Consider the following 72,089-nt stretch of genomic DNA (forward strand, 5'->3'; position numbering starts at 1 on the left):
GTCCCCACGTTTGGAGGTAGGGCCCTGGGTGAGGTTGTGTGGGTGGTGTTTAGGCCCAGCACATTGGAGGGGGTCTCCGAGTATAGAGGTAGGGCTCTGAGTGGTGGTGTAGGGGCGGGGCTTGGGCTCTGCGTGGCAGGAGGGAGGCTCTGAGGGCACAGGATTAGGCCTGGGAGCCCAACAGGCTTCCCAGTGGCTAAGTGGACAGGTAAAGCACTGGCCCCATTTCCTTCCATTCCTTCGTGCTCCTCCCTCACCGTCTCCCCCAGATCTCCCCCGTCGCCACTGGACCCCTAACTGTGGGTGGGTCCCACTGGGTGTATGAACTCCTCCCCTCCTCCAGCCGCCCCATAGGTCCGGCCTTTTCTTTTGCTCCCCCTTCCCTCCCTCCCACTCCCTCAGGACCCGGGCGGTGGAGGGGGCCTTGGTGGGCAGAGGATCAGGCCTGGGATCTCAGCAGGCTCCTGGGGGTCCAAGTGGGCAGGGGAAACCTGGCCATGCTCCCTTTTGATCCTCTGCCCTCCCAGTAGTTCCCCAATTTCCCCCTTCGGGAGTGGCATCCCTTCCCCTCTCCCAGCTGCCCCTCAGGGGCACCAGTCCTGTCCTGCCTCCACTTCTCCTCCCCCTTCATTCCCCCAAGCCCCACATCCTACCTGGTTGCTGGGCATTCCTCCCGTCCCCTTAGGTGTCTGTTGCCCCCCGCCGGTGACAGGTGCCCTAGTTGTGAGGAGATGTGAATTCCCTGTCCTCCTAGTATGCCATCTTGACTCCTCAATATTTGAACTTTTAACACCCTAAAATAGTGTTTTTAAAGAAGTCTCAAAATACTTCATTAGTAAACTATTGCTGAGTTAAATGTAGGACTCTAAAATTCAAATCTCCTAATTCACCAAGATAATTTTCAGTGACATGGACTGATCAGAATACCATTTGAAAAGTCCAGAGACACAGTGACGTAAGTGGGCTTATGCTTTATTTTACTGTCTATATTTTCAAAACAAGACCACAAAATACAAAAACTTGACTCAAGTCATTAAGATGTGGGTCTCAACAGAATGCTTTCCTACTATGAATCTCTTTAGCAGCATCAATGCCATTTGGCAAAAGTATCTATGGGGGTTTGGTCCTTCAATGTCAATAGGCAAAAACAGGGACATGTTATGATGTTGAAACTTAAAGATAATTGTTCCTTGGACAGCTCTTGGTAGATGAATTTTAACTAAGGAGGAGCTTAATAAATGGCATAAGTTATCCTTCATTAAAGCAAAAACTAACCTGCAACACAGTTTCATAGAATAAATAACTAAGGTCCTTCTTTTTAAAACAAGATTATCACTTTCAGTGTCTGTGGGAACTTTTCCTGAGCATCTAACAACTAAAACCCCATGTTTATTTCTATTAACCTTACAACATTCTAAGAGACTCACTTGAGAAACATGATGATTTAATTATTTGAACTTGAATAGAAAATACTCCATCGACTGTGCCAAATCATGGTAAATTTAACAGCAATTATTAAGGTATGAAAAAGAGTTTTGTGAATTACAAAATTCTGACCAAATCTCTTGGGCAGTTAGGGAAAGTTTCAGCAAAATTTTAGCATTGTCTCATTAAAATATCTATTTTAAAATATATCAAAAGGCTGGGTTATCCCCCAAAATGTTAATTTCACTAAGTTATTAAATACTTAAGATTTATATACTTTTCTCTGTGTGTGTCTCTCCAGTTTCCAACAAAACTTTCATTTTTTTCCATGGTTGCACATTCTAATTGTCCAAGCAGGAAAGAAACCAGAATAGACTCTGACCACATACTAATTAATGTTTATCTGCCCTGCTCTAGGAAAGGTCTAAATCAGGTTTGAAAATTAGGCATTTAGTTCCTTACACATTATGGCCATAAAATGCCATTGTTTCTGTATGAGGTCCTCAGCAATGCAATTGCTTACTAGATACCTATTTTTTGCACTGATGACTTCTGAAATAGGGTAGGCTTCAGGCTCAAGGCAGTAAAGTAGGGCTAAAGGTGAGCTTCCGGGAGCATTGCAGCCGAAGGGTCTGAAAAACAGACCTGGAATAATAACTGATAATCTTTAGAGTATTCTGTAATACTGGTAATTGTCCAAGAAAGAGAATGAGGCAAGCCCACAGCCAGAAAAAAAAAAAAAAGGCAGTAATGTGGTCTCTGCAGCACCTGCTGCAATGATCCTGTTGGTCTCTTTCTCCTTGAAAGCCTCTTCTTCCTTTTCCTTAGTATCTTTATCTTGGGTTTTTTTCTCTCCTATTTGTTCAAGTGCTTCTTCCCCACCCATTTCCTTGGTGGGACCCTTCCTTGTTTTCTTTTCTCCAGGGTGGATGCTCATCCTACTTGATTCTTATTTTTATTCCTTTTTCCTTTTTCCCTGGAGTGTCACTCATATGCTTGGCTCCAACTCTAACTCTAAGCTGTTGATTCCAACCTCAACAATCCTGTTTCCTCACTATAGCTCCTAATGCCTGTTGTACATTCCACCTGAGTGCTCAGCTCTCACTTGAACTCAATATATCAAAGCAAATTTTGATACTTTCAACAGTTGCTGGCCACACAGCACCTGACTCACATCAGTCAGTATGCTGGGCAGAGGAGATAATCAATGAAGACGATATGCTCCTTATGCTCTTGAAATCGAAAGTCTAGCAGGGGCAATAGGTATCAAGCAAGTTGTCACACAATAATTATTCTAATTATGATAGTTAAAGGTAAAAGGTATTGTACTACAATCTAGTCTATTTTGGGCATTTAGGAAGGCTCCTGTACAAGCAAAATATTTTAGACTTTATAATCCTTTTATAAGAATGTTTACTTTCCTATATTCTTTGAATAAACTGGAGAATTCTTTAGGCCTGTCCTTTCTGATACATTCTTGAAAATGGATTTCTTACAGCAGCTTTGAAAAATCAAACTCTCTGAATTAGCAGATTTAGTGAAAAGCTACTTGAAGAAACTTTAGGTAAATTTGGCAGCTGAAAACATTTATAAAAATAATAATGTGGGTTTCCCTGGTGGCGCAGTGGTTGAGAGTCCGCTGCCGATGCAGGGGACACAGGTTTGTGCCCCGGTCCAGGAAGATCCCACATGCCGCGGAGCAGCTAGGCCCGTGAGCCATGGCCGCTGAACCTGCGTGTCCACAGCCTGTGCTCCGCAATGGGAGAGGCCACAACAATGAGATGCCCGCGTACCGCAAAAAATAAATAAATTAATTAAAAATTTAAAAAAACAATAATAATGCTTAGGGTGATAATAATAATTTGGTGATGATGGTTTAAATTCTCTAGCTCTATTTTCTCATGTAAGCTACCCAAAGTAGCACTCCAAGAAGTGCCACTTATCTGCCAAGTAATAATTTTAAATTACTTATATAGCTCATATTACTAAAGGGGATCCGCATTCACTATAATTCAATTACATGGCCTTCCCTGAACCATTCTACCCTACTATGCACCTCTCCTCCTTGAAGCTTGAAAAAAAAAAATCGATATATATACACATCTTCTTTATTCCATCATTACTTAAACTCCTATTCATCCCTATGGCCTATCTAAAATGTCACTTCCTCATGGAAATGTCCAATAAATACTTTGCACTGGTTTCAAATAACTAATCTGACAGGGCAACTTACTTTATGCACAAAGAAGAGTCAGAGATGAAATTCTTTTATCTAACAGGGAAAACGGCAGTTTACAACTCTTCTAGAGTTAGATGTTCATCTGAATATGATTATCCAATGATAACTAGTTAACATTAAGAATTTTCATAGAATAAACCCTACATTCCTTGAAATCCTTTAAATGTCTTTAGGAGAAATGCAAATCAAAACTACAATGAGGTATCACCTCACACCGGTCAGAATGACCATCATCAAAAAACCTACAAACAGTAAATGCTGGAGAGGGTGTGGAGAAAAGGGAACCCTCTTGCACTGTTGTTGGGAATGTAAATTGGTACAGCCACCATGGAGAACAGTATGGAGGTTCCTTAAAAGACTAAAAATAGAACTACCATATGACACAGCAATCCCACTACTGGGCATATACCCTGAGAAAACCCTAATTCAAAAAGATTTATGTACCACAATGTTCATTGCAGCATTATTTACAATAGCCAGGACATGGAAGCAACCTAAGTGTCCATCGACAGATGAATGGATACATAAGATGTGGCACATATATACAATGGAATATTACTCAGCCATAAAAAGAAACAAAACTGAGTTATTTGTAGTGAGGTGGATGGACCTAGAGTCTGTCATACAGAGTGAAGTAAGTCAGAAAGAGAAAAACAAATACTGTATGCTAACATATATGGAATCAAAAAAAAATTGTTCTGATGAACCTAGGGGCAGGACAGGAATAAAGACACAGACATAGAGAATGCACTTGAGGAAATGGGGAGGGGGAAGGGTAAGCTGGGACGAAGTGGGAGAGTGGCATTGACATATATACATTACCAAATGTAAAATAGATAGCTAGTGGGAAGCAGCTGCATCACACAGAGAGATCAGCTCGGTGCTGTGTGTCCACCTAGAGGAGTGGGATAGGGAGGGTGGGAGGGAGACGCACAGAGGGAGGGGATACGGGGATATATGTATACAAATAGCTGATTCACTTTGTAATACAGCAGAAACTAACACATTGTAAAGCAAGTATACTCCAATAAAGATGTTTTAAAGTCTTTAAAAGGTGCCTTTCTTAAGAATTTTACAAGAACATATTGTAAACCCATCTAACACCTGTCAAGGGCCCCTATTAAGTCTCTTTCAGATACCCCAGAACTGTAAAATTACTGAAGACTGCAAGTCTATTCTCTGAAAAACTACATCCTACAGAGACACAGCCGGCCTGGGTACTGCTGTGGAACAGGATAGACATAAACCCACCTTGCCCTGTGAAGCCCAGTAAAAGGCTGCACCTTGCCCTGTGAAGCCCAGTAAAAGGCTCAAACCTCCACCCTTCGGTGCCGATTCTACTCTATGAGTCTGGCTCCTTTCCTCCCTTGGAAAGTGAATAAAAACTTTGTTTTCTTCTCTTGCTAATATTTCTGTGAATTCTTTCACAATCCGCGTCGGCTCACCTAACACATATTTTCATGATTACTAGACACAGAATAGATCTTACTTTTATTTCTTCAGTAGGCTTCTATAAAATAAAAGTATGGTTAGCTTAAAAAATATACTTAGGTCTCTTCCCCTAAGCTAATTTTGGACAGCATAACAGAAATGTCTGGAGTTTTAGGACATTTTCCAATAGGCAAAGGGAAACAGAAAACTCTAGACTAAAGTGTGACAAGTGGTGGGTGGGGAGATCAGGAAAGGAAACCAAGAATGAAACGTGGGAAGGATTTTTGGCAGCGCAAAGCCTCCAGACTGCACCCACACATCCTCACCTGCAACTCTATAGATTCTCTAGCAGGTGGCTCCAATTGTATTAAAATGTTACAACCAACGTAGGGTAAGTCCTCAAATCACGAAAACGGTTCCTCCCTGAGTTAGTCTTGCCAGCGGGCAACTCAGTGCTTCGGCGCTTTAAAGGAAGGTGGATACCCATAACCCTCCGTCCCTCTGTACCCCTTCTCCTGCTTCGCGGTACTCCGCGTCCTGATCTCTGTCTCCCCCTGGTGGTGAGCGTCCTGGGACCCTCAGGCGCTGGGGTGACGCTGGAGGGAAGGTGCCTGTAATAAAGGTCGCTGTAATGGAGTGGAGCGGCGGGCTTTTGCAGCTTCTGCATCCTGGCACAAGTCTGGCGGCCCCAGAATCCAGTTTCCAACACTGCGCTCACTCCGGCTCAGTTCTGCTTTCATCCGTCCAGGTTCATTCATGTCTTGCCGGGTGGGAGTCGGAGTGAGGGAGGTCTGTTTTGTAGTTGTGATTCAGGTTTTAGAGCGTAACTTCCATGCATTTGGAAACGAGGGGGCGCAGAAGACCCCCGAAAGTAGAAGGATTGTCACCTTTAGACCCCTATGTTCCGAAGAACTCAAGGAAGAGGGAAACCAGATGGCTCCCTTAAATCCCATATAGTTTTTTCCCCCTCCACCTTAGGTCCACCCTGCTCTCGTCTTGTTCCATATATTGATCTGTTACTTTACCACCGCATACATAAGGTTGGAGATCGTCCCCAAGTCCGTCTCATCCTCCCCAATCCTTAAGCGGCCGCGGGCGGACAGTTCAGAAGCGGGGACTCGGCTCGCCTGTCCTATGGCGTAGTGCGGGGGACCTCCGTGGACTCCGAGAGCGAGGTGAGGATCACCGCTGGATGGGAAGGGGTGGGCTTATGATGCGGGATTTAGGAACTGTCGTGGGTGTGAAGAGGCGGAGACAAAACCCTAACCGCGCTCCAAACCGGGCTGGGCTTGCTCTACTAGACGGTTGGGTTCTGGGTCTGCGGCCACCTATCCCGCCAGGCTGCCCGGTGGCTCCGCAGAGCCTGACGCTCAGAGCCGGGAAAGGATCGCGGAGTGTCCTCAGCCGGGGCTGCTGCCTGCAAGGAGGGGGCGGGGAAGCTGAGAGCCCGGTGCGCCACTTCCCCGGCAGCTTCAGCTTGTGCAGGCCTGTCTTGCTGCTGCCTCGCGGCTTTGCACTGAGGTCCGCCTCTCCCCTCCCTCCCACTTCCCGCGAGCTGCCTCCGCCTTCTTCCTCTGCCTCCACCCTCAACCTCCAACCCCGACTGTCGGGAGCTGGGCTAGGAGCCCTCAGTCGGCCGGAGCTCTGGATGTGGGCGCCAGCCAAGCCCACGGCGCCTACCTCCAAGATGGACAGCCGCTACACCAGCACCGCCGGCCTCGGGGATTTAAACCAGCTGAGCGCGGCCATCCCGGCCACACGAGTGGAGGTGTCCGTGTCCTGCAGGTGAGGACGCAGCCCTCCCCCTTCCTCCTTCTGGCTCCCATCTACCCTCCCATCTACCCGGTCGGTAGCGCTTGGCAAGCACTCAGGGTACCCCGAGGCTTTGCGCGGGTGTGAAGTTGCGCAGTGAGTGGGAAATAGCCCAATTGTGGGTCTCGAGTCACCGCCGGGTCGAGTGACAGAGCGGAGAGCCGCAACTAGGAGCGAGTGTAGGCTACGGGACTGAGACTTAATTTCCTTTCTGGGAAATGCTGTAAAAGTTGGCTGGGCTGTGACTCAGCGGCGGGAACCCCTGGCCTCCGCCCACTTTACAAGCTCTTTTTCACGTCGCACACCCGAGCTGTGGGGTTGGGTGATGGCAGGAATCGAAGGGGACAGCATTGCCAAAAGTGCTTGTGAGCAATGCGCGCAGTGGCCCAGGACTCCCTCTGGTAGGCGTGTGCAAACCTGCTGTCTGCACTGTTGGCTCCAAACCCGGCAGCTTCCTCCCCACCCACTTCCTGGAGCCATCCAGCTTGCTTCCCGCGCCCCCCCGCCCCCACCCCGGGCTCTATGCCTTTGGCCTTCTAGGTGGAGATTTCGGCTGCAGCCTTACCTAAAGTGTGGGAAGTCAAGACATTTTGCCTGCAAGTGGATACATTTGAGTGTGTGTAACAACCTACACTCTGCTGTACGTTTCAGACTCCTTTGCGTGACGTTCTTTGGGTCAGTTTCCTTGTAAATAAAGCAGCATAATTGCTATATTGCAGAAGATTTTGAGAAACAGATGGACAGACTACACTAAATTTGTAATGGCAACAGAAGGAGAGAGAGAACTTGCAAATTATACTACTGACTGGAGCCCACTCCCTTGTTTGCATACTTTGATCTTGCTCAGTGGAAAGCTCTTCTCATCTGTCCACTTTTCGCTTGTTTTTAATGCCCTCAAATCCTCCCCTTCCTTTTTTAGCAAAAAAAGGAAAAAATCTTGAAGAAATCTAATAAACATGGGTAATCTTCGATGTAAATAAGCCCCAAGGCATAAACTGCTATCAACCCAGTGGTGTTTAATTTTGCGTTGTCACAAGACTAAGCTTAAAAGCCAAAGGAATGATTTATTATTATTTTTTTGGTGGAGACTCAAGCACCAACACTCCCCTCCCCTGAGGTATTAGGGGATAGGTGATAGATAGCTTTATAGCTGTCCCTGAAACTATATCCCGTGATTGCTTGCTTCCTCTTAAGTGACCTCAGACCATAACAGTAATTCTGATAGTGGTTGCTAACATTAGTGGTTGCCTTATTGTGGTCACTGCTTTAAATGCTGCCTGAGATTTCTGTCAATTGAACAAGTGAATCTGAACGGAAAATTCTTTTTAGACCTTAATTTCTATGCCTTTTTCTTTTCTCTGAAGCTAGCTTTGCGTGCTAGAGGGAGGTTATTAATGTATACAGATAATGCGTAGCCTAAAGTCCTACAATAACAGCATTTTCTAGAGTTCTTATTCTCTGCTGAACATCCTGCAAGTCTGAATGGCATGTGGCCTGTACATGGAATGAATGCAAATGTAAATTAAATCTGAATTCCCCATAAGCTCTTTAGGGGTGATGGAGAAATTATACCTTAGCTGGTCTTTCTGCCCATAAGGTCCATATTTAACTGCTTGTTTTGTTGTTGTTTTTTTCCTCCCTTTGATGCTTGTTTGCTATGGGTGTAGTACTGGGAATCCTGAAGTCAGTTGGCTTTAAGCCAGTTTCTTTCAGCTTGCTACCTCAGAACCTGGAGATCCCCTTGTTTCAGCCTTTTTTAATACCACTGATTTATGTATTGTTTTTAATTTTTAAATGTTCAAATAGAAAAATAAGTTCTGAAAGAGAACCCAAGTACTTTTAGTACTTATACTGTTGATAATTGGATATTGTAATGGTAGATGGTGGTGTCTTTTGGGCTTTGGCATAAGAGACCTGGTTATATATTCTGGCTTTGTGACTTACTAGTGTTGTTGCCTTGGAGCAAGTCTTTAAGCTTTCTAATGTCTAAAATGAAGATAATTATGGTATTTATGTTATATAGGGTGTTACCAGAGTTTAATAAAATGATATCTGAAAAATACTAATGCGATGTATGACACAAAAGAAAGTGTTAAAAAATGTTAGTTATTATTATGATATTGGAAATAGTATTTATTGAATAAATGCATTATATATGATTCAGCTATGGAATTCTGTAAATAGTCCTTCTCTTTTGAACTTCAATAAATTGGTTAAAGGATACAAGGATAGAGATGGCCTTGAGATACCTGTTCCCTCTTTCTCTTTCTTCTTTGATATGTATAAAAAGCGTATTTCCTGGTTGTTTGTGGGGATTTTACTTAGCAACAAGGTGCAACTGTAAGCCCCTTAGCCTTACTATGGGCAAGCAGAGCAAGGAATTACCTTGCCTTTTCATATTGAAGACTTCTTATGATTTGCTGACAACCCTTTTGATAACATCCTTTCACTGTGTCCAGTCTAAGACTTTGTAAAAGTTTTATGATGTTTGCATCTTCATTTTGAGGGCGGTGAGAAAATCGGCAATTGAAGCTTTAAGCAAAACACAATTCATGGAAATCATTTCGTCTATTCACTTATGGAAGTGTTTGAGTGTCTTATATATTTAGCCCTATGCCATGCTCCATGAGAAATGCAAGAGAAGTTCACTGAAAACGTAAAATCTGGTTGGGAGATAAATATAATATTAGATTATATAACACACAATAACATAGGACTAAATCCAAAGATGAGGTTCATGCACAGGTAGGGAGGAGATCATTGTGGAACAGAGTACTTGGAATATGCTGCAAAGAGGAGATGGGGCTCAAGTGGAGACAAGACAGACTGGCATTGCTGGTATGAGAGAAAGGGCAGTATATGTGGAGTTTCTGTAGTAGCTACAAAGTTGGTTGTTAGAGTGACAAGTACACTTTTCTAGCTATATTTAGAGATAAGCTCCTACTCTTTGACCTAGGCTTCTACTCATTATTTAGCTCTTATTGCATTCATTTTTAAAATTATGTTAATTTTTTAACATTTAAGATTTTTAAGTTATTGGGTTACCTAATTAAAGTGTCTATAGCTGAAATGATACAACCTTAGAAACATAAAGTAACATTTATAACATTCCTGTTTTTATTCTGAAAACAGATTAACATAGAATAATGTTAAAACCAATGGGAAAAATAATATGCAGTAATTAACTGTTTTCCCTGGAAACTTGGTTTGTTGCACTATTTCTCACACACTGTTTTGATGATTTTTGTCATTTTCTCTGATTGAGAAACTAGCTTATCAAGTATAAAAGCAGGGAGGGCAGTCTATATTTCTAGATTTTGTAGGTTAGGTATCACATGTAAATCGTTTCAAAGCAATAATCCTGTAATGGTGATAAAACTAATTTTAAAATCTAGTGTGGAAGGAAGAATACAAAGTGGAAAAGTAATTCCAACTTTGTACTAGGAATTCTAAAAAGCACTTCCTGACCTGGCCATAACTGTCTTGCCTAATCTCCCACCACTCCTTGCATGAACTCTATGACTGAACATAGTCTAACAAATATGTGCTTACTATATGCGAAAACTAGGGCCAGGTAAATGTGGCTACAGAACACTAATAAGAGGTACAGTCCCAAAGCATGTGCTGTTGTCCTATTGGGTCAAACTCTCTTTGCCTATGTGGCTGTACACATGCTGTTCTCTGCCCTGAACGTCCCTTCCTCTCTTCTCCTTCTTTTCTTGATTAGCTTATTCTCCTTCTTCAAGGCTCAGGTCAAATATCATTTTCTCTCATGACCCCGACCCCTCTTCCAAGCTGGATTTTGCTGTATTCTCAAAGCAGCTGGTATGTACCAATATTATAGTTATAATTCTTGGTCTCTGTAGTCTCCTTGAGGACAAGTTTTGTCTCTTTCGTATCTACACATTCTGAATTTGGCATAGAATAAGTAGTCAGTAAATGCTGGATGATGTAATTCTCTGAATGAATCATCTGTCATGGGGAGAGGGGTTTGCCTGTTAAAATACAAAACCCTAGGCCCCACACCAGATCTACTGAATGAAAATCTCTGGGACTAAGGTCCAGGAATCTGTACTTTTAAAAAGTTTTCCATGTGCTGGTTATATACATTAAATTAAAAGAAAGATATTGTTGGAATGAACAAATCTATGAATAAATCAACTCTGAACCTAGTATGTGAGTAGTAGTCAGAAATTTCTCTTTGCTTTAGATAGGGCCATTGGTGATTCATTCTCAACTTGCTGACAAGATGTTGTTACTCTGTCCTGGCACTGCTGACTTCTCAGACACCTCATATTACACAGGGCTTATGAATTGTCTTTTGGAAATTTTGTACCAGGCTTTTTTTTTTTTACCATTTCCCTATGCATTAAACATTTTAATTTACTTGTTTGATGAGCTAATGACTCTGACTGTAGTTACTTGGTTTGGATTAACAGTACCTGCCTCAGTAAGGTGCTAGGAGTATACTTTTCAATGGCATGCTGGAACTGGCTTAAATGGGATTGAAACAGGAATTTGTGTGTTAGTGGTTAAATACAGAGATTTTTAAAAATTTAAGTTATGTAAGTCTAAAATTAAATTATACCAAAGACAAAGTTAAGACATACTCAAAAATTATTACTTCCTAATTATTTTAGTAACTACATTTTATTATTATCTAGATTCTTTACTATCATCTATGCTCTGTTTCTTAAATCTGTGAGTTGAAAATATTATGCAATTATGTGCTACTGCTCATCTTATCTCAATCCATGTTCAGTGACATCACATTTGGCAGCTTGAAATTGACTGTGGTGGGAATATTTACATCATGGAAAGTGGCAAACACTACAAATCAGGGTTTGATATATTGTTTTATTGTTGTCTATGCTTAAGACATTCTGTGGGAATCAATTGGCTCTATAGAATTTATAATAAAAGTATTATTTGTATATATTTTATTATTTGTAAATTGCTCAGCTACACATATTTTATATCAGTAAAATTTATAATAAATTATGTACCTACAACACACACATACATTCAGTTTTTTGGGGGGAAATCTGTTTTTAAACATACTTGCACATCACTGTTTATGGGCCTTTTGTAAAAGATAAAGCATGTACAAAGGAAAATTACTGCTGCTGTCAGGTTGTCACTATTAGAAATGGTAGTGTCAAGTTCGGCTCGGTCTCTGGTTTTACTTTTTTACTATAATAAGTGGGGTTGTGTGATCTTTTATAATCCATGAAAGGTTTTGGCAGCCTGCAAAACACTTTTTCTTTTCTTCTTTTCATGTAGTCCTTTCCACATCTTTATTCTTCTTTTACTTTGAAGATTATTTTTCATTTTTCCATCCACTAGTGGGATGTACTTTGCAAATTTATGTGTTACAGTTCCAACTCATTTAGTGATTAATTGAGCACTGGGGAAAGCAAATTCAATTCCAAGAGACAGAATCTGATTGGTCCAGTGGGAAGTGATACAGTTTGAAACAGATACTGATGCTGTTCCGAATATCTATGGTGAAAGAGAATCAAAGTGTTCAAACACGATTGGTGGCTCCACTCCAGTCCACATTGGTTTATCTCTTATACACACTTTACCCTTCTTTTGTCAGACAAAATGTTCGACATTAGCCTGTAAATAGGTTTTCAAGTGATACTGATGAATTATAAAGTTACTATAAGCTAGGGAAATTAGAATACCTGTTATCCTGTTAATGAGGCATGTGACAGGCATGGCCATAACAGCCTATTCTCTGGCTCTGCAGTTCCTGAGGTCCTGTGGTTCAGAATTGTATTCACCCAATAGTGCTTTTTTGGGTTTGTCTTAACCCCAGAGTTTCAGAGAAATTTGTCCTAGGGGCATGTTTGGACAGTGCTTTTGAAGTCTTAATGGTGGAGTTGCCCAGGTATGTCTTAGCAGAGAAAAGCTTTACTCATGTTGTTGTTCTATCAATAGTTTGGTATGCCCTGCATTTTTTTTTTAGCATTTGGAGTGTTTAAAACAGCCTTGTAATGTGGAGAATGTGAGTCTAGAAGCAATTCACAAAGCAGGGCCCCATAGGAGAGGATGCTAAAGCTGTGCTCTTTTAGGTATGCTGTTTGTGGCATAATAGTCAGAAGCCTGAATTCCCTATTTGATTTTACTCAAGGCAGAGAAGAAAAACAATCCATCTCAAAGGGGTTTTATTCATTTGTTAGCCTGTTTTATAATAATAACACTTGCTTATTTGAGCCAGTTTGCTTAGCCTTGAGGAGCATGGGTGTGGAAGTAGACCAGTTCTAACACTTGCTAGCTATGAAAACTTGGAAAGTTACTTAATCTCTCTGTTCCTCAATTTTTTCATTTGTAGAGTGGGTATAACAATAGCCCCTACCTCTTATTTTGTTTTGAGGGTTACATAAGCTAATACATTTACATGAGTTAAAACACTGCTCGTCACATTAATTAAGCAATCAGTAATTACAAATAGATATAAGCACAAAATAAAAATCACCCACTATTTCATCAAACTATATGCATTCAGTTCATTTCTTTCTCTTGGGAGGCGGAGATATTGAATAATATCCCGCGAACTGAGAAAGAACTTTGAGACTGAAAAATGAAGCAGACAACTCCATAAAGTGCAATTATAAAGTTTATTGTGGGTAACTTACATACAGGTAGGAAAGATCAGGCGAACAGAAGATCCAGAGGCATTCACAGCTGTGCTTTGTACTGCCAAAAGGGGTATGGGGGATTTAAAGGTACCAAAGTTAAAAACAGAATCAGACTACCAAGTAAGAAGCACATCCACACAGACCAGAACCAGGGACACCCACCCCACTTCTGGGTCTCATGACCATTAACCATCTACCTCAGCAAAAGGCCCTCTTCCAGCTTTCATTTTAGATGAAGGCAAGGGTAAAAGTTGATAGGGAACTCATCTGGCTTGGGCGCATTCCTTTGTGAGCTAGGCTAAAGCTCAGTCACCTGGAAAGGACTGCAGGCCTAAGATAGAGCTGCCAAGATGGAGCCAGTATGGTTCAGCTCCACGCTCCACCCCTGACATCTATAAGGCCTGCACGATCTTATCCACCATTCTTCCGAGAATACCCTAGAGCCAGACCTCAGGAGTTTACATGCTGGCCCCACCCATTGTCCCCGTGATGTAAGGCTGAAAGACAGTATACCCCTGGCATTACTTCAGAGCTAGACATTGGCAGCAATCTGCATACCCAGAAGTCAGAGTGGTTGTGGATGTCAACATAGGTGGTAGCCCAGGACAAGAATGCATTAGTGAAGGTAGGTGGCACTAATCTTAGAAGGAAAAGGCTAAGGATGATAAGTGTTTTAAAGGTACCAAGAAAGACAAATCTTCGTTCAGAAACAACACTGTAGCAGTTTGGTCTCCATGTGCCAGGATCACCCTGGGCTTTGACACTTTTCCAATAGGACAATACCAGACATTTTGTGCCTTTACATCGGAACTGGGCAGGGAGATATTATATGTGGGAGCTTCAGTAGGGGCTCATAAAAGAAGCCCTACTTCAGTCCCCCATTTGATTTCTATGGGTGTGATCACCTTGGTTATGGCTGGGCCTTCACTTAGAAAGATTGAGGAAATACTATGCCAGGGCCTAGCCCTTACCCCCAAGGTATAAGGATGCCAAGCCACCTGGGAGGGGTATACCATTTGTCTCCAATCTAAGATAGTCTCCCCAGGTAGGAAGTTCTGTGGCACTCTTAGGATAAGACCCACATCCTATCAGATGGGTCTCAGTGCTCCTTCTAACACTTGTACCTTTCAGGCCCTAGTTGGCAGAGCAGGCACAGTCAGTCTCTCATAAGCAGACCTGTGGCCTGCTGTGGGTTCAGTGTTTAGCAGCCACATGGCTTCTAACAGTGGTGGAGAACAACTTCTTAAAGACCCGTCTGGAGAAAGCTTCTTCAATGTCTCTTTCAGTAACCTGTTCATTCTTTCTACCAGCCCTGTGGCTGTTGGGTTATATGGCAGATGGAAGGTCCATAAAATCTCCTGGGCTTCAGTCCATTCTTTTACATCATGACCAGTGATATGGGTCCCTTGGTTGCTGTCTGTATGAATGGGGATCCAGTACATACTTTCCAACTTGGTCTAGCCCCTGATAGTGGCTGTCTGATTTGCCCTTTTACTGGGAAAGGCTTGTATCAGTCAGGTACCTGTGTCCACACAGGTCAATGTGTACTTGTGTCCTTCTGATAAGGGCAGGGGGCTGATATAGACCACTTACCACCTGGTCACTGAACTAGTGCTCGTCCGACGTGACCAGGAGTATGTCTCAGGGGTCGTCACCACAGGCTACAGTGGGGGCAGTCCCTATCAACTGCCTGCCAGTCAGTGTATTTGATGGAGAGGTGTAACCTCTTGGCTATCTCCCAGGTGGTTGGGGCCTCAGTGTCTGTCCTGGTTTTCAGTGAAGCCACTTTGCCACGTCTGAGGGAGTCTGTAACTCTTCCAGGAGGACAGCTTCCTCCTTGGCTAGGGTGTCTGCTTTGTGGTTCCCAGGCAGTGTAGTTGGAGAATGCCCAGAGACGTGCCTTACCTTGATGGCAGTACTGGGTTGTGTGCACACATCCCAGATGTCCCTCTGTAGGTCAGCTCCCCACAGATGCCGTCCCAAGATAGTCCAGCTTTCCTGATGACATTGTGGCATCCACATGGTCAGTCCTTTTCACACAGCCCACTTGTCTGTGGCTGTATAGAGGGGCGTAGATTGATGAGTGATCTCAAGCTATACTGCCCCCAGTTTAGCCCGCTGACTGCTGTGCTTAGTGCCTTTTTCAAACCAAATGACATTGAAATCCAGGCGAACTGCTGAAGTGGGCCAGGTGGGGGTATTGCCTTGACTGCTGCCATTGGTGAACCATGTCTCAGGAGGAATGGTCCCGATTCCGTCTTTGACTTGGCTGAGAGGGGAGCGATGGGTGGTATCTGAGGGGCCATGTCTAGATTCACATAAGACCCTGGCCCAAGGAGAGCATGTAATTTCTCAGACAGCAGGCTTGAATTGTACACATTATCTTGTTGAAGGTATGGGTGCCACTTTTGCAGTGTGCTTACGTGGGCACAGGCACTTTTTGGTTTAAGGAGCATGTTCTTAACCCATTCACTTACTGGGAGGGAAGTTTGAACAGACACTGGTAAGTCCATGGTGAGGCCTTCTGTTTTTGCTGCAGGGCCAGGTAGACTACAAGGAGCTGTTTTTCAGTAGGGCTGTACCTCACCTGCTGTCCCTTCTACAACTGAGAATAAAATCCTAGTGGGATGCATTTCCTTTCCTGCCTTTGCCACAGGCCCTAGCCAGAACCTTTCAGGTGTGAGTCAACATCTAATTCACAGGCAGCGTCCCACATAAGTACTCCCAGAGCCTGAACCTGTTTTACTACAATTTCAGCCTTTTCAAAAGCTTCCTGAAGGTGGATGTCCTCGTCCCATTTTTGTCCCTTTCTAACCAGAGAGTACTATAGGGGCCGTATTATTTGTGCCGAATGTGGTATGAAAGGATGACAATAATCTAGTGACCCCAGAAAGGATTGTAATTCCTTGACTGACTGGTCTGGCCAAGGCTTGGATTTTATCGATAACCGAGGCTGGGGTAACTTTTGTCTTACCTGACCAGATAACTCCCCAAAACTTTACTGACTGCCCAGGTCCCTGGATCTTGTCAGTGTTTATTACTTCCTATCCTCAGTTCTGTAAATGTGTCTGTAAAGAGGCAGCAGTTCGCAGCAGGAGTGACAAGGCATCAGAGGTCAACATAATGTCATCAATCTAATGAAATAATTCCAGCTCAGGGTGGGGCTTTCACCAGATTTCTAGGTCCTGAGCGACCAAACTATGACAAATGGCAGGACTGTAAATAACCTTGAGGCAAGACCTGAAAGGTCCATTGCCTCCCATCCCAGTTGAAGGCAAATTGATCTTGAGAGCTAGCACACAAAAGAATGCTGTAAAAGGGGTTACAGAGGTCAGTCACAAAATAGAAAGTTTTCAGCGCAGAGGAAAGATGTTCTAAAATAGTAGCAATATTGGAGACCTCCACATGGATGGGAGGAACCACCTTATTTAATTCTCTTTAGTCAACTGTCCCTTTAGGCCATTTTACTGGCTGCAATGGACTATTTTAGGGGCTGTGCATGGATCTAATGACTCCCACATTTTCTAGTTCTTTAAGTGTAGTAGTAATTTCTTCATAGCCCCCAGGCAGCCAATACTCTTTGACATTAACAATCTGGCAGGGTAAATGGACAAGGGTTCACTTCACATGGCCCACCAACATGGGTTTCACCACTCTGATGCGAAGGCAGAACTCTCCAGTAGTGGTGGTCAAATCTAGGTCTTGTGAAACATCAACGCCTAGTATATATTCTGGTATGTGGTCAATGTATATGAAGGACAGGCAGGGGACAAACAGCCAATTTGGAGATATAAGCTGGTTTGTCTTACTCGAATAGTTTGGCCCCCTTATCTATCTATAGCCCGTATTCTCCCCCAAATTTAAAAGGGTTGTCATGCAGTAAGGTATACTCAGCTGTGTTATCTACCAGTGCTAAGACTGTTCGTGCAGGTCCAATAAATCATCAGTTCCACTTGGGGCTTCCAGTCACCTCCTACAACACAAAGTAGAGGGCAACGTTGTCCCAACCCCTAGTTCTCTGCATGTAGGGGATCCATCCTGGCGTTCTACTTCTAGTGATGGGACACTGGGACCCATTGCCACATGTTTATGTTCAGTAGGCAGAGGAGTGAACTGTCTTGTTAGGGCTTTCCACAAAGATAACAGGACTTAATTAGGTTGCTTATCAATGTCTTCCTTTGGAGTCCTTGCTACTCCTATATCCTGCCAAAGCTGTTTGCATGTCAACTGGGTTGGTCCTTTCTGTGTTTTCTCCATCCTTTCTTTGTTTCACCTTTATTTCTTTATTTTTGTTTGCCTTTCTGTTTCCTTCGTGGTGGACTCTTTCTGTTTCACTGAGATCTGCTATAATTGCAACTACCAGAGCTATTGCTTTACTGACCATAGGTGCCAGAACTGATATTAAGGTGCTATACCAAGCTCCAGGAGCAAGACTGTAAGAAGCAATCCTTCATACCTGCGGTAAATATTTCTTCATGGGTTGCCTGAGTCTTTGTTTGAATGAGTGGATGAGTCCTTGGGTCATCTTTCTCTTCAACAATTATATCTTCCTACTCAGAGGAATCATTACACCTTGGATCCTACCATTTGGGATTCCAGTCTTCCCGTGAGATGATGGTATTCACTTTGTTGGTGAATACAGGTGCCGCCTTTGCATTTTAGCCACTTTAGTCATTTTAGCTTGACCTCCAGGTGTTCTTGTTGTAGTAACTTTTTGGCTAGTAGATCCTAACTAGAGGAACAAGCCACTTGTAGATCTTATTCTAATGCCAGGGCCTCTTTAGATTTTTCTAGTTCCTACCTGAGTTGGAGCTCGTTTTCTGTATCAGTCTCAGGGCCCAATGCAGAGGCCATAGCATACCTATTTTCCCACCTTAGTTTCTTTTTCCTGTTGTTTCAGTTAGAATGTCCAGCAACCCTTTTGGTGTTTTCGGGGTGTCCCCAAACTCACGTGCCTGCCTGAAGCATTCCAAACTTGGCTAGATCTCCCCATGTGGAGGAAGCTGGCCATCCTGGGATTTCCACCACTGACAATGGGCTTTCCCACAACACATTTCCTTTACCCATGCCTGTTTCATTTTCTGTCTTCTGGCTGGCTTGCCAATTGTTGGGAGGCAGAGGTATTGAATAATATCCTCCAAAATGAGAAGGAACTTTGAGGCCAAAAAACAAAGTAGGCGGCTCCATAAAGTGCAGTGGATGGAAGGGAAGGGAGTAGGCCTGGGAGCTTAAGAAGGAGCTGACAAAATGGAGCCAGTGTGGTTCAGCCACATACTCTCATGTATAACATCACATTTATACTCTCGTTGTCCCTCTGTGCGTGTTTTTGTGTGTGTGTGTAAGTTCACACACATTGTATAATGGGATCATACTATATATTCTATACAATTTATCTTCTGCACTTTTCTAGTAATATTATATCATGAAGATGTCATTAGTTTTTGCAAATATAACCTTCCATGTCTCTGCTGTAGTCCATTATTTGGGTATACTATATTTATTTAATTTATCTCTTATTTTCCAAAATTTATTTCAATAAGTTACTGTTCATCTGCTTCATGTGAGCATTCTTATTTGCAAACACTTGAGTACACCTGTGATTCCTTTTTTCCTGGGAATCGTTTTCTAGAGCTGAAGTTATTGATAAGCTATCTTCTCAAGGAGATTTTAATAGCTTGTTTTGGTTATTTCCCCCATTCCTCTTTAAATAAGCTGAGTGAAGTATAAACGTCTGGCTGCACCTTTCTAAATACTTTCATTCCCATGAGTAAGTTGCATTTAAAGATTAATGAGAATTTGGGGCAGCAAAGTATACCAGCAAGAAAATGGAATTGAGTCAGATGTCTTTAAATCCCATTTTTATCCCTTTTTGTAATGGTATTTTTGGTAACTTATTTCAACTTTTGGAATCTCATTTCCTAATCAGTAAAATGGAAATGACTTAAAAACCAAATTTATAAGATTATTGGGGAAGTAAATGAAGTAAAGGCTATAAAATACCCAGCACCATGCCTGTCACAAAAAAGGAGTTAATAACTGTTAGTCTTATCTCAGTTTATTATCAGTATATTGCCGTGTGGCACAGAAGCAATATAGGAGAGAAGGGTCTTTGTATTCTAATACTTTGGGATAATTACAATCAATTTGGGAAGTCATACAAACATGAAATGCAAAGTTGCAGTTACAAAAAGGCATATACCTGGAGGAGATATAGAATAAAATAATGGTCACAAGAGTGTAGATTTGGAAATGCATACTCATGTTCTACAGATTTTACCCCACAGCTCCTCTACCGGAACACACATAATCAGACATGTGGACCTAATAGGATTTGACAAATAGGAGGTAGTGTTTAACAACAAAGTTTCAGAATCAAAGCACATTCTTGCATCTGACCAGTAAGATCAATGGGCTGATGTTTATTTAGAGAGGTCTTTTGTGTCAGACATGTGATAAAACATATCCAAGTAGATGACAACACAGGCTGAAAATGGGTAAGCACTTATTGCCAGTGATAAAATGAGGTATATTTAAAAGCTGCCTTGCCTCAATGGCCAATGTTCACTGCCTGACATACAATACCTTAATACTTTCAAACTTGTGACAACCGTTAATGTTAATGCCTCTTCAGCCAGGATCATTAACTATCAGGCCTTCTTTTTCAAGTTGTTAGACATTTTGTCAAGTTTATTCTGTAAAGAATAATACTCCAAACATTCTGAGGGAATTATCAGATAATTTCCTGAAACTCTGAAGATACAAAATATCATTGAATAATCCCTGGGTAATATTTCTATTTATTAGACAGTAAAGCTATTCAAATATAAGCTGTACTAATGAGTCCAAGAAACTTGAAAGCTTTGGACATTTACATCAGTGTCCAAATCTAAATCTATGTGAGACAATGTATAGAGCACTTAATATATGCTAATTTGCTCAGTCCTTACAACAGATATGTAAAACAGGTAATATTATGTCCTATTTTACAGGTGAAGAGATTGAAGTTCAGAGAATGTTCAAGTAATTTGGCCTAAGTTGCACATCTGGGGTGGTGGGGGTGGGGCAGCAAGGTATGTATGGAGATCCTGCTCTATACCTATTTAATTCTTAGGTGTATGCTTCTGACCACTAGCCATATTCCGTTACTCTTCTCTAAGTTCTTGTTTTTTTTAAGAGTTTTATACTATTTTTTAAAAATTGAAGTACAGTTGATTTACAATGTTTTGTTAGTTTCAGGTATACAGCAAAGTGATTCAGTTATACATATATATATATATTCTTTTTCAGATTATTTTCCGTGATAGGTTATTATAAGAAATTAGGTATAGTTCCCTGTGCTGTACACTAGGTCCTTGTTGTTTATCTGTTTTATATATAGTAGTGTGTATGTGTTAATCCCAAACTCCTAATTTATCTCCCCCTCTTCCCCTTTGGTGCCCTTAAGTTTGCTTTCTATGTCTGAGACTCTATTTCTGTTTTTAAAGTAAGTTCATTTGTATCATATTTTTTTATTCCACATATAAGTGATATCATATAATATTTGTCTTTGAGTTACTTCACTTAGTATGATAGTCTCTTAGTCCATCCATGTTGCTGCAAATGGCAATATTTCATACATTCTTATGGCTGAGTAATATTCCACTGTATATATATACCACATCTTCTTTATCCATTCAGTTGTTGACAGGCATTTAAGTTGCTTCCTTGTCTAGGCTATTGTATCAATAGGTAGTGCTGCTATGAACATTTGGGTGCATGTATCTTTTTGAATTAGAGTTTTCGTCTTTTCCTGATACATGCTCAGGAGTGGGAGTGCTGGATCATGTGGTAACTCTATTTTTAGTTTTTTGAGGAACTTTCATATTGTACTCCATACTGGCTGTACTAATTTACATTCCCATCAACAGTGCAGAAGAGTTCCCTTTTCTCCACACCCTCTCCAGGATTTATTATTTGTAGATTTTTTGATGGCCATTCTGACCAGTGAGAGGTAATACCTCATTGTGGTTTTGATGTGCATTTCTCTAATAATTAGCAATGTTGAGCATCTTTTCATGTAGCTGTTGGCCATCTGTATGTCTACTTTGGAGAAATGTCTATTAAGGGTTTCTGCCCTTTTCTTGATTGTTCCTTTTTTAAAAAAAATATTGAGCTGTATGAACTGTTTGTATATTTTAGAAAGTACTCCCTTGTCCGTAGCATTGTTTGCAAATATTTTCTCCCATTCCATACGTTCTTTTCATTTTGTTTATGTTTTCCTTTGCTGTGCAAAAGCTTTTAAATTTAATTAGGTTCGATTTGTTCATTTTGCTTTGTTTCCATTACTCTAGGAGATGGTTTTTAAAAAATATTGCTACCATTTATGTCAAAAAGTGTTCTGCCTGTTTTCCTCTTGGAGTTTTATAGTATCTGGTCTTACATTTAGTTCTTTAATCCATTTTGAGTTTATTTTTGTATATGATGTTAGAAAATCTGCATGTAGGTATTGAATTTTCGCAGCACCATTTATCAAAGAGAATGTCTTTTCTCCATTGTACATTCTTGCCTCCTTCATCACTGATTAATTGACCATAGGATTGTGGGTTTATTTCTGAGCTTTCTATCCTGTTCCATTGATCTATATTTCTGACTTTGCATCAGTACCATACTGTTTTGATTACTACAGCTTTGTAGTATAGTCTGAAGTCAGGGAGCCTGATTCCTCCAGCTCCGTTTTGTTTTCTCAAGATTGTTTTGACTCCTCAGAGTCCTTTCTGTTTCCATACAAATCTTAAATTTTTTTGTTCTAATTCTGTGAAAAATGCCACTGGTATTTTGTTAGGGATTACATTGAGTCTGTAGATTGCCTTGGGTAGTATGGTCATTTTAACAATATTGATGCTTCCAATCCAAGAACATGGTTTATCTGTCCATTTGTTTTGTTGTCTTCAGTTTATTTCATCAGCATTTTATAGGTTTTGGAGTACAGGTCATTTGCCTCCTTAGATAGGTTTTTCCTAGGTATTTTATTCTTTTTGATGCAATGGTAAATGGAATTGTTTCCTTAATTTCTCTTTCTGATATTTTGTTGTTAGTATACAGAAATGCAACAGACTTCTGTATATTAATTTTGTATCCTGCAACTTTACTGAATTTATTGATGAACTGTATTAGTTTTCTGGTGGCATCTTTAGTATTTTCTATGTATAGTATCATGTCATCTGCAAACAGTGACAGGTTTATTTCTTCCTTTCCAATTTGGATTCATTTTATTTGTTTTTCTTGTCTGATTGCTGTGGCTAGGACTGCCACAACTATGTTGAGTAAATGAGGTGAATAAAAGTTTTCTTGTCTTGTTCCTGATCTTAGAGGGAATGCTTTCAGCTTTTCACCATTGAGTATGATGTTAGCTGTGGGTTTTTCATATATGGGCTTTATTATGTTGACATGTGTTGTTTCTATTCCCACATTCTGAAGAGTTTTTTTAATCATAAATTGATATTCAATTTTATGAAAACCTTTTTCTGTGTCTATTGAGATGATCATATGGTTTTTATTCAGTTTGTTAATAGGGTATATCACATTGATTGATTTGTGGACATTGTAAAATCCTTGCATCTCTGGGATAAATCCCATTGATAATGGTGTATAATCCTTTTAATGTATTGTTGGAGTTGGTTTGCGAATATTTGGCTGAGGATTTTTGCATCAATGTTCATCAGTGATATTAATCTGTAAATTTCTTCTTTTGTGATATCTTTGTCTGGTTTTTGCATTAGTGTGATGGTGGCCTTATTGAGTGAGTTCTCAAGTATTCCTTTCTCTGCATTTTTTGGGAATTGTTTGAGAAAGATAGGTCATAAGTCTTTTCTAAATGTTTGGTAGAATTCATCTGGTCCTGGACTATTGTTTGTTGGGAGTTTTTTTTTTTTTTTTTTTTGTGGTACACGGGCCTCTCACTGTTGAAGCCTCTCCCATTGCGGAGCACAGGCTCCAGACACGCAGACTCAGCGGCCATGGCTCACGGGCCCAGCCGCTCCGCGGCATGTGGGATCTTCCTGGACCGGGGCACGAACCTGTGTCCCCTGCATCAGCAGGCAGACTCTCAACCACTGCGCCACCAGGGAAGCCCCTGTTGGGAGTATGTTAATTACTGATTCAATTTCAGTACTGGTAATTGGTCTGCTCATATTTTCTATTTCTTCCTGCTTCAGTCTTGGGAGATTGTACATTTCTAAGAATTTGTCCATTTCTTCTAGGTTGTCCATTTTATTGTTATAGTTGCTAATAGTAGTCTCTTATGACTTTTTGTATTTCTGTGGTGTTGGTTGTAACTTCTCCTGTTTCATTTCTGATTTTAATGATTTGGACACTCTCCCATTTTTTTTTCTTGATGAGTCTGGCTGAAGGTTTATTGATTTTGTTTATCTTTTCAGAGAACCAGCTCTTAGTTTCATTGATCTTTTCTATTTTTTTTAAACCTCTACTTCATTTATTTCTGCTCTGAGCTTTATGATCTCTTTCCTTCTACTATGTTTTTTTTTTTTTTTTCTCTAGTTGCTTTAGGTGTAAGTTTAGGTTGTTTATTTGAGATTTTTCTTGCTTCCTGAGGTAAGACTGTATTGCTGTTAACTTTCCTCTTAGAATTGCTTTTGCTACATCCCATGTGTTTTGGATTGTCATGTTTTTGTTGTCATTTGTCTCTAGGTATTTTTTGATTTCATCTTTGATTTCTTTAGCAATCCATTGGTTGTTTAGTAGCATAATGTTTATCGTCCAAGTGTTTGTGTTTTTTGCATTTCTTTTCTTGTAACTGATTTCTAGTCTTACACTATAATGGTCAGAAAAGATGCTTCACATTATTTCAATTTAAATTCACCATGGCTTGTTTTGTGGCCTAGCATATGATCTATACTGGAGAATGTTCCATGTGCACTTGAAAAGAATGTATATTTTGCTGCTTTCAGAGGTAATAGTCTATAAATATCAATTAAGTCCATTTGGTCTAATATGTCATTTAAGGCTTGTTTCCTTATTGATTTGTCTGTCTGGATGATTTGTCCATTGATGTAAGTGGGCTGTTAAAGTCTGCTACTATTACTGTGTTACTGTCAATTTCTCCTTTTATGTCTGTTAACATTTTTCTTACATATTGAAGTGTTCCTGTGTTGGGTGCATATATATTTACAATTTTAATATCTTCTTGGATTGAATCCTTGATCATTATGTAGTGTCCTTCTTTGTCTCTTGTAACAATCTTTACTTTACTTTGTCTGATACAAGTACTGCTACTCTGGCTTTCTTTTAATTTCCATTTGTGTGGACTATCTTTTGCCATCTCCTCACTTTTAGTCTGTATGTGTTTCTAGATCTGAAGTGAGTTTCTTGTAGGCAGCAAATATATGGGTCTTGCTTTTGTGTCAGTTCAGCCAGTCTGTGTCATTTGGTTGGAGCATTTAGTCCATTTACATTTAAGGCAATTATCGATATGTATGTTCTTATTGCCATTTTGTTAATTGTTTTGGATTTGTCTTTGTTGGTCATTTTTCTTTTGTGTTCTTGTCTTGTGATTTGATGACTATATTCAGTGTTATGTTTAGAATCCATTTTCTTTTTGTGTGTATGTTTATTATAGATATTTGATTTGATGTTACCATGAGGTTTTCATATAGCAGTCTATATATAAAGGAGATTGTTTTAAGTTGCTGATCTCTTAATTTCAAATTCATTTTATTTATTTTTGCATATACGTATTTTATTTATTTATTTATTTTATACAGCAGATTTTTATTAGTTACCTATTTTATACATATTAGTGTATATATGTCAATCCCAATCTCCCAATTCATCCCATCACCCCCACCACTTATTCCCTTGGTGTCCATATGTTTATTCTCTACATCTGTGTCTCTACTTCTGCCTTGCAAACTGGTTCATCTGTACCATTTTTCTAGATTCTACATATATGTGTTAATATATGATATTTGTTTTTCTCTTTCTCACTTACTTCACTCTGTATGACAGTCTCTAGGCCCATCCAAATCTCTACAAATGACCCAATTTCGTTCCTTTTTATGTCTGAGTAATATTCCATTGTATTATATGTACCACATCTTCTTTACCCATTTGTCTGTTGATGGGCATTTAGGTTGCTTTCATGACCTGGCTATTGTAAACAGTGCTGCAATGAATTTTGAGGTGCATGTGTCTTTTTGATTTATGGTTTTCTCTGGGTACATGCCCAGTAGTTTGGGATTGCTGTGTCATATGGTAATTCTATTTTTAGTTTTTTAAGGAACCTCCATACTGTTCTTCATAGTGGCTGTATCAATTTACTTTCCCACCAATAGTGCAGGAGGGTTCCCTTTTCTTCACACCCTCTCCACCATTTGTTGCTTGTAGATTTTTTTTTTCTTTTTTTTTTTTTGCAGTACGCGGGCCTCTCACTGTTGTGGCCTCTCCTGTTGCAGAGCACAGGCTCCAGATGCGCAGGCTCAGCGGCCATGGCCCATGGGCCCAGCCGCTCTGCGGCATGTGGGATCTTCCCGGACTGGGGCACGAACCAGTGTCCCCTGCATTGGCAGGCAGACTCTCAACCACTGCGCCACCAGGGAAACCCATAGATTTTTTTGATGATGGCCGTTCTGACTGGATGAGGTGATACCTGATTGTAGGTTTGATTTGAATTTCTCTAATAATTAGTGATGTTGAGCAGCTTTTCACATGCATCTTGGCCATCTATATGTCTTCTTTGGAGTAGTGTCTATTTAGATCTTCTGCCCATTTTTTGATTGGGTTGTTTGGTTTTTTAATATTGAGCTGCATGAGCTGTTTATATATTTTGGAGATTAATCCTTTGTTGATTCATTTGCAAATATTTTCTCCCATTCTGAGGGTTGTCTTTACGTCTTGTTTATAGTTTCCTTTGCTGTGCAAAAGCTTTTAAGTTTCATTAGGTCCCATTTGTTTATTTTTGTTTTTATTTCCATTTCTCTAGGAGGTGGGTCAAAAAAGATGTTGCTGTGATTTATATCAAAGAGTGTTCTTCCTACGTTTTCCTCTAAGGGTTTTATAGTGTCTGGTCTTACATTTAGGTCTTTAATCCATTTTGAGTTTATTTTTGTGTATGGTGTTAGGGAGTGTTTGTTTGTTTGTTTGTTTTGCGGTACATGGGCCTCCCACTGCTGTGGCCCCTCCCGCTGTGGAGCATAGGCTCCAGACGTGCAGGCTCAGCGGCCATGGCCCACGGGCCCAGCTGCTCTGTGGCATATGGGATCCTCCCGGCCTGGGGCACGAACCCGCGTCCCCCACATCGGCAGGCAGACTGTCAACCACTGTGCCACCAGGGAAGCCTGGGAGTGTTTTAATTTCATTTTTTTACATGTAGCTGTCTAATTTTTCCAGCACTGCTTATTGAAGAGGCTGTCTTTTCTCAGTTGTATATCCTTGCCTCCTTTGTCATAGATTAGTTGACCATAGGTGCATGGGTTTATCTCTGGGCTTTCTATCTTTTTCCATTGATCTGTGTTTCTGTTTTTGTGCCAGTACCATACTGTCTTGATTACTGTAGCTTTGTAGTATAGTCTGCAGTCAGGGAGTCTGATTCCTCTAACTCCATTTTTTCCCCTCAAGATTGCTTTGGCTATTTGGGGTCCTTTGTGTCTCCATACAAATTTTAAGATTTTTTGTTCTACTTCTGTAAAAAATGCCATTGATAATTTAATAGGGATTGCATTGAATCTGTAGATTGCTTTGGGTAGTATAGTCATTTTCATGATATTGATTCTTCCAATCCAAGAACATGGTATATCTCTCCATTTGTTTTTGTCATCTTTGATTTCTTTCTTCAGTGTCTTATAGCTTCCTGAGTACAGGCCTGTTGCGTCCTTAGGTAGGTTTATTCCTAGGTATTTTATTTTTTCTGTTGCAACAGCTAATGGGATTGTTTACTTAATTTCTATTGCTTCACATGCATTTAAAATATCCTGCTTTGTACTTTCTGTCCCTCATGATTACTGTTTTTGATATATTTTACATCTAATTTTTTGTGTATCCCTTAACTTCTTATTGTGGATATTGGTGTTTTTACGACTTTTGTCTTTAACCTCCCTACTAGTTTAGTGTGTGGGTGATTTCCTACCTTTCTTATATGTTTGGTTTTACCAGTGAGCTTTTTCATTTCATTGTTTTCTTGTTTCTAGTTGTGACCTTTTCTTTTTCACCTGTAGAATTTCCTGTAACATTTCTTGTAAAGCTGGTTTGGTGGTACTGAATTCTTTTAGCTTTAGCTTATCTGTAACGCTTTTGACTTCTGCATCAAATTTGAATGAGAGCCATTTTGGGTACACCATTCTTTGTTGTAGGTTTTTTTCTTTCTTCGTTTTATTTTTTTAAAAAAAATATTGAAATATAGTTGATTTATAATGTGTTAGTTTCAGATGTACAGCTAAGTGATTCAGCTTTATATATATTATATATGTATATAATATATATGTGACATAATATGATATTTGTCTTTCTCTGTCTGACTTCAGTTAGTATGATAATCTCTAGGTCCATCCATGTTGCTCAAATGGCATTATTTCATTCTTTTTTATGGCTGAGTAATATTCCATTGTGTATATATACCACATCTCTTAACCATTTATCCATTGATGGACACTTAGGTTGCTTCCATGTCTTGTCTAATGAATGGCCTGCAGAGTCTCTGCTTAAACATTGGTTGGTAGTCTTATGGTAGTTCACCTGTATGTGATTTGTTGCTTTTCCCTTGCTACTTTTAGTATTCTCTCTTTATCTTTAATTTTTGTCATTTTGATTACAATGTGTCTTGTTGTATTCCTCTTTGGGTTAATCGTTTATGGGACTCTGTGCTTCTTGGACTGGGGGCCTGTTTCTTTTCCCCAGTTAGGGAATTTTTCAGCTATTATTGCTTCAAATATTTTCTTGGACCATTTCTCTCTTTCTGGATCCCCTATAATGCAAATATTAGTGTTCTTCATGTTGTTCCAGAGGTCTCTTAAACTTTCCTCATTTCTTTTCATTCTTTTTTATTTTTTCTTTTCAGTGGCAGTGATTACCACTGGTTTGTCTTCCAGCTTACTGATCCGTTCTTGTCTACTTGTCTATCATTTAGTCTACTATTAATTCCTTCTAGTGTATTTTTCATTTCAGTTATTGTGTGCTTTATCTCTGTTTGTCCTTTATATTTTCTAACTCTTTGTTGAAAATTTCTAACTTCTAGCTAGAAATTTCTAAATTCTAGCTTCTAGCTAGAAACTTCTAGCTCTGTGCATCTACTCTTCTCCCAAGTTCTTTGAGCATTTTTAGGATCATTACTCTGAACTCTTTCTCAGGTAGACTGACTATTTCCACTTCATTTAGCTCTTTTTCTAAAATTATATCTTGTTCCTTTGGCTGGAATGTATTCCTCTGCTGCCTATTTTGTCTAAATTGCTATTTTTATTTTTAAGTCTGCGGTATGTTATGTTTCTCGACCTTGGAGAAGTGGCCCTCTAGGAGATGTCCAGTGCATTCCAGAATGCACTCCTCTCTTGTCACCCAAGCTATATGCTCTAGGGGTTCTCCTTGAGAATGCTATGTGGGTGCTTCTGTTGTGGCAGAATGCCTATGTTGGTGGTCTGGTAGGCTTGGTTGGCCCTTAGTGTGGTTGGTTGCCAGGTCCTGCCATGTGTGGATGTTGTTGGCTGATGTTTAGCACAGCGTGGTCATGAGGTGGCTGGTTGTGGAACCCTAGGAAGCCTCAGGGCTAGTGCTGGCTCACTGATGGGTGGAGTTAGGGTCACACACACTCTGGGGCTGTTGCCCACTCACTGGCAGTTGAAACCAGATCATGGGGTTAGTGCCAGTCTGCTGGCAGGCAGGACCAGTTTCTGGAGTCTGACTGCAGGGCCCAGGGATCCTAGAGCTCATTTCAGATCATTGGTAGGGGAAGGCCAGTTTCTGACACAGCTGGGTATGTGGTCTTGGGTACACCAAAGGTGGTGTTGGCCTGCTAGTGGGCAGGGCCAGGGCCCAGTTGGTCCTGGGCTAGGGTGTGTCTTGTGTTATAGGATCATAGTTTTCTTGCTTCTTGTGTCTGCCCTTTGGGCTGGTCTAGAGGTTTGTGCAGGCTTCCTTGCAGGAGAGGCCAGTGCCTGCCTACTGGTGGGTGGAGTTGGGGCTTGGCCCTCGTGTAGGCAGGGTGTTGTCTAGGGGCATGTCTGTAGGCAGCTGTGGGCTCAGGAAGACTTTAGGCATCCTGTCTGCTGATGGGTAGGTCTGTGTTCCTGCCCAATGAGTTGTTTGGCCTGAGGTGTCTCAGCACTGGAGCCTACTGGCTATTGGGTAGGGTCAGGACTTGGTACTAATGATGCAATGTCAGCCTCCAGGAATGTTCACCTGGTTGAATATTCCCCAATATGTGTGCCACTGGTGTCTGTGTCCCCCAGTGATCTGCAGCCACCCACTGCCTCTCTGGGAGACTCTGCAAGACCAGCAGGTAGGCCTGGCCCAGTCTCCTATCAAGATATTGCTTATGCTCTGGGTCCCAGTGCAAGTGAGATTTTGTGTGCACCCTTTAAGTGTGAAGTTTCTATTCCCCCAGTCCTGTGGGGCTTCTGAAATTAAAACCCCACTGGCCTTCAAAGCCAAATGTTCTGGGGCCTCGTCTTCCTGGCACTGGATCCCCAGGCCAGGGAACCTAATGTGGCGCTCAGAACTCTCACTCCTGTGAGAGACCCTCTGCAACATAATTATTCTCCAGTTTGTGGGTTGCCTACCCATGGGGTATGGGATTTGATTATGTCATGAGTCTGCCCCTCAAACCCATTTCGTTGTGTTTCCTTCTTTATGTCTTTAGTTCTAGAAGATCTTTTCTGATAGTTTCCAGTTTTTTTTTTTTATCAATGTTTGTTCTGCAGGTAGTTGTGATTTTGGTGTGCTTGTGAGAGGAGGTGAGTCAGTGTCTTTCTACTCCACCACCTTGGCCACTCTCCCCATGACTCTTGCTTGATTTTTCATTTAAAAAGGTGTGTCCATAATTTCTTTATTTTAGGATATAAGGGTGGAGGTCTTTCCTATCAGAATCTAGGTGTTGGTGACTGAAGACAAATTACAAAGCTGGGAGAGATCATTAGATGATTACTAATACTATCACAAAGCGGTATATGGAATTCTTTTGTATTTTTTCTGTCACCAGTTGGTGAGACCGTGGGGAGAACAATTCAAATGTGTGACTTAAACTTTGACAATTTAATGTTTATTTTCCAAGTATTGATTCTTACCTTTTTTCACTGCTGAGTTACCTAATGAAGATATGGGAAATTGAGTTAGGAGAGGACTATTTAACTGAAACCAAAAGGCAAGGTGATATGAAAGCTAAATGCTGGAGAAAGGGTGATGGACTTGGCAAATGAAAGGTACAGGAAAATTAATTGAATTTTTCTTCAGAATTCTATGTAAATAAAATAATTACTTAGATATTGAAAATGTCACATAGTATTCTGAGTTGTGACATGAATTTATAGTCAATATTTTCTACTTTGCTAATTAGCTGCTCTCTTTCTCTCTCTGTGTATATATATACATACACTGTATATATAAATATATATATATAAATACGTATATAATAATTAACAAGTGATGCATTAGATTTATTAAGAATGATCTTAGGGCTTCTCTGGTGACGCAGTGGCTGGGAATTTCCACATGCCACGGAGCGACTGAGTCTGTGCGCCACGACTGCTGAGCCAGCATGCCACAACTACTGAAGCCTGCATGCCTAGAGTCCATGCTCTACAACAAGAGAGGCCACCTCAATGAGTAGCCCACACACTGCAATGAAGAGTAGCCCCTGCTCTCTGCAACTAGAGAAAAGCCTGTGTGCAGCAGTGAAGACCCAACACAGCCAAAAATAAAATAAAATAACTTAATTTAAAAAAAGAGAATGATCTTAAATGTTAGAGAGTGTAATGAACCAGATATATTTATAGTTGTCATAACTGGTTAAAACCAACACATTTCTCAGCCTTAGTTAGCATAATAGTGGTTTTAGGATCATTTTCAGAAATTTGTTTCTCAATGTGTATAATTCTGTGGGCATTCTTTCAAACCTTTTTTTTATGTAAATGAACTCTCATAAAGGGAGTATCATATTTGTGGTTTTCTAGGTAGTTGAAAAATCAATCATTCTTCTTTAATGTCTTCAATAGGATATAGAGCAAAGAATATAAGAGAGAGAGAGAGCTAGTAGAGTGAGCACTATGGAGACTAAGTGATACTTGAGAACTGTATCAGAATAATAACTTTGTTTGCTAAGTATTTCTAAATTACCTACTATTTTGGACATAGCTTATTTTCTGATTTACCTTGATATCTCAACTTTCAAATTAATTGTGAAAGCAGAAGTATTAAGAAAGTTGATTGCAATTGATTTTTATGCTGGTGGTTTCATCCAAAGGCTTTTGGTAGGCATTGGGAAAAGGAGGCATAATCAATATTAAGTTATTAGTGAATGCTTCTCTTAGTTGGTAAATTAAGTTAGTAAATTTAAAAATATATTTGGAGTGAAGCTTGAAATATACTAGCTAAAAGATTGATTTGCAACTCAATATTTGTCTCATAATTTAAATTAAGTCATTTTGTCATTTGAATGTCATTTATATGACTTCTTTCCTCACGGAATATGTCAGCAAGTATAGTGGAAATCCCTGAGCTTTCATTCTGTTTCTGACACTGGCTTTGTGACCTTTGACAACCTCACCACTTCTCCGGGCATTAGTTCCTATGGAAGGTTGAATCCTTTTTCTAGTTGACCTGGGATGTCACTTGGAACTTGGTAATTCTACGATGTTAGAAGCAGGACCTTGAAATAAAATGTAAACATGCTCTGATTTAAGGAAATGTTGTGATCGTCAATGCACATTTGAAAACTTAGGCTCTAATTCTAGTGTCTGAGTTTTTAGAGGAATATTAAGGTAGACTTAGAATAATGCAAACTACTTCCTACTTCAAAGTCCTCATTACACTTAATGTACTCCCAAATGGGTGTCAAGTTCTGTTGTTGCTGTTCTAGTTTTTCCTCTCAATAGGGATCTATAGCTAGTTTTCTTCATCCTGAAAATGAACATTTGATATTGATAGATATCTGTACCTTTCTTGCAATTTACTTTTGTAATATGTTACCCTTCCCCCCACCATTTATATCTCTGTGGCAAATATAGGGCTTATGGTGGAGAGGGCAAATGGGTTCAATCTTGTGTTACCTGGTTAGTTGTTAGTAAATGTTGGCTGCCTGAAATAGTACCTAGAAAGATGTTTTGGGAATATCCGGGCTTTGTGGGAAAGAGTGCAATAGTTGACTTCAGAAATATAGTAAATGTGGCATGTAAACTGTTACTTTTTTATTGTGTTAATCTTTGACTTACTGACTGATCAGTCACTGAAACTTGTCTATGCAGCAGTTCAGAGTATTGGTCGCTTCCCTTTCTATTCCTGCTGCCACAATTCTTGTTCAGGAAGCTGTCACTTTACCCCAGACTATTAAAATATTCTCTGAATTATTCTCTGTAACTCCAGAATTCATGACTTTGGTCTATTCTTCCCATGTTGTGTAGTTAGCTTCCCAAATGAAGGTTGAATTGTGTGATTTTCCTTTGCAGAAACTTTCATTGTTTCCCCTTTGCTACAGAATGGGTCCAAGCACCTTAACATGGTGCTCAGGATCTTTCCTCATCCTGGCCACATATCTCCTTCCAGTCATGTCTCAGACATGGACTCTAGTCAAAGTGGAGTACTTGCTAATTGCCAAAACTCTTGTGTGTAACTTTCACTTCCCACCATTGTTGGTACGTCCCTTTGGGCTGAAATCTCCCCTTCTCCCCACCAATTTCTGTGCCTATCCTTGTTTGTGAAGGTATAACAGTAACTCATGATGGTTTACTAGACTCCCACAACTGGAATTAATTGTTCCTTCTTTTGAGTTCCCACACCATGTTTCTTACACTTTTATTTTATTCTGACTTATGATTGCTTATGTTTTTGAATGTTCTGTCTCACTTACCAATTTTAAGAGTGCATATTTATTTTATTAGTGATTTTTCATAAAACCTGTGTGCTTTGCACATGGAAGGATTTCAATAAATATCTGCTGCCTGATGGACAGATTGGAAGAATGAATTTGGACACCAAGTAATTTTTGTGTACCTACACTCTTAAAAATATTAGTTTATATATATATATAAATATATATTATATATAATATATATATGTTATATATATATAAGAACATTAAAATGATTCATTTTACTAGTACGATTTAGGAAAAGCATAATCAATCAATCTTAGTTTATATGAAACATCCTATAATGTTTTAAAGAAATGAGAAAAAAATAATTTCAAATGAACTTACCTTGTCTCCAAGCAGAGCAAAGCTATATAGTTTTAGAACTGGGCACTTAGTACTTTCTAAAGGTGGACAGATGATTTGCTTATTTAAATTGGGATAAAATAATAATAATTTAAAAAACCAGAGAAGTAGTAGAATTCATATGTATGATATTCTGTGTAATATATCTAAATAGGAAAATAAATGAGCATATCTTTGACCAAGGAAGATTTTGTCCTGGGGGAAGATGTTTCTAATACGATACTTGGTGAACCGATAAAGTGCAGTAGGACATAATGGTTTCACTTGGGTGTAATCCAGTGTAAGAACAGCTTTTTGGTGGCCTGGCCTCTTCAAGAAGCAGTAGATTTCCACCAATTTTAATTTTGTGTCAGAAAGTGGTAAAACCAAATTTTAGAAAAGTCTAAATTCAACTTAAAAATGTCAAAAATGTGGAGATAGAAGATGAAACAATGTTTTCTATGGGAAAAGGAAAAAAAAAAAAACTAAAACCAGAACTTGTTTTCATGTGCACAAGTAAAAAATAAATGAGCATGTTTACTTAAGTCAAGTTGCTATACATCAATCACATTGTTTCTTACACTTGTCTGGTTATAAAATTTTGTTGGATTTCCTAAGTGCTTGTAACACAGCTGAAGCATCTAAGAGCTCAGTTGAGTATATTTAACCTAAAATGTTTAGGTCCTGCTTTTTTTTTTTTTTTTTTTTACATCTTTATTGGAGTATAATTGCTTTACAATTGTGTGTTAGTTTCTGCTTTACAACAAAATGAATCAGTTATATATATACATATGTTCCCATATCGCTTCCCTCTTGCGTCTCCCTCCTTCCCACCATTCCCTATCCCACCCCTCTAGGCGGTCACAAAGCACCGAGCTGATCTCCCTGTGCTATGCAGTTGCTTCCCACTAGCTATCTATTTTACGTTTGGTAGTGTATATATGTCCATGCCACTCTCTCACTTTGTCACAGCTTACCTTTCCCCCTCCCCATATCCTCAAGTCCATGCTTTTTTTTTTTCCTTAAATTCCATATATATGTGTTAGCATACGGTATTTGTTTTTCTCTTTCTGACTTACTTCACTCTGTATGACAGACTCCAGGTCCATCCACCTCACTACAAATATCTCAATTTCGTTTCTTTTTATGTCTGAGTAATATTCCATTGTATATATGTGCCACATCTTCTTTATCCATTCATCCGATGGTGGACACTTAGGTTGCTTCCATGTCCTGGCTATTATCACTTTTACACGGCTGACAACTCTACTTCTGAGCAGTTTCAGGCCTGACTCCTGCACAAGTTCCTTGACTCTTCCAACCTCACACCTTGCTTTGGCCAACCTCCTCCTCCCTGCCGTGAATCCTTTACATTGGGCTGCTAGAGCCCTGTTCAAAATGCGCAGATATCATCATACTCTTACTCTTTTGCTTACAACCCTTTAATTGCCTGGGTAATGAGTACATCTGGATCTTACAAACACCGACCTAGCTTTTCAGCTTCATTTCTTTCACTCCATGTCCAACCCCGTTCTTTCTCCCCACTTTCCTGTCTAAATTTTCTGCTAAACTCTAAGCCATTTCAGACCACTTGCATTTCCTGAGGGAACCATGATGCTCACACCTTAGTTATTTTGGGAATCATTCTGCCTCACTTTGTTATCTCACTCTATAGACTCTACTGATAGTTCAAGCATCACTCTCACTATGAAGACTTTTCCTGATCTTTCAGAGATAATTGACCATTCCTCCTTTTCTATAATCTGTAATGAATATATTATACACATTCCACATTTTATTGCACATCTGTCCCCTTGATGGAATATAAATAACAAGGGCCTTGAGCTCACGTGTTCATATCACAATCTCCAACAACAAATCCTTTTTCTGTCACTTAGTAATTTGGTATTTGTTGAATAAACATTTGAAAGAATATCAGATGATTATTAATTATAAATTACTATAGGACAGGAATGTGTCTTATTCACCTTTTTCTTAGTATCTAGTACAGTGTATTGTATATAGAAAGTGCTTGATAATTATTTATTCAATATAAAGTTGAAGAAAGGAAAGTCGAGAATCCCAGATGAATGGGAACCATGATTGGTAGGCACCAATGAAGGAAAGAATGTAACAGCATTCGATTTAAAAAAATCAATTGTATAAAGTCTAAATGAAGAAGACATGGCTGAATAAGGAGATTTGTGCCTGTTTCACTCAGTTATTTTTAGGAATGGTAGCATGGGTTCATAGGTTACTATTGAGCTTTTCTTTTCTTTTTTCTTTTCTAGAAGAGAATTTTTGAGTTGGGGCAAATTTCTGGTCTAATTATCTGTGACAAGGGTAACAAATGCATATTAGAAAATGATTTTCAGTCTCTCTATCTCAGCTGGCCATTTATGCTTACAAATAAATTTCCTTTCCAGATTAATTCCTTCTTCTGTTTAAATTCTGATGTTGATTCTGCAAAGCTCAGATTGCTCTTAAAGACATTTGATTTGTTTAATGATCAATGATCCAAAGAAATTACAGAAGCTCGTACTTAAAATCTGGAGGACAAAACAAAATAAAATACTGCCAACCTAGTCTTACCTTTATAGGAATATTATTTTTCACATTGGAATTAGCCTACGTATTGATTGATAAATCTTAAAGAGAGCTTCCAAAAACAACTTTGCATATAGATAAAGATTTTCTTTTGAAGTGTTGAGCCTGAAGATACATTACTTTTTCCCCACATAGAAACAATATATTGCTTAACAACTAATAGACAAAGAAACAAAGAGTTGGAAAACATAGGGATGTGACCAACATAATTTGGGAGTGGTTTTTGGAAGGCAGCAACGTCTGAGCTGATATTGGGCAGAGTAATGTTAGTCCTCAGCTTTCTACTTGGTGGTGATTTGGGCATCTATCACAGTCATCAGCTCTTATATTTTGGACAGGTGATTGTTACCTATAAGCATGCCTTGTGCATTGACTCTGGGAAAAGTAATAAACCCTGAAAGACTGCTAATCTAGCTAATTGTTTAAAATATGTTAAGCTCATTGCCCTCCTAGCTGTTGGCAAGTGAGCTGAAAGTGGTTACTGCTTTTAGAGTAGGCAGCAGGAGAGACTGAGGAAAATGATGATACACAATCTCAAGTGTTGTAACATAATTAGGGAAATGGTGTAATGTATTGAGCACAGCACAAGTTTAGAGATGGAAAGATCTGGATTTAAACTGCAGGTCCATATATTACCAACCATGAGAGTTCAGATAAATTAGTTAATCTCTCTGTGCTTTGCATTATAAATGAGGATAGACATTCCCCAACTCTTAGCAAGAACTCTCATTTTTATAGTGGCATTCAACAGAAATAGTTGGAAAACAGTGGAACACATCATGAAGATAGTGAAGACTATAAAAACATCTATAATTTTTGAAAAATGCTCATGCTCATTGTAAAAACACACACACAAAAACTGAATAGCATTGAAAACAACAAAGGAGAATGTACTCATCACCCCATATTTTACCCAGTGATAGTTCATACCAACCAGATATCTCTGTGCATTTCTTTAAATATATACATACATATGTATGACATGTATCCATTAATATCCATGTTATGATCATTTAGACAAGATGGAAGTCCAGTATTTTCCTGGGTTTTTCCACTCAAAATATTAATTCTTGAAACTTGCTTTCTCTCTGCAAGCGTGGTGCCCCCTGCCTGCAGAGGAGGAACTCAAGTGCACCTCTCTGAGTGAATGACCTCAGTTGCCATCCCAGTAAATCTTTCACTGCTGTCTACACAGAGCCCTGACCAATATTGTTAAAAAGTTGCTGTTGACATACCCCTGGGAAGGTGCAGTAATATCATTTTTAAAAATACTGAAGTATAGTTGATTTACAGTCTTGTGTTAGTTTCAGGCATAGAGCATAGTCATTCAGTTTTCCTTTTTTTTTTTGCAGGTAATATTCCATTATAGGTCATTACAAGATATTAGGTACAGTTCCCATGCTATACAACAAATCCTTATTGCTTATCTATTTTATGTATAGTACTCTGTTTCTGTTAATCCCATACTCCTAATTTGTCCCTCCCCCACTCCTTATCCTTTTTGGTAACCATAAGTTTGTTTTCTATGTCTGTGAGTGGATTTCTCTATTGTATAGAGATTCATTTGTATTATTTTTTAGATTCCACATAAAATGATATCAGATAGTATTTGTCTTTCTCTGTCTGACTTATTTCACTAAGCATAATATTCTCTAGGTCCATCTATGTTACTGCAAATGGCAATATTTTATTCTTTTTTATGGCTGAGTATATATATATATATATAATATATTCACATCTTCTTAAGTTAATTGTCTGTTGATGGGCATTTGGACTTGGGTTGCTTCCAAGTCTTGACTATTGGAAATAATGCTGCTGTGAACCCTGGGGTGCGTGTATCTTCTTGAATTAGAGTTTTCACTTTTTTCTGGATATATACCCAGGAGTGGAATTGCTCTATCATATGGTAGTTCTATTTTTAGTTTTTTAAGGAACTTCCATACTGTTCTCCATAGTGGCTGTACCAATTTACATTGCCACCCCACAGTGGATGAGGATTCTCCTCCACATCCTCTCCAGCATTTTTTATTTGTAGACTTTTTGCTGATAGCCATTTTGACAAGTGTGAGGTGATACCTCATTAGGGTTTTGATTTGCATTTTTCTAATAATTTGCCATATTAAGCATCTTTTCATGTACCTGTTAGCCATCTGTATGTCTTCTTTGGAAAAATTTATATTTAGGTATTCTGCCCATTTTTTTTAATGAGTTGATGATTTTCTTTGATATTGAATTGTATGAGCTGCTTGTATATTTTGAATATAAATCCCTTGTCGCTTGCACATTTGCAAATATTTTATCCCATTGCATAGGTTGTCTTTCTGTTTTGTTGATGGCTTCCTTTACTGTGCAAAAGCTTTTAAATTTGGTTAGGTCCCATTTTTTAATTTTTGCTTTTGTTTCTTTTGCCTTAAGAGACAGATCTAAGAAAATAATGCTGTGATTTATGTCAGAGAATATTTTGCCTGTGTTCTCTTCTAAGTGTTATGTGGTGTCATGTCTTAAATTTAGGTCTTTAAACCATTTTGAGTTTACTTTTGTATATGGTATGAGGGAATATTCTAATTTCATTGTTTTAAATGTAGATGTCCAACTTTCCCTACACCACTTGTTGAAGAGACTGTCTTTTCCTTGTATATTCTTATCTCCTTTGTCTTAGATTAATGAATTATAGGTGCATGGATTTATTTCTGGACTCTGCATTCTCTTCCCTTGATCTATATGTCTGTTTTTTTTTGCCAGTACCATGCTGTTTGGATTACTGTAGCTTTGTAGTACAATGTGAAGTCTGGAAAGGTTATATCTCCGGCTTTGTTCTTTTTTCTCAGGATTATTTTGGCAATTTGGGGCCTTTTGTAGTTCCATAGAAATTTTAGGATTATTTGTTCTAGTTCTGTGAAAAATGGCATGAGTATTTAGATAGGGACTGCATTAATTTGTAGATTGCTTTAAATTTGTAGTATAGCTATTTCAACAATATTAATTCTTCCAATCTAAGAGCATGGTGTATCTTTCCATTTTTTGAATCATCTCTAATTTCCTTTATCAATGTTTTATAGTTTTTCATGTTAGGTCTTTCAGTTCCTTGGTTAAATTTATTCATAAATTTTTTTGATGCAATTTTAAATGGGATTTTTTAACTTTCTCTTTCTGATATTTCTGTGTATTAATTTTGGATCTTGCTACCTTGCTGAAGTAATTTATTAGTTCTAATTGTTTTTGTGTGGACACTAGGGCTTTCTATATAGAGTATCATGTCATGTAAATAATGACAATTTTACCTCTCCCCTTCTTATTTTGATACTTTTTTATTTCTTTTTCCTGTCTGATTGATGTGGCTAGGACTTTCAATCCTATTTTAAATAGAAGTGGTGAGAGTGGGCATCCTTGTTTTGTTCCTGAATTTAGTGGGCTTTCAGCTCTTCACTCTTGAGTATGATGTTGACTGTGGGTTTGTCATAAGTGGCATTTATCATGTTGAGATATGTTCCCTCTATAATCACTTTGATGAGAGTTTTTATCATGATTGGATTTTGAATTTTGTCAAATGCTTTTTCTGCATCTGTTGTGATGATCATGTGGTATTTGTCTTTCCTTTTGTTAATGTGGTGTATCATGTTGATTGATCTGCAAATGTAGAACCATCCTTATGATCCTGGAATGAATCCAACTTGATCATGGTGTATGATGCTTTTTATGTATTGTATTTGGTTTGCTAATTTTTTGAGGATTTTTACATCTATATTCATCAAAAATATTGGCCTGTAATTTTCTTTTTTTGTAGTGGCTTTGTTTTGTTTTGGTGTCATGGTAATGGTGGCCTTGTAGAATGAATTTGGGAGTATTCTTTCCTCTTCAATTTTTTGGGATGGTTTGAGAAAGATAGGTATAATGCTTCCTTATATGTTTGGTATAAGTCCCCAGTGAAGCTATCTGGTCCTGGATTTTTGTTTGCAGGGAGTTTTGTTTGTTTGTTTTCTTTTGTTTTGTTAATTAAAGATTCTATTTCACTTCTAGTGATTGGTCTGTTCAAATTGTTTCTTTCTTCTTGACTCAGTCTTGGCAGGCTGTATATTTCTAGAAATTTGTCCATTTCTTCTAGGTTGTTCATTTTGTTGGCATATAGCTATTCATAGTGTTCTCGTCTTTCTTTTTTTTTGTATTTTTGTGGTATTGGTTACTATTTTCCTCTTTCATTTCTTATTTTTTCAAAATTTGCATCCTCCCTTTCTTCTTGGTGAGCCTGGCTAGAGATCTGTCAGTTTTGTTTTTTTTATCTTTTCAAAAAACCAGCTCTTGGTTTTATTGATCTTTTCTATGTTTTTTTTTTTAATCTCTATTTCATTTATTTCCTCTCTGATCTTTATTATTTCTTTTCTTCTGCTGACTTTGTGCTTGTTCTTCTTTTTCTAATTCTTTTAGGTGGTAGGTTAGGTTGTTTATTTGAGATTTTTCTTGTTTCTTGAAGAAGGCCTGTATCACTGTGAACTTCCCTCTTAGAACTGCTTTTGCTACATTCCATAGATTTTGTAAAGTAGTGTTTTCATTTCATTTGTCTCTAGGCATTTTCTGATTTCTTTTTTGACTTCATCATTGACCCATTGATTTTTTTTTTTAGTAGCATGTTGTTTAGTCTCCATGTGTTTGTTCTTTTCCCATTTTTCTTTCTATAGTTGATATCTAGTTTCATACCATTGTGGTCAGAAATGAGGCTTGATATTTCTATTCTTTTAAACTTGATGAGGCTTGTTTTGTGACCTAGTATATGGTCTGTACTGGAGAATGTTCCATACATGCTTGACAAGAATGTGTGTTCTGCTTTTTTTGGATGTAATATCCTATAGATATCATTAAGTCCAACCAGTCTACTGCATGATTTAGGACCTCTGTTGCCTGACTGATTTTTTATCTTGATGATCTGTCCACTGATGTCAGTGGGGTTAAATCTCCTACTCTTATTGTATTATTGTTGATTTCTCCTTTATGTCTGTTAGTATTTGCTTTATATATTTAGGTGCTTCTGTACTGGGTGCATATATGTTAATGAGTGTCATTTTCTCTTCTTCTATCAATCTTTTTATCATAATATAATGCTTTTTATAATATAATATAATAAATATAATATAATTATAATAATGTCTCTCTTTAGGGTATTTATTTCAAAGTCTATAATATAATATAATTATAATAATGTCTCTCTTTAGGGTGTTTATTTCAAAGTCTTCTTTGTTTGATATAAGTATTGCTATTTCTGCTTTCTTTCATTTCCACTTCATTAAATACCTTTGTCTATCACGTCACTTTCATTCTGTGTGTGTCTTTTGCACTGAAGTGAATTTCTTGTAGGTAGCATATTGCAGGTTCTTTTAAAATTTATTTATCTAATAAGACACTGTGTTTTTTTGTTTGGAGCATTTAGTCCATTGACACTTAAAGTAATTATTGATAGGTATGTACTTATTGCCATTTTTATTTTTTGTTTTCCAGTTGTTTTTTGTTCTTCGTTCATTTCCTCTTCTTTTTGTTTTTCCCATTGTGGTTTCATGATTTTCTTTTGTAGTATGATTGAGTTCCTTTCTTTTTGGTTTTTGTGAATCTGTTGTAGGTTTTTGATTTGTGGTTACCATAGGGTTCATATATCTTGACCTATAATTATATGTATTTGCTTTAAACTGATAATCATTTAAGTTCAAACACATTCTAAAATATCTACATTTTTTACTCCACTTCTCCATATTTCTTGTTTTTGATGTCATATTTTACATCTTCGCTTATCCCTTTTCTGTTTATTGTAGCTATAGTTGCTTTTACAATTTTTATTTTGTTTTTTTTTTAATCTATGTACTGGTTTATTTTTTTTCACATCTTTATTGGAGTATAACTGCTTTACAATATTGTGTTAGTTTCTGCTGTATAACAAAGTGAATCAGCTATATGTATACATATATCCCCATATCTCCTCCCTCTTGAGCCTCCCTCCTACCCTCCCTATCCCATCCTTCTAGATTATCACAAAGCATTGAGTTGATCTCCTTGTGCTATGCAGCAGCTTCTCACTAGCCATCCATTTTACATGTGGTAGTGTATATATGTCAATGCTACTCTCTCACTTCGTCCCAGCTTCCCTTCCCTCCCTGTGCCCTCTAATTCCTATTATGTACTTGCCCCTTCCTGTTGGGATTTTCCCTTTCTTATAGATTCTTAGTTCTTTCCATTTAGAGAAGACCGTTCAACATTTCTTTTAGGGTATGTTTAGTATTGCTGAATTCTTTTAGTTTTTGCTTCTCTGAGAATTCTTTCTCTCTCCTTCTTTTCTAAATGATAATCTTGTTGGGTAGAATATCCTAGGTTGCAGGCTTTTCCTTTTCAGGACTTTGACTATATTGTGCCACTCCCTCTTGGCCTGCCACGTTTCTGTAGAGAAATCAGCTGATTGCCTTATGGGGGTTCCCTTGTATATGAGTGGTTTTCTCTTGATTCCTTTATAATTCTCTATTTTAACTTTTGCAGTTTTAATTATATGTCTTGGTATGGGTCTGTTTGGGTTCTTCTGGTTTGGGACCTTCTGGTTTGTGACCCTCTGTGGTTCCTGGACCTGGATATCTGTTTCCTTTAGGTTTGGGAAGTTTTCAGCCATAATTAATTCACATACATTTTTGATTGCTTTTGCTCTCTCTTCTCCTTCTGGAACCCCTATTATGTGTAGGTTGGCCTGTTTTATATTATTCCATAGATCTTGTATGTTGCTCTTGATTTTCTTCGTTTGTCTTTCTATTTTCTGTTCTCATTGTGTGATTTCCATTATTCTGTCTTCCAAATCGCTTTTAAACTCTTCTGTGTCATTTAGTTGGCTATTCATTGCTTCTTATCTCAGAAATTGAAGTATCTATTTTTGATTGAGTCATCTTTATAGTTTCTAGTTCCTTGTTAAAATTATCTTCCTTTACATCAATAATCTTTCTTAATTCAGTTAGCATTTTTATTACTAAGTTTTTGAACTCATTATCTGGTGGACTGATTATCTCTGTTTCATTGTTTTTTTCAGGGGTTTTCTTTTGCTGTTTCAATTGAGAGTAGCTTCTCTGACTTTTCATTTTACTTAACTTTCTCTGTCTCTGTGAATTTAGGAGAAACAGTTATCTATCATGGTCTTGAAAGGGTGTTTTTATGTAGGAGCATCCCTGTGTAGACTGTGTGTGTTCAGTGCCTTTGGTGTGATGCCTGGTTTTGATATGGATGCCAGCCATGTCTTTCCTCAGGGTGTGCTGGCCACTGTCAACTCTATAGGATGTGTGGCTGGTGTTGGAGGATCTAGAGCCAGTGTAGCATGTGAGGTGGGACTTCCTCTCTGCTTCCTGTCACTGCCCTGTCAGAGGTGGGGTGTGCTCTTCAGTTGTTGGAGTAGAAGCCCTGAGGGTCAGGCTGGTCAGACTTTATTAACCTTGAGTGCCTGTCCTGTAACAAAGGAAGGGATTGCTGAAGCAAGTGAGGCCCATGCACTCACCCTCACCAAGGTCTGATGTGGTACGTAGACATCTGCAGCTCTGCTCAGATGGAACCCAAAGTCATGTCTCTTCTCTTATTGTGTTTTTCCTTGATCTAGTACAAGTCTATAGCATGGAGTGGGTGGGTCTAGAGTATTTGCTGGGCTGGGGTTGGGCGTCAGGGCATTGTGGCTGCAGGAATTGAGGTGGCCACGCTGCTACCAGATATCTGGGCTGCCACTGTGGCAGTCTTCTCCCAGGACTTTTCTGCCAAAGATCCAGTGTGAAGCTGTGGCTTGGAATGGGTAAGGCCAGAGCACTCTCTTGGCTTGAAGAAGGACCACAGTGTGAGGGTTGTGGTGTCTCAGCAAGTGCTGACAATGGCCATTGGCACCCCACTAGGATCACACCCTAGGCCCACAGTGGCTGCTGCCACCCCACCAGGACCACACCACACTACACCTAGGCCTCTGGGTTCTTTCTCCATAGCTAGACTGAGTCTTTTCTCAGGGCTGTCTCAGATCTCATGCCAAGCTGTGGTGTGGAATGAGCAGAGCTGGAGTGTTCTTCTCACTTGGATTGGGGAGTATGGCAAGGTGGTGGCCACCAGTGTAAAGCCCTCTCTGCCCTGATCATTGAGCAGTCAGCACAGGTACACTCTTTGTGAGTAGAGTCTAGGCTTTTCTAGCTCTTCTATCTGTCCCAGTGTTTCTTCCAGCAGCCAGGGGAGCTTGTCTCCTCCCTGAAGGGCCCCAGGACTGGGATAGCCAATTTGTGGCTCGACCTGCTTGCTCCCCAAGTGAGAGTCCACCATGTGGACCTTCTCTTCCTTTCACATTCCTCTCAGGGCCAGAGGTCCCAACTTTATCCTTTTTTTCTTCCTACCTTGTTATGTGGAAATCTTTCTTATAGCTTTGGTTGTATAGGAGTTCTGCCAGTTTCCAGTTAGTTTTCCATGTGAATTGTTCTACATGTAAATGTATTTTTGGTGTGTTTGTGGGGGGTGGTGAGCTTCAGTCCTCCTATTCTCCTATCTTTATCTGCTCAGTAATGCCCTTTTGCTGCAGGGCCTGGCATGTGGTCTTGCTGCCTATTGTCCCTGTAGCCTTGCTTATTGCCTTGTGGTGCTGGTCTCTGCTGATTTACCAGGTCTTTGGGGGTTTGTCCTTGTTTTAGTTCTTTCCATTGGGTCAGTTATGTTCTTAAGTTACCTCCATAAAACATCTCCATACTTTCATTATAAATTTCCCTGTTTTGTGTCACTTACAACTAAATGAGTCTTAATTCATGCAGCTAATATTTATCTATGTCATAGGACATTCTTATTTATTTAATTTTCATGTCATTGCTTACTACTGAGGATGAACTTCATGTAAATTTTAAAATATTTCAACAGAGGCAGTGTGATTTAGATGTTTGTGTTAGATTGTAGTGTTAAATCTGAAGTATCTTAATCAGTATCTTACATATTTAGGATGTACTGTGTTAGTATTTGAAGTCTGAGAGCCCACACTTAAGAAATGCCTACTCTGAAACTATTCTATGATTTTTATCCTTGATCAGCACCAGAGGGTTTTGTAATTACTGTGTATGTCAGAAATGACTTTTTTTTTTTAACTAGTGATGCGTATGGTGATCAGATATGTGAATTGACCACTTTACACCACTAGATGGTTATAATAAAAAAGACAGTAATAAGTACTAGAGAGGATGTGGAGAAATTGGAACCTTCATACATTGTTGGTAGGAATGTAACATGGTGCAACTACTTTGAAAAATAGTTTGGCAGTTTCTCAAAATGTTAAAAATAGTGTTATTATATGTGCCAGAAATTCCACTTCTAGGTATATATCCAAGAGAACTGAAATTCTATGTTCACACAAAAACCTATATGCAGATGTTTAAGGCAGCATTATGGATGATAGCCAAAAGTGGAAACAACCCAAATGTGTATCATTTAATGAACAAAATGGGATATATCCATACAATGGAATATTATTTGGATATAAAAAGTAAAGATACTGATACTTGCCATAACATGGATGAACCTTAAAAACATTATGCTAGGTAAAAGAAACTAGTCACAAAAGGCCATATATTGTGTAATTCCATTTATATGAAATATGCAGAATGGGCAAATGCATAGAGACAGAAAGTATATTGGTGGTTATCAAGGGTTGGAGGAGGTGGAATTGAGAGTGACTACTAATGGGTAGAGTTTTTGTAGGGGGTGGTGGTGAAAATGTTCTAAAATTAGATAGTGGTGATGATTGCATAACTCTTTGAATATACTATAAACCACTGAATTGTACATTTTTAAAGGGTGAATTGTATGGTCTGGGAATTATATCTGAGTAAAATTGTTATTAAAAAATATATATGCAGATTGGCTAGAAATATTGCACAAATGAACAGGGCATATGAACCTAGAGAATCCTGTGATTATGCCTTTTGGAGTGGTGCCCTAAACTTAGGGACTCCTTGGGTCATGGGCACAGAATGTTTAGAGGATTCTCTACCATGATTTGACCAGAGGTTAGATGAATCTTGTCAACAGAAGATTGTCACATCTGCCTTAGGCTGCTGTTCTGAATGCCTGAAAGCACAGAGAGTTGGAACTTGATTAAACATAGAGCATATTGTGTGACTGTTTTGAGTCCCACTTATTAATGTATGTGCCTTTGGCAGAATTTGGTCTGAGACTTGCTTTCATGGTAACAGCATTTGGGAGTGAAGTGATAGTGTAAGAGAATTGCACAGCACTCACATACTTCAGCAATTGAAGGCAACAGATAACTACCAAAAAGTCCAAAGTGGATAGGACAGTTGTTAACAATTGGTACTCAGGAATATTACTGACCTTTATGTATTCATCATGCCTCTAACCACTTTACTGAATTATCCTGTTAATTTTGAAAGATTTTATTAATTAATTATCTTACTTTTTTCTGGGTACAAAATTAAATCTTTTGCACATAATGATAATTTTCCTCTTTCCTGTAGTGTGTCTTATTTTCATTTTATAATTTATTGGCTAGAGCTTGGAAAGCAATGATGAGTGGTATGATAATACTGTTTGCAGTTCATTTCATTTTATACTTAATAATATGGACAAATAATATAACCAATACAAAATTTGAAAGTCAAAATCAAAATTATAAATCAGTCAAAAATTTACAAAAATGCACCTTAAGCATTTATTATTCTTGCAACTTTTTCCACATTATTTAACCTCTCTGAATTTTACTATCTCACCTGGAAAATGGATTTGGAAAATAATTGCTACTTATTAGGATTATGGTGAAGATTAAATAAAATGATTTATTTAAAGTGCTCATACCATGTTCTTGGATTGGAAGAATCAACATTGTGAAATGACTCTACTACCCAAAGCAATCTACAGATTCAGTGCAATCCCTATCAAACTACCACTGGCATTTTTCACAGAACTAGAGCAAAAAATTTCACAATTTGTATGGAAATACAAAAGACCCCAAATAGCCAAAGCAATCTTGAGAAAGAAAAATGGAGGTGGAGGAATCAGGCTCCCGGACTTCAGACTATACTACAAAGCTACAGTAATTAAGAGAGTATGGTACTGGCACAAAAACAGAAATATAGATCAATGGAACAGGATACAAATCCCAGAGATAAACCTATGCACATATGGTCACCTTATCTTTGATAAAGGAGGAAAGAATATACAGTGAGAAAAGACAGCCTCTTCAATAAGTGGTTCTTGGAAAACTGGACAGCTACATGTAAAAGAGTGAAATTAGAACACTCCCTAACACCATACACAAAAATAAACTCAAAATGGATTAAAGACCTAAATGTAAGGCCAGACACTATAAAACTCTTAGAGGAAAACATAGGCAGAACACTCTATGACATAAATCACAGCAAGATCCTTTTTGACCCACCTCCTAGAGAAATGGAAATAAAAACAAAAATAAACAAATGGGACCTAATGAAACTTCAAAGCTTTTGCACAGCAAAGGAAACCATAAACAAGACCAAAAGACAACACTCAGAATGGGAGAAAATATTTGCAAATGAAGCAATGGACAAAGGATTAATCTCCAAAATTTACAAGCAGCTCATGCAGCTCAATATCAAAAAAACAAATAACCCAATCCAAAAATGGGCAGAAGACCTAAATAGACATTTCTCCAAAGAAGATATACAGATTGCTAACAAACATATGAAAGAATGCTCAACATCATTAATCATTAGAGAAATGCAAATCAAAAGTACAATGAGATATCATCTCACACTGGTCAGAATGGCAATGTAGAGCAAAAAATGTAGATCAAAAAATCTAGAAACAATTAATGCTGGAGAGGGTGTGGAGAAAAAGGAATCCTCTTGCACTGTTTGTGGGAATGTAAATTGATACAGCGACTATGGAGAACAGTATGGAGGTTCCTTAAAAAACTAAAAATAGAACTACCACATACCCAGCAATCCCACTACTGGGCATATACCCTGAGAAAACCATAATTCAAAAAGAGTCATGTACCACAATGTTCATTGCAGCTCTGTTTACAATAGCCAGGACATGGAAGCAACCTAAGTGTCCATCAACAGATGAATGGATAAAGAAGATGTGGCACATATATACAATGGAATATTTCTCAGCCATAAAAAGAACCGAAATTGAGTTATTTGTAGTCAGGTGGATAGACCTAGAGTCTGTCATACAGAGTGAAGTAAGTCAGAAAGAGAAAAACAAATACCGTATGCTAACACACATATATGGAATCTAAAAAACAACAAAAAAAGTGGTCATGAAGAACCTAGGGGCAAGACGGGAATAAAGACACAGACCTACTAGAGAATGGACTTGAGGATACGAGGAGGGGAAAGGGTAAGCTGGGACAAAGTGAGAGAGTGGCATGGACACATATACACTACTAAATGTAAAATAGATAGCTAGTGGGAAGCAACTGCATAGCACAGGAAGATCAGCTCGGTTCTTCGTTACCACCTAGAGTGGTGGGATAGGGAATGTGGGAGGGAGGGAGACGCAAGAGGGAAGAGATATGGGGATATGTGTATATGTTTAACGGATTCACTTTGTTATAAAACAGAAACTAACACACCATTATAAAGCAATTATACTCCAATAAAGTTGTTGAAATAAATAAATAAAGTGCTCAGCACAAAAAAAAGAAGCAAGTGGTAGCATTAGCCATGCCCCTATAAGAGGTAAGGCCTGCCAGTTTTTAAGTATGAAGATTGCAAAATTTTGAATACAATTTTAAATATTAAAAAAAAGTGTTCAGCACAGTGCCTGGCACCCAGCTAAGTAAATAAATAGTAAGTGAGGAATTTGTGACATAGGTTCATGTTGGGTATGATGGAGTAGACGGAGGGAATAATCATTTCTACCTTCTCGGGGGACACCAATGAGGAAAGGCTGAAAGAGGAATTCACATTTCCCAGCGGAAATGAGGTTGCTGAGGAAATTTTAGGGACAGGGTAAAATAATAGTACAGAAATATGAGGCAATTTTAGACTAAAGGACTGTAAAAAATCTGAAATGTCTGGAACAGAGTCTGTGATATGGAATATGGATAGAAGTGCAGCTAGAGATAAAGCCGGGATCAGAATGTGGCAGGTATGTAGTATTATTTTAAGGAGTTTGGAGTTTTTGTTGGTAATGGGTTTTATGCAGGGGAGCCATTTGGTTAGGTTTTACTGTAGAGAACTTTCTCTTGGAGACATCTTGGTGAATGAACTGGGAGACAGGAGGCAGGAAGACCAGTTAAGAGCTAGCTCTAAGGTCTGGGATGCAGTTGGGACTTGGAAGCAGAAGCCAAGGTGGGGGAAGCATTAGCAGAAGGAGATGGAGGGGAAGGATGATTGGAGTCTTGCTTGGAAGAAAGATGGGTTGAACCCTGTTGCTGTATTAGTTTCCTGTAGCTGTTGTAACAAATTATCACAAACTTGTTGAGTTAAAACCACAGAAATTTTTTCTTACAGTTCTGGAGGCCAGAAGTGTAAATAGAGTGTCACTTGGCTGAAACCAAGATGTTGGTAGGACTGCTTTCCCTCTGGGGGTTCTGGTGTAGAAGTCATTCCTTGCTCTTTTCCAGCTTCTTGTGGCTGCTGGCATGCCTTGGCTTGTAGCTGCATCATTTGGGTCTTCAAGGCTAGAGCCCACACATCTCTCTCTGCTCTGTTCATATCACTCTCTCTGTGTCAAATCTCCCTCTGCCTTCTTCTTATTAGGATATGTGATTGATTGCATTTAGGGCCCACCCAGATAATCCAGGATAAATGCCTCATCACAGAATCAATAATTTAATCACATCTGCACAGACCTTTTTTCCCCTAAATAAGGGTCACATTAATAGGACCCAGAGATTAAGACCTGTTATGTTTGGGGGGCCATAATTCTGCCTTCCATTGTTGCCACTTACTGAGATAGGAAATGAAGAGGCTACAAGACTGCAGAAAATATAATGAAATTAGTTTTGTACATAAGTTTTAGGTTTTTAAGAAGACTCATATTCTGTTCTCAGTTTCTTTTATCCTTCCCATTTTTAACACAAATGTTTCTCTTCTTTGGCTGAAATCAGGGATTGGGTTTTGTCAAACCCATCTTTTTTTCTAAAAGCTTGTATCACCCTGAGTTAACCCTACATATTACTTCAAACCAAAGGGTTCTTCTGTTTACCTTAGCTCAGGCAAACAGAGCTCTGACATGTCAGATTGTGAAAAGCCCTGAGTTTCCTTTAAGTAAATTTCAAGAATATCAATCATAGGTGAATACAGAAAAATTTTCACCATTAATTATCTTCCCCTCAAATTCTTTTAGTATATATACCAAATTCAACCCAGGCAAAGGTTGAAACTGTATATTTTATTACTGACCTTTTCAGCTCAACAGTACTAATAAATACTTTAAAACAACCATTTTCAGCAAAAACTGAAAAATAAAGTTTATTTTATTACTAGTTTTCATTGAGTAATATATATCATACACGATAAAGTTCTACTTGTATGCTCAGACTATGAAAGGTGGCTGCTGCTGAGCTGAAATTTTAGTCTATTTGTACAACTTCAAACCTGAATGTCTATTCTTATTTTCTTGAAAGCTGATAAACTTGTTAAGTACTTTCCAATGATCCTACCCTTTAGAATTACTTGGTGTCTTAGATTCTAGCTAATTCTGGCTTTTTAGTAAGCTTCAGTTTCAAAATACTTGATTTGTTTCATTTCTAAAGTTTTACTTTTTCAGTACAGTGTTTCTATTTGCCGTAGAAGTTTTAGGTTCAGGAAAATATTTTTTTCCTTAAATTTGCATGCTAAATTTCCAGCTATAATATTTGATCAAAGAATAAAAATAATGCATAAATGAGTCATAGAGAATTAAATATTGCATTCAAGTGACTTCCAAAGATTCGATGAATTTCCTTTCAGTTGCTCAAAACAAGTCTTGATTTCCCTGTCATTATTTAAAAAACTCAGAAAACCATTTTGTGTGTTATATGCATTAAATATATAATATATATATTTTATATATATATATATGCATGCCAAGAACTTCTTAATTCCAGTCCTTAAGACAATATAATGCCCAAGGTAAGGGCCTAGACATGACCCAGTGACATGGGGCATGTTTATAATTTCCTCACTCAGGTTTTATTCAGTTAATGAGTTACTTATTAGGGCAAAGGTCTAATATGCCACCTTCCTCTTCTACTCTTTTTTCCATAATAAAACACCTCATCATACCTAAAGTGAAAAAGGTGATGCTTTTGATTTGATACTAAAACCGTTCATTCGTACAGACCTTTGCTTATTTGCCAACTAGGTTCTGTGGTTGCCTAACAAATATTTAGTAAAGACCTTGCAGGTGGTCAGTTGATCCTGAGACTAAGTTGAATAACAGGTAAATAAAAGTCCTATAATAATTTCCTAAATTTTAATTAAACCCAGAGTCATCCTGTTTATAGATACAGAACAGTTCTCAGAGGCAGTTATATTTATGCAGAGACGTGGTTCTCTGTCCACATGTAGAAAATTTATGCTGGACTGTGTTTGTAAAATGATAAAGCATTGTTTGGCTCTATTCATAGGTATATTTTTGTTCATATGGAAAATTAAATAGAACAGTTTTTTTATTTGGCTCTATTTATAAGCTATATTTTTGTTCTTATTAAAAATTAAATAGAACAATTCCACTCAGGTACAGCAGTGGAGCCTCGTTACATGTTGTCTAAGTTCTGCTGGCCACAAGTAGCTTTTTGGAATTCACTTCATACCTTCAGTTTGAAGATTTATTCCCTAAAACAAATATATTGTGTGCTTTTTTAAAATTAGCACTTTAAAAATTCACAAATAGTAAAATTGTCTTTACTGTGGAACTATTAACTTTAGAATTCATAATATATACAAGTAGAATTTCTTTTTCAAAATGCATCTGTGTTAGGATAATAATATTTGCTTCTCTTTTAAAGGAATCAAAAAATTCAATATTTACTACACTAAGAACAATACTTATTAGCTTATTTCATTTACTGAGTTGGAAAGAATTAGGAGCAGGCCTACAACTTGTAGGTTAACTCACTTACAAATATCCTTTACCTTAATAGATGGTGTTGTTATGCTCATTTTACATGTGAATAATTAGAAGTTTTAGTTTTCCACTAATAAACTCTCATTATATAATTGTAACAGAAAAGGATACTTAACCTTAAAAAAATAAGGCAATTATTTCAAGATATACATTTGTTTAGACTGTTTTTGTTATATAGACATACCTATAAATTGTTTTTTTTCTAGTATATTTAAAAAAATAATTTGGTTAAGAGCTAACTATTGTACCTGATGTTTTTTATTTGTAGTTGAATTAATTTTACTCTATTTTACTCTTCCTTCTCCCCATAATAAACTGTTATTTTATATACCATCCAATATTGCTATTGATTTCTGAGTTTGTCCTCTTAGTAAAGTTCAGGCATCTTGAGATTTGAGAACATGTTTAATTAGTTAGTGCTTAGTTAGGTCTTGGGCATAGAATATTTTCTCGAAAAATACTTGCAGAATTGCTCTGAAGTTTAAATGGAATTGCAATTTTCCTGTTAGAGAAAGACAAGTCTGAGATGTCATTTTAAGAGATTAACTGGCTGTTCAGTATGGGTCTTGGAATGCCAGTTGAGTATAAAAACTATAATGGTCAAGAAAACTGTAATATTCATCTTGGCCACTAAGCACAGTTCTGTGCTAATAACTATATGAGAAGCCATCTTAAAATTGGAAGGTGGCTTGTTGAGCATAAAATCAGAGTAAGCAGCGTTGTCGGATGAGCTAATTGACTATTGTCATCAAGGGAAGGTAGCTTGATGCATTTGTCTGTTTTAAGAGATTAATATCAATGACGATTGAATTATAAAGGGTGAAGTCAGGGAACCTTTTCTCCTGGATGGTCCTGGAAAGGTGTTACTAACTTCTTCCTTATCTACTCCTATTGCAGGCTTCATGCAAAATATGCCTCTTCCATTAACCTAGTACTTCTTCATACAGGTTAGAGTTTAATTGATTGCGCTTTAGCTTTAGTTATGATATTTCAATCATACTCTTAAGTCCAGACATTTTAATTGGAATTTGAGATGAGTGGTTACTAGAGCAAATCATGCAATTCACAGATTAACTTTTTGATTAGGTTATTTCTTCAGGTAAGTTTTCTGACTAATGCACTGTATTTCTCCATAATTTCTTTTCAGGAATTTGCTCTCTTCCTTGTTTAGCTTCATCAAGGTTTATAGAATAGAAAGACCTGTTCAGGATTTTTATAATGTTCAAGTTCAACATTCCATTATAAAATTGTAGGCATAATGTTAAAGGCATCCTAACTCGAGCAAAAGACAACCTCATGGAGGGAAGAGTAACCTTCCTATATAAAAGCTGGTGAGGGGTGGTGTGTGTGTGTTTTTTTAAAGTGCTTTATATAGAAAACAAAAAAATTTTTCTGTGACTAAGTACAGAAAGTACAGGCCTCCTATCCTAGTTCTCTTTGTTCATAGCATAGGCGGCATCTCTCTTCACATTAGTCTATAAACAAGAATTTATTTTATGTCATACTCCAGTGGCTCAACGAGTAGGTATAATGGGAGGCCTTCTACATTTCCAACAGTCAGGAAAACAAGTTGTTTCTCCCTGACTTCTCCAGACGATGTAGCATTTTGTAAAGAACAGGGAAATCAGATTCAAAAGGTTGACTTCATTGGAATATTCTGTACTGGGCTGTGTGGTCTTATTCATTTAGTCAGTTTCTCTGACCCTCAGCTTCTTTTCTTTTTTTTTATACAATAGTCTTCACAATAATACCTCTCTTTTAACTTAATGTGAAAGTGCTTTGTTTCTAATGGGATATTAGGGAGGAAAAAATCTTGCATTCCTGTCATCAGTCCTAACTTTATGATGCATTTTGATAATCACTGGTCTTTTGCAGTGATTCTTATCATGTAAGAATATTTGCCTTTTACAAACTTGTAAAATCATATAACTTTGAGTATAGTAGTCTTTGGGGAATTAAATCTAGTCAGAGATAGTTTATTCTATTTTATTCATATGATCAAATTATAGCTGAAATTTATTGTCAAACAGCAATGGGAAAGCTAAACTGCAAAGTTCAGGGACTAAGTTATGAAGAGTTTATGGAGTTTTTTCCCCCTCATATTATAAAGGGTCTAAGGTTTTTTGTTTGTTTGTTTGTTTTTGACCTTACCTACTGTATGTTATGGATCATAATTGCTAGAAGAAATAATGTGGCAAGTAAAGTCTATGATTAAGAATATTTATCTTTATTGTTGATAGAAATCCATTATTTTGTATTTATGGTTAAAGATTGTAAGGTTTTTATTTTTTTTAAGATAAATAAGGCACCGAAATCACATTATTTGCTTTTAAATGTGTATAACATAGTTTTTGAGTCCCAAGCACACTGCAATATTTGCACTGTCATCTCTCCTCGACTTTAGTGAACTCTGAAAGAGCTGAATTACATTTTTTAGGACACTTAATGAGCAAAACTAGACACATAGGAAAGGCTGGAGAATTTCCATGTGAGCGGAGAGCTACCTTTATAAATATATAACATAGTATATTCTCAAATGGAAATGTTTGAAATTTACTGTTTGCCAGTCATTGCTGGAGTCATAGTGTCTGCTTAGGGGACAGAAGGATTATTTTAATATGATTTCTGACTAGTGGTCTTTGACTTAATTCCAAATATAAACATGTCTGATAGTTTCTTTCTGGGAATATTTGAAGGTGTAATCCCATTTTTTTTTTTTTTTTTGTCTGTGCTGTTCTGTTGACTGTGTTTTTATTTTCTCAGTGTATAGTGATTCCATAGAAGGAGTAACTTTTAAGAACCTGAAATATGAAAGGCTATCAGGTTGATATGAAAAAAAGCCTTTCAAATAACAAGCACGGTACAGATAAATGCACATGAGTGGTAGTCCTGGTGAAAGAATACAACAGGGTAAACATGAGATTTTTATTATAAGTATTAAACATAAAAATGTAATTTAACTATTATAAATGATTACCAATTAATGGAGGATGAATATGAAGCACAAATGTAACTTTTGGAACTTTCAAGTCATCATTCATGTATATATATATTTATATAAATATTTTGGTATTATATTCATCTAACATTTTCTCTTTTATTCAACAGAAATCTTCTTGACAGGGACACATTTTCTAAATCTGATCCAAGTAAGTATCTATTACTTGCTTTTTTTTTTTTTTTCCGGTACATGGGCCTCTCACAGCTGCGGCCTCTCCCGTTGTGGAGCACAGGCTCCAGACGCGCAGGCTCAGCGGCCATGGCTCACGGGCCCAGCCGCTCCACGGCATGTGGGATCTTCCCGGACCGGGGCACGAACCCGTGTCCCCTGCATCGGCAGGCGGACTCTCAACCACTGCGCCACCAGGGAAGCCCTATTACTTGCTTTTTGAAATAGTCTACTTATTTTACTTGATTTTTCAAAAACTTGTTTGAAAATCATAGTTCTTATTTAAATATTTGTTTTGAAGCCTAGAAAGCAAGATGGAGTATAGTCTTAGGCCCTGCATTCTCATCTACCTGGGCAGTACTCTGGCTAAAGAGAGGGAATTGCTTAGCATTTTGAGAATAAGATGACAATGCAGATGACTGCAATGTAGGACAGTTCACTTTGAAATTAAACCTCATTGTATAGCCATATGGTAGAAATTATCTTTGAAAGACAACTGTAATGGGCCATAATTTTATGATCAAGTCAGAGTAATCATTTTCCTTTTTTTGTGAATAAATGCAGTATATAAAGGCATGTACAACCAAGTGAATTATATAATATCTTGAATGAGCTGAAGTTTTTGATTCCTAATTATATATATTGAAAATTGGAGATAAATTGTAAAATGAGACAGTTTAAATTAGAAAACAACAGAAATAATGTATAAATCAAGTAGTGAGTCCAAATCTTGTAATATTTAGAAGCTGATATCCAGCAGCTCTCCATCTCTACAAATGTGTGAACCTGTGTGGTTTAACTACAGGAGAGAGGTTTTGTCAGTTGACAGAAGAATTCTTGAGGTAGTCACTGGAGAAAAGGCATTAAACTTTGTGGGTATTAAAAATTCCTGGGGCCCATTGACAAGTGGGTGGGATATTTTTATAAATTAATCTTTACCCCAAACTCTTAATCTCCCTTTTTTGCAACTTCCTTTTGTGGTTCATAGGATTTCTTACTTGTTTACAAACATTGAGGATAGGAGTTGCAAATATTAAATGTGGCATATGATTTGCTCCAGATATCCTTCCTATGATGGTTTTGAGCATTATAAGTATCCTAGGAAGAGCTTGACTTATGACTGGTAACATACTGAAATATTTCAAACTGTTTAACCTTAGTTAAAAGATTTTTTTATCTATATCTGTAGCATAATGCAATTGAAGACATTAGCAAATAATTGTTATTTTTTTTTTGTGCCTAGCTCTATACATGCTAAGTTCTAAAGACCTGATATTGTTTCTTGCTTTTTTATAAAAAATTTTCATCATGTGATGATTTATTAGCAATTTTCATGCCAGAGTAAGGCTAGGAACTAATTTTAATATAGCTTTTGTACAGCTGAAAAATAAATTGGATACACTTATATCTGATATTTATAAAAAACGTTTAGATATATTTATTTTTTCATCTTTTGTAGTTTGTGTCTTGTATGTACAAGGAGTTGGAAATAAAGAATGGAGAGAGGTAAGAATTTGAATTAAAAAAATTGTGCTGGAAGATATGGTATAAGTTATAATGTGATCAAGATGATACTTTCCTGTTTTTAGTTATTTTAGTAATTTTCTTATAGATTTATTTATTTTTATTTATTTATTTTTGGCTGCATTGTGTCTTTGTTTCTGCTCGCAGGCTTTCTCTAGTTGGGGCGAGCAGGGACTACTCTGTGTTGTGGTGCGTGGACTTCTCATTGTGGTGGCTTCTCTTGTTGTGGAGCACTGCCTCTAGGCATGCGGGCTTCTGTAGTTGTGGCACACAGGCTCAGTAGTTGTGGCTTGCAGGCTCTAGATCTCAGGCTCAGTATTGTGGCACATGGGCTTAGTTGCTTCACGGTTTGTGGGATCTTCCCGGACAAGGGCTCAAACCCATGTCCCCTGCATTGGCAGGCAGATTCTCAACCTCTGCACCACCAGGGAAGTCCTTCAACCCAAAGATTGAATTCCTTTTTTATTTTATTTCATTTTAATTTGATGAAAGCAATCTTTGTGTTTTGTTCTTAATAATCCTTAATGTTTAGCTCATTTATGATCTTTCTGTGGAATAATCTACCCTTGAATTTGTATTCTCCTCAGTCTTACATAAATTTAATGTGATCCAATTCTTACATAATTGAAGTTTGTGGGTTTAGTCTCACTTTTTGAGGTCAACTGCTGATTTTATAAAATATTGCTTTAAAGTGTTTTAAAAGTGATATCAATTATCACCTGCTTTTTGACAGTTAATAACTTGTTATTTGAAAATAAAGTAGAAACTCAGTTTCCTAATACAAATACTTTGTGTAATGGAGTAAGAGCAAGGAGGCAGAATTACTTTTTTCATGGTTAATAATTTTATTTATTTATTTTTATTGCAGTATAGTTGATGTGTAATATGTTTCAGGTGTACAATATACTGATTCACAAATTTTAAGGGTTGTACTCCATTTATAGTTATTATAAAGTATTGGCTATATCCCCTGTGTTGTATAGTATATCTTTCTAGCTTGTTTTATACATAATAGTTTTTACCTCTTAGTCCCCTCCGCCTGTATTGCCCCTCCCCACTTTCCTCTCCCCATTGGGAACCACTAGTTTTGTTCTTTATATCTGTGAGTATGTTTCCTTTTTGTTATACTCACTAGTTTGTTGTATTTTTTAGATTCCATGTATAAATAATATCATCCAGTATTTGTCGTTCTCTGTCTTATTTCACTTAGCATAATACCCTCCAAGTCCATTCATGTTGTTGCAAATGTAAAATTTCATTCTTTTTTATGGGTAATATGCCATTTTGTATATATGTGTGTGTGTGTATATATATATATTTATATCTCACATCTTCCAGTCCAAGAACATGGTATACCTTTCCATCTGTTTATGTCATCTTCAGTTTTTTTCATCAGCATCTTACAGTTTTTGGGATACAGGTCTTTTTCCTCCTCGGGTAGGTTTATTCCTAGTTATTTTATTCTTATTGATGCAATGATAAATGGGATTATCTTCCTGGTATTTCATAGATAGTATACAGAAATGCAACAGATTTCTGTATATTTGTATCCTGCAAAGTTACCAAATTCATTGATGAGCTCTACTAGTTTTATGGTGGCTGCTTTAGGTTTTTCTGTGGATAATATCATTTCAACTGCAAACAGTGACAGTTTTACTTCTTCCTTACCAATTTGGATTTCTTTTATTTTTTCTTGTGTAATTGCTATGTCTAGGACTTCCAATACAATGTTGAATAAAACTGGTGAGAGTGGGCAGCCTTGTCTTAGAGGAAATTCTTATAGATTTATACTGTTGAGTATGATATTAGCTGTGGGATTTTCATATATGGAATTTTCATATATTTTCATATATGCCCTTTATTATGTTGAGGTATGTTTCCTTTATGCTCACATTCTAGAGATTATAATAAATGGATGTTGAATTTTGGGGACTGTTAAAGGAACTGAGATAAATATCCATAATGTATAGAACCAGGCATCTTGGCCAACGAAAATCCTTAATGATGAGGCTTTCTTATTGCCTAAGCAATGAGATGTAAGTTTCTTATTTAATATACAGTGTTTTTCATAATAATAATGACTCTTGTTCTAAGCCCTTTAGAATACTGACTAATTTAGTTTGCACAGCAACCTTAAGAGGTAGATGCCATTTGCATCCTTATTTTACACATGAAGAAATTAAAGAACAGAAAGCTTAAGTGACTTGACCAAAGTTAGCCAGTTGTAAATAATAGAATGGGGATTTCAACCCAGGCCATTTGGCTCTATAGTTCCTAATTTGCAGAATCCTTATCTGACTCCAACCTTCACATTCTGGTTTTATTAATAGAAAGAAATTCTATAAATTGATCTTTGGGTCTTTATTCATATCTTCTTCAGCTTGACTTTGGATGAAAAACAAGTAAGAGAAGAAGCCTACTATTTAGGTAAAATGGCATAATATTAAAATAAATCAGAAAACAGAATATTTTACTTATTTATTTTTTTCTCTTCAAAGGGGTAGAATGTATAAGAGGGAATAATATGCAAAATTGGTATAAAAACAAAGTAGAAATTGAGAATATGATGATAAATAGGACCCAGAATCATATAGAGGGGGTAGGGAAAAGATGGACGAAGATGGGGAGATACCAGTTAAGAGACAATTTCAATAGACAGCATTTCAAAAAAATTAAAAGTGTTAAGAACTAGAGAATAGTCTGGAAGAATAGAAAAGGAAGTGTCAGATGCAGAGACAGCATTTTGTAGGTAAAATCCATTGTATATAGCATCTAATTGAACTAGCTGGATAAAGGAAAGGGGTGAAAAAAATGAAATACACTGTATATATTACTAAATCCCCACCAAATCATTTGAGAAAGTCAGTTTCTTTACATTGAGAGCCAGTATGGTATACAGTGGTTAAGGGAGTACACTTGACCTCTTAGTGACTGTTTCCTCATCTGAAATGTGGGGAATTATGCTAATGATTCTAGCTCACACAGTAGTTATGAGGATTAAACTAACCACTGGACCATGACTGGTACATAGTAAACACTATATGATTAAGGCTACCTTGGTTCTCTAAGAGAGCCAAATACATTTTTAAGAATAACAAAACTAGTAAGTGGCAGGTAAGTAAATTCCTGCATTATAATATTCTGTAAAATTCATTGTACAAGCCCAACAGTTGATGGGAAAATGACCTGTGGGATTTGCTTGGCCTCAAACCTAATATGATGGTATGGTGTTGCATAACTGCTAAAAAGCTAATGCAATCTGAGGATGCATTGATGGATGTGCAATGCTTACATTAAGGAAGATCATGCTGTTATGTTGAGCTATATTAAATTGTCATTTTTGTAGCTCAGAGTGGTTGAGTGTTGGCAATTTTATGTGATTCAATTAAATACTCTTGTATTTTGCTCTCGTAGGAGCAAATCTGGAATGTTTGTTTTCAGTTCTCCATTTGAGATCATTGAAATGCCATATATGAGGAGGGCTACCATCTTGAAGAAAGGGATAGACACTATGTCATATTAACGGAGGAATGTTTAACCTGAAAAATGCAGACACTCTGAGTAGTTATAATAATTGTCTTCAGATTCTTAAAAGTATTTTGATTTAGACATGGGGGTACAGTTACTTGAAGTTGAAACAAGAAAGGAGGAAAGAAAAAATTTGGCTCAAAGGATGAAGAGACAAAGGCATATATTTTGTTCACTGTGGGTGAGACCTTTGTAACATTTAGAATATTCCATGGTAGAATGGGTTTCCTAGAACAGTATCCTGGAGCTAGAACTATAGTGGATGTCCTGTCCTGTATTCAAACAGGGGTTGGACTAATTCATCAGGAAAAAAACTGGACTTAATTAGTTCTAATTACTTGCAACTCTGATTTTATGATGCTATAGAAGTCATAAAGAGTTTTGCACTCATATTATTAATTCTTCCCATTATCTTTTAAGTACTGAGCATATTTTACAAAATAATAACAAGAACCACTCTAATAATTATCCTCAGTGTATTTGGAATTAGACAAGTAAAACAATATTTTAGATAATTTAGTAAAAATTTAACATATATTCATCCATTTATCAATTTGACCTGTATTTATTGGGTGCCTATCATGTAGCTGCAGTGGTGGAAAAAATTTTAAATAGACAGTATTTTTACCTCAAGGAGCATAAAATATAGTTGAAGAGTTTTACCAGCAACTTCAGTGTGACTATACAATCCATTTACTGATTTAGGTATCAATACTGTGTCAGTAACATAGTGGTCATGTTTGTATTTGAATTTAGATGTGTTCTGGAAAAGTATGTATTCACTAGCCACATGATTTTATGTTCTGGGATGAATTACTTTTATACAGTAAGGAGAAATTAAAAAAAGAAAAAAAAAATGGGCTTCCCTGTTGGCTCAGTGGTTGAGGGTCCACCTGCCGATGCGGGGGACACCAGTTCATGCCCCGGTCTGGGAGGATCCCACATGCCGCGGAGCGGCTGGTCCCGTGGGCCATGGCCACTGGGCTTGCGCGTCCGGAGCCTGTGCTCTGCGGCGGGAGAGGCCACAGCAGAGGGAGGCCCGTGTACTGCAAAAAAATAAATAAATACAAAAATTTTTAAAAAGCTTAAAATATGTGGAAACAAATGCTCCAAATAAAGTGATAAAAAATTATTTGAAACTGTAGTGGTAATCTGCAGTTTAAAAATTATATCTGACACTATTACAATTACCTGCATACAAAACATTCTATCTAATGATTGTGAATTGTCAAAGTAATTTATCTTTTAAAACTAAAACAATATTTCAGTGCATAATAATTTGGAGCTAGAAATGATAAAGTGCCATGAATTATGAAAATATGAAAACCTCTTAGTGATGAATGGAAATAGCAAAGTCATGTCCCTAAGGATGCACACATACTTGGCTTTGAGAGGTTCTGAAAATGTTGCAATTAATTTCTTTGAGTTAAATTTTAGTTATCCATAGGTCATCTATTTTGTGAATTACTTTTAAACATTTAAAATTACAGAGTTGGTTCCTGATTCCATATGTTAGTTATATAATGAAATGAAGCAAGCTGAAGTTGTTTATAACCCACAGTGAGTGTACTTTGGAGGCAAATATACTGCCAAATGCTGATTTCCATAGTTTGACATTGTCTCTGTTCTGCACTGTTCCATTGATATTGAGCTGTTTTAATATTTATCATGTCCATGCTGAATAATATATGTATAATACGTAAACACACACATATTCAGAAAGGATAAGAAAATTTTTCATAGCTCAGCTTAAATGTTACTTTACCTGTTGACCTTTTCTAACCCTCACAACTAGAATTTCCTCCTTTCATCTTTTTGAAATCCCATAACTTAAATATCTTTCTTATGGTCCTTGTCACCTTCTACTTTATATCATTCAACAAACATTAAAGACTTTTTTGTGAACCTATTTTCTTCTGTGTCTTCACTTCTTAATTCAGTGCTCCTTAAAGGTCAAGCTCCTCCCTACAGCATTTAGGATAGGGCTTTTGTGCTTAGAAGATGCTCAGTTAATATTTGTTAACAGGAGGAATTTGAGGATACCCTCAAATATGGGCACACACTTAATGATTGTGGTTTCAGAATTTATGAGTTGCAAGCCTCCTTGTAGATAATTCGGTACAAAGGTCACATTTTTCATATGAGAACATTCACGTGGCATGCGAAGTACTTATGAGAGCTCAGTGCTTATTCTGCTGCTTTTTATCGTAACTTTTACTACATATTTAGGAAATTGAATTATAGCATTCATTGAAAAACATGCTTTTTACCTCTTAAAGCTTAGGGTGTACTCATTTCATTCTTTTTTGTTCTGTGGAATAGAGTGAAGCATCTATAAAGTTATTGATATAGGAAAGAGGAAACTCCCCATGGCCTTTAGGCAGTCACTGTTGCTAAACCACTGAGGGTCCAACTTGGTTATTGACACTATCTGCACTATTGGGTTCATGCTGCAGAGCAGCTGCACGTTTTTGTTTGGTTTAGTTTTATTTTCTATTTTATAAAAGAGACTTTAATTACAATATACTGCTGAGAATTCAGTCTGTAGAGATTATATTCCTCTAGTAGACATTTGAAGGATTCTTACTATATGTATCCGCTGTGATTGAGGGGATGATAACAGAAGAGAATTGAGGAGAAGTTGTGTGGCATGTGGTTGAAAGAACTTTGTTAAACCAATATTTTCTACAGAAAGTATAGTCAATCTTAAGGCGTTACTGCTTTAGCAAAAATTTGTTGTGTGTCCCTCAGGAAAATACCATATTACACTCATTTGGATTCCTAACATCAGCCATACCAGTTTTGGAAACAACTGTAGATTGGCTTTGAAATTTTTCTGTTTGGGAAAGGACATAAAATAGTTTTACAGATATTTCTGGTCATAGAGAATTAGACGTTTAGGCTTAATGTAATTGCCTCTGTTTATAAGGCTAAATTGAAGTCTTAGCTCTATCGATATTTTATGTCCAACTGAACAAGAATTATACTTTCTTTTTTTTAAAATTTCACTATCATGTTATCTGTTTTTTTAATAAATTTATTTATATTTTATTTATTTATTTTTGGCTGTGTTGGTCTTCATTGCTGTCCGCAGGCTTTCTATAGTTGCTGCGAGCGGGGGCTGTGCTTTGTTGCAGTACACGGGCTTCTCATTGCGGTGGCTTCTCTTGTTGTTGAGCACAGGCTCTAGGCACACGGGCTTCAGTAGTTGTGACACGTGGTTTCAGTAGTTGTGGCTCACGGGCTCTAGAGCACAGGCTCAGTAGTTGTGGCACACGGGCTTAGTTGCTCCGCGGCATGTGGAATCTTCCTGGACCAGGAAGATTGAACCCGTGTCCCCTGCATTGGCAGGTGGATTCTTAACCACTGTGCCACTAGGGAAGTCCAAGAATTATACTTCAACAGAACTTTTCTGACTGTTAGCTGAAAAACAAATCCAGAATAATTTTCTTCTCGAACTATTTTTTCCTGTTTGGCTTTTATTTATTTTTTATTTTTCCAGCTTTACTGAAAGGTAGTTGATATAGAACATTGTGTAAGTTTAAGGTGTACAACATACTGATTTGATATATGTATATAGATATTCTTTCTTTGTGTGATGAGAACTTTTAAAATGTGCAGTATAGTATTGTTAATTATAGTCACTATGCTGTACGTTACATCCCCAGAACTTACTTATCTTTATATTATAACAGGAGGTTTTTACCCTTTGACCAACTTCACACATTTCTCCCACCCCCCACCCTTGGCAACCATCCATCTGTTCTGTTTCTATGACTGGCTTTCTTAGATTCCACACATAAGTGAGATCATACAGTATTTGTCTTCCTTTGTCATATTTCACTAACCTAATGCCCTCAAGATTTATCTGTGTTATTGCAAATGGCATAATTTCCTACTTTTTAAAGGCTGTGTTCCTGTTCTAATTTTAGTATACCTTTTTATTGAAATAAAACATACCCAGATGAAGGGTACACATCATACAGCACAGTGAATTTGTTAGATGCAAATACATCCATGTGACCACCCCACATCTACAAATAGAATATTGCTAGCATCCAGGAATTCTGTTTGTGCACTTTCTTCCTCCCAGATTAAACTGCATCCTGACTTCTAGCACTATAAAATAATTTTGCCTATTTTTAAGCCTCATATAAGTAAAATCATATATTATATATGTATTTGTCTAGCTTGTTTCACTCAGAATTATGTGTGTGGAATCTATCCATGCATGTGGCAATAGTTTGTTCATATTTGTTGCTGTATGGTTTTCTATTTTATGAATATACCCCAATTTATTTATCCATTCTACTCTGGGTAGATTTTTGGATTGTTCGCAGTTGCTGAATATTATGATTAACTGCTTAGAACATTCCAGTACATGTCTTTTAGATCTTATATTTGTAAATTATTATTGTCTGCACATGTAGGAGTAAAATTTCTGAGCCACAGGGTATGCATATTTTCATATTCAGTAAATACTGATGAACTGTTTTCTAGAATTTTCCACGTGGCAGTACATCTTTGCCAGTGCTTTGTATTGTTAATTAAAAAAACATATTTCCATTCTGCTTAGTATAAAGATATCTTGTTTGGACTTTAACTTCATGATGATTAATATGGCTGAGCACCCTTTGATAGGCCTAATGGCCATTTGGCTATCCTCCTATGAAGTGCACATTCAGGTGTTTTGCCTATTTTCTTACTGATTTTTAGGAGTTATTTATGCCTTCAGGATAGGAATTTTTGTTGCTTATATGTCTTGCAAATATCTTCTCTCCTGTTGTAGCATGGCTTTTAACTCTTTGAACCATATATTTTGTTGAACAGAAGTTCGTAATTTTAATTTAGGTTGTAATATCAATTTATTCCTTTCTGATCTGTGCTTTTATTCTGTTTAAGGAATGTTTCTGTTTGAAGGCCACGACGATGTTATATTCTAGAAGTTTTATTGTTTTAACTTTCATATTTAGACCTACAATTCCTCTGGGATTAATTTTTGTGTATGATTTGAGGTAAAATTTACTTTGATTCCATATGGTATCAAATTGACCCAGGAGCATTTGTTGAAGAGATTTTCTTTTTTTATTGTAAATCATATGACCTTTGACATAAATGAAATGATTAAATATGTGAAGACTTAATGATTAAATCCTTGTTGAGGATTCTATTGTGTTATACTATGCTATCTTAATAACTAGTTGTATGTACTTTGTAGTTGTTTTCTTTTACTTCAAGGTTTTCTAGGTCAGGGGTCAGCAGTCTTTTTCTGTAAAGGACAAGATACAAATAGGGGCCAGGGGTAAATATTTTAGACTAGGTGGTCCCTATGTTCTCTGGGGCTATTGTAGCATAAAAGCAGCCATAGACAATACATGAATGGTTAATTAGGGCTATGTCCCAATGAATCTTAATTTACGAAACAAGTGGCAGGCCAGATTTGGCTTATGGACTGTTCTAGGATATTTGTAGCTTTTTACATCACCACAAAATTTTAGAATTTGTCAGTTTATACACATACACTTGCATACATGTATGTGTGCATGCGCGTGCGCGCACACACACACACACACACACTGTGAGATTTGAGTTTGGTTTGAATCTGTAGATTAATTTCTGAGAATTGAAGTATGTAAAATCCATGAATATGGATACAATCCATGAATATGGATACTCCTCTATTTATTTAAATTTTCTTTAGTTTCTCTGAATAATATTTTATAGTTTTTGTGTAAGGGTCTTATACATCTTTAATTGTATTTGTCCCTAGTGATTAGATATTTTTTTGATGCCAATATAACTTGTCATGTCTCATTTTTATTTATTATTGTAGTATATAAAATGTCATTTTATTTTTTGGATAATTGAATTGACTTTGCTTAACTTACTAATAATAGTTTGGATTTTTAAAAATTTTCTTCATACACTGTGGTAATCTGCACATAATGTTTTATTTTTCCCTTTCTAATCATGATGTTTATTGTACTGACAACTTCCTCTCCACAGTGTTGAATAAAAGTGGTGATAGGAGACATCCTTGTCTTGTTCCTGATATTAAGACTAAAGTTTTCATATATTTGCATCTATGAGGTGTTTATATGATTTTTCTTTATTTTTGTAAATGTGGTAAATTACTTGATTTTCAGTATTAAAACAAATATATTTCTGGAATGATCCAACTGATTCATGATATATTATCTTTTAAATATATTGCTTACAGTGTTTTCCTAATATTTATTAGAATTTTGCATTATGTTATTTATGAGTGATATTGATCTATAAATTTCCTTCCTTAGCATAAATTTGTTGGTTTTTGTTCTTAAGGTTAAATAGGACTCATTAAATGTGTTTGAAAATATTTCCTCTTTTACTGTTCTCTGAAAGAATATGTGAAAGATTAACGTTATGTCTGAGTTAAATGTTCGGAAAAATTTCCTGCTAAAGAATTCTGAGCCTGATTATTTCTCTGTGGGAAGTTTGAATTTCAAATTCACTTTTTTTCTTTTATTAATTTATTTATTTTTGGCTGTGTTGGGTCTTCGTTTCTGTGCGAGGGCTTTCTCAAGTTGCGGCAAGCAGGGGCCACTCTTCATCGAGGTGCGCAGGCCTCTCAGTATTGTGACCTCTGTTGTTGCGGAGCACAGGCTCCAGATGCGCAGGCTCAGTAGTTGTGGCTCACAGGCCTAGTTGCTCCATGGCATGTGGGATCTTTCCAGACCAGGGCTCGAACCCATGTCCCCTGCATTGGCAGGCAGATTCTCAACCACTGCACCACCAGGGAAGCCCCACTTTCTTTCTTAACTATCTGTCTACTCACGATTTCGGTTTCCTGTCCTGACAATTTTGCATGTTGTGTTTTTCCAGGAATTTGTTGATTTCGCCCAAATTCTCAAATTTATTGGCATAAAGTTGCTCATAATATACTGTTAAGATATATATTTCTCTAAGGTCTATAACGATACCCCGCTTTTTACTTTCAGATGTTGATAATTTGTATTTTTCTCTCTATTTTTTTCCTTTATCCATCTCAGCAGAGGTTTATCTGCACATAGTGTTTTATTTTTTCCTCTCTAATCATGATATTTATTGCACTGACAATTTTATTAGTCCTTTCTAAGAAGCCACTTTTGCCTTTGTTGGCTATCTCTAGTTTTTTAAGAATTTCATTGATTAGTGCAATTATCTTTATTTTTTCCTACTTTTTTTGGTTTTAATTTGCTGTTCTGTTTCTAAGTTCTTGAGATAGATAACTTAATATTTATTTTCAATCATTTTTCTTTTCTACATATGCATTTTAGGCTATAAATTTCTCTTTAAAGGAGCTTTAAGTATATCCAACAAGTATTGTTATGTTATACTTTTATTTACATTCAGATTCAAAGAGTTAAAAAAAAATTTTTTTAATTGATCTCAAATTTACTGAAAAGTTGTGAATATAGTGTAAAGATTTTTTTTTTCCTTTGAGCTATTTGAGAATAAGTTGCCAACATGATGCCCCAGGAGCTTGAATACTCTATTGCATAAAGCACATTCTCCTAGAAAGCCATAATATAATAATCAGAATCAGGAAATTAGCACTGACATATTTTTACCATTTACTCTTAAGACCCCTTTCAATTTCACTTAATTGTCCCAATAATATCTTTTAGCAAATGGATCCCATTCAGAATTACCTATTCCGTGTACCTGTCTTTTCCTTTACTGTTTTGTTGTTGTTGTTGTTGTTGTCTCTTTGATCTTAGTTTCTCAGTCTTTTCTTAACTTGATGTCCTTGACAATTTTTGTGGATGGAATGCCAGCTACTTTGCAGAATTTGTCGTATTTTGACTTTGAGTGATTTTTTTTTTCTTCATGATGCATCTTTGGGTGGAATATCACAGAAGTGGTATGGTGCTCTTCTTATGCCTGGCATAAGATTTTGATTTGTCCCATTTCTGGTTAGGTTAATTTTGATCACTTGATAAAAGTGGTGTCTGCTAGCCTTCTCTATCAAACAGTTACTTTTTCCATTTTGTAGTTAATATTACTTTTGGGACGGGAAGCTGGGAGTTATGATGGGAAGGTATTTGATGAGTATTTGGGAAGATACTTTGAGAGTATATAAATATCTCTTTCCTCATTAAACGTTTTTTAATTAATTTAATTATTTTGTGAGTGTGGACTTATAGTTTCCTCTGTTTTTCAATGGATTTTCATATTATACTATCATTTATTTTTGTGCTCAAATTGTCCCAGATTTGTCCAATGGGAGCACCTTGAGGCTGGCTTCTGTGTCTGTTAAAAGTTGCCCCTATCATTCTTTTAGCATGTCCTTATTTCCTAGGACAAGATGTTCAGGGTGTTTATTCTTTTCTGGAAATGTTTCTTGTCTTAAATTCTACTTTGCTTAGAAAGTGAATAGTTAGACTAGTTTACATTTGTTTAATTTTTATATGGTTTCTCTTATCTCATGGATTTGCTTTTGACTTTCCTGTGTATTTATATTTGAAGTGTATCTCTTATAAGCAGCAGATAGTTGGGCTTAAAAATAAACTTACATTCTCTTTGTCATTTATATGGAGTGTTTAGATCATTTACAATTAACTTAATTATCAATATGTTTGGGTAAAACTTACCATTTCTTTTTATTTTATTCACATATTTTAAATTCTTTATCTTTCCTTTCTTTCCTTCCTGGATTTGGATATTTATCTATCATCTATCTTTCTTTCTTCCTATCTATCTATCTATCATCTATCTATATCACTGTATATTTTCCCCAATATTAGCTTGTTAGTTTTACTTTCTTTTATCATTATTTTAATAGTTACCCTAAAGATTTCAACATACAGTCTGGATATTTTAGAATCTGTTATAAACTAGTTTTGTAACTTCTCCGAAAATGCTTGGTCTTTAAAACATTTAACTCAAGAGGGACTTTCAAGATGGTGGAGGAGTAAGACGTGGATATCACCTTCCTCCCCACAAATACATCAAAAATGCATCTACATGTGGAGCAACTCCTACAGAACACCTACTGAACGCTGGTAGAAGACCTCAGACTTCCCAAAAGGCAAGAAAATCCCCATCTACCTGCGTAGGGAAAAAGAAAAAAGAAAAAACAGAGACAAAAGAATAGGGACAAGACCTTCACCTCTGGAGGGAGCTGTGAAGGAGGAAAAGTTTCCACACACTAGGAAGCCCCTTCACTGATGGAGACAGGGGTTGGGTTGTTGCGGGGGGAAGCTTTGGAGCCACAGAGGAGAGCACAGCAACAGGGTGCAGAGGGCAAAGCACAGAGATTCCTGCACAGAGGATCAGTGCTGACCAGCACTCACCAGCCTGAGAGGCTTGTCTGCTTACCTGTTAGGGTGGGTGGGGCCTGGGAGCTGAGGCTTTGGCTTCTGAAGTCAGATCCCAGGAAGAGGACTGGGGTTGACTGCATGAACATAGCCTGAAGGGGGCTAGTGTGCCACAGCTAGCCAGGAGGGAGTCCAGGAAAAAATTCTGGACCTGCCTAAGAGGCAAGAGACCATTGTTTCAGGGTACATGAGGAGAGGAGATTCCTTCCTCATCTGCCCACAGAAGGCAGAGCACTCCCTACATGAGCTCCAGAGACAGGCATGAGCCACAGCTAACAGCTCAGACTGCAAAGATGGGCATGAAATGCTAGTGTTGCTGCTGCAGCCACCAAGAATCCTGTGTGCAAGCACAGGTCACTATCCATACTCCCCAGGGAGCCTGTGCAGCATGCCACTGCCAGGGTCCTGTGGCACAGGGACAACTTACCCAGGAGAACACATGGCGTGCCTCAGGCTGTTGCAACATCATGCCAACCTCTGCCTCTGCAGGCTCACCAGGCATTCCAATTATAACTACTGTACCTCTCCCACCCCCAGCCTGAATGAGAAAGAGCCACCTAATCAGCCGCTCCTTTAACCCCATCCTGTCTAGGTGGGAACAGATGCCTGAGGGTGACCTACATGCAGAGGTGGGACCAAAACCAAAGTTGAACCCCAGGAGCTGTGAGAAAGAAGACAAAAGGAAATTTCTCCATGCAGCCTCAGGAGCAGCAGATTAAATTCCCACAATCAACTTGATAAACCATGCATCTGTGGAATACCGAATAGACAACAAATTATCCCAAAATTGAGGCGGTGGACTTTGGGAGCAACTGAAGACTTGGGGTTTGCTTTCTGCATCTGATTTGTTTCTGGTTTTTATGTTTACCTTAGTATAGTTTTTAGCACTTGTTATCATTGGTGGATTTGTTTATTGGTTTGGTTGCTGTCTTCTTTTTTTAATTATTTTTTTTTTCATTTTAATAACATTTTTATGATTAAAAAAAGTTTTTCTCCTTTCTTTTTTTTCTCACTTTCTTCACAGCCATGTGGCTGACACGGTCTTGGTGCTCTGGCCTGTTCTCAGGTCTGACCCTCTGAGGTGGGAGAGCTCAGTTCAGGACACTGGACCACCTGAGACCTCCCGGCCCCAAGTAATATCAATTGGCGAGATCTCTCTCAGTGATCTCCGTCTCAATGCTAAGACCCAGCACCACCCAAAGGCCAGCAAACTATAGTGCTGGACGACCCATGCCAAGCAACTAGCAAGACAGGAACACAAACCCACCCATTAGCAGACAGGCTGCCTAAAATCATACTAACTTCACAGACACCCCAAAACACACCACCAGATGTGGCCGTACCCACCAGAAAGACAAGATCCAGCCCCACCCAGCAGAACATAGGCACCAGTCCCCTCCACCAGGAAGCCTGCACAACCCACTGAACCAACCTTAGCCACTGGCGAAAGACACCAAAAACAATGGGAACTACGAACCTGCAGCCTATGTAAAGGAGACCCCAAACACAGTAAGTTAAACAAAATGAGAAGACAGAAAAATATGCAGCAGATGAAAGAGCAAGGTAAAAACCCACCAGCCCAAACAAATGAAGAGGAAATAGGCAGGCTACCTGAAAAAGAATTCAGAGTAATGATAGTAAAGATGATCCCAAATCTTGAAACTAGAATGGAGAAAATACAAGAAAGGTTTAAAAAGGATATAGAACTAAAGAGCAAACAAACAATGCTGAACAACACAATAAATGAAATGAAAAATTCTCTAGAAGGAATCAATAGCAGAATAACTGAGGCAGAAGAAATAGTGGAAATAACTACTGCAGAACAGAATAAAGAAAAAAGAATGAAAAGAATTGAGGATGGTCTCAGAGACCTCTGGGACAGCATTACACACACCAACATTCGAAT

General features: G+C 37.7%; 1 protein-coding gene across 1 annotated transcript; it reads left to right on the forward strand.

Moving 5' to 3' along the window:
- Positions 1-6,688: 6,688 nt before the first annotated feature.
- LOC307193752 (copine-8-like) lies at positions 6,689-57,803 on the forward strand. Its single transcript, XM_079936162.1, has 3 exons — positions 6,689-6,880; positions 55,730-55,770; positions 57,250-57,803. Exons 1-3 carry the CDS (start codon positions 6,744-6,746, stop codon positions 57,306-57,308), a joined length of 237 nt encoding a protein of 78 aa, XP_079792288.1. The 5' UTR covers positions 6,689-6,743; the 3' UTR covers positions 57,309-57,803.
- Positions 57,804-72,089: the final 14,286 nt, after the last annotated feature.

Source organism: Stenella coeruleoalba (assembly GCF_951394435.1).
Source record: "Stenella coeruleoalba genome assembly, chromosome: 11".
NCBI classification, from domain to species: Eukaryota; Metazoa; Chordata; class Mammalia; order Artiodactyla; family Delphinidae; genus Stenella; species Stenella coeruleoalba.

What these genes read in the sequence shown, in the direction of transcription:
- LOC307193752 (XM_079936162.1), top strand. Translation starts at nt 6,744, where the DNA reads ATGTGGGCGCCAGCCAAGCCCACGGCGCCTACCTCCAAGATGGACAGC. An exon ending in GAGGTGTCCGTGTCCTGCAG is followed by an intron (nt 6,881 to 55,729) that starts GTGAGGACGCAG and finishes TTTATTCAACAG; the next exon opens with AAATCTTCTTGACAGGGACA. An exon ending in ATTTTCTAAATCTGATCCAA is followed by an intron (nt 55,771 to 57,249) that starts GTAAGTATCTAT and finishes CATCTTTTGTAG; the next exon opens with TTTGTGTCTTGTATGTACAA.